This window comes from Mustela lutreola, chromosome 8 (genome assembly GCF_030435805.1).
Source record: "Mustela lutreola isolate mMusLut2 chromosome 8, mMusLut2.pri, whole genome shotgun sequence".
Classification (NCBI taxonomy): domain Eukaryota; kingdom Metazoa; phylum Chordata; class Mammalia; order Carnivora; family Mustelidae; genus Mustela; species Mustela lutreola.
Window position 1 is genome coordinate 58,901,149 of NC_081297.1, and position 72,089 is coordinate 58,973,237.

Genomic DNA, 72,089 nt, shown 5'->3' on the forward strand with positions numbered 1-72,089 from the left:
AGATATTTATGTACTTGGATATAAATCCATGGTGAATTTTTGTTGAATCAAGTTTTCAGAACCTCTCCTTAACTTATTTATGAGTTGCTTCTACTAAAAAAAAAAAAAAAAATGTATCATGAATTCTTGGTGACCTATTCTTCTTAGAGCACCTTTTCACACATTCATGTGCTCACTGTTTCTATGGTTCGGCTGTTCCCATTTGCTTCCTAATCCATCCAGAATTTATTCATATGTAAGATATGAATCTGTCTTTTTTTTTTTTTTCTTTTTAAAATAATTGGTCAACTTCTCTAATATTATTAGGCTAGGGACAACATAGGAAGTTGGATAGTGAGTCACTTAAAGCACCAAAGCCATGGTATCCCCTGCAAATAATGTTTCTAGCTCAGAGAACGTGGATCTGAAAAATTCATACTTCTCATTTTTCAGGAAAAGAAGAAAGGCTTCTTAGTATCCTTAATATAAGTGTCTAATTTTAGCAAGGCCAAAGCACAGTAGTAGTTGGCCTTTTTCTGCAATTTCACTTCACCCCATCCACCCTCACCTTTTTCATTCCAGAATACCTGTGGTTTTATTTCCTTAATAGTTTTAATAATCTTACTTTCTCTTCTCCTTTAGGATGTTCACAGTCACATAAGGTCTTTCCCCTTTGGCACCTCATTTCACTTCTACTTGTTCATCAATGATGCTTTATTGTTTGTTTGTTTTTACTGAGTGTTGCTGACACACAATGTTACATTAGCTTCAGGTGTACAACATTGCAATTCAGCAAGTCTATACATTGTGCTATGCTTACCATAAGAGTAGTTATCACCTGTTACCATACAACAGGATTACAATAGCATTGACTATAATCCCTCCGCTGTACATTTTATTCCTGTGACTTATTTATTCCATAACTAGAAAACTGTACCTCCCACTCTTCTTCCCCCATTGTGCCCATAGCTCCAACATCTTTCATCTGGCATTTGTGATTTTGTCGTCATATGTGTTCTCTCTATTGTTCTCTGTATTGATGGGTCTGTTTCTGCTTTGTTTTCTGGTTTACTTGTTTGTTTTGCTTTTTGAATTCTACATATAAGTGAAAGCATATGGTGTTTGTCTTTCTCTATCTGGCATATTTCACTTGGCATAATATACTCTGTGTTGCTTGATGCTGTAAATGGCAAGATCTCATTCTTTTTTTTAATAGCTGAGTAATATCTCATTGTGTGTATATGTCTATATATATGCATATGTATATGTATATATATTTTTCTTTCTCTATTCATCTATAAACATACACTTAGGTTGCTTGCATATTTTGAGCATTTTGAATACTGTAAAAATGTGGGGGTGCATATATCTTTTGGAATTAGCATTTTGATATAATATTTTTATTATTTATAATAGCAAGCAAAATGATGTTTCATAACCATTGAATTTATATTCATAATTATAAATCACTTACATGGAACCTACGGATACTTTAAAGTAAGACACAACTCAGCCATGATGTAAAGAATGTTTAACAAATAATCTCAGCATTTCCTGTATCTTTGACATTGATATAAAAAGATAGCAGATTAGAAATTTTAAATTTCATTTTTCTCTTGTTAAATCTTCATAATAACATTAGTTCATATTAATCAGAACTTTGATTATTTCTTTGTATGAGACAGTACTATAAGGGTGAAATCTTTGAAGGTTTGTATCTTTCCAGCTCCTTAGGGAGTAAATGAAGGAGGTCAGCATGGGGTCAACAGAGTTATTGAGAATAGCTACTTTTTTGGTCAATGAAGCCCCTTTTCTCCCTGCTGAGTAATTAGCATATATGGAAATGGCAATGACAATCAGGTGAGAAATATAAGTGGAATAAAACTTTTTTCTCTCACTGGCATGTATGATGTATATTAGGACAAAATCACAATGCTAAAGTAAATAGCAAGGTAACCAAAACAAGGGAAAAACAGATTACTTCTAGGAATCATGTATCTGACAAGATAGTTACACAAGCAAAAGATAAGCACAGGCAGTTATCCATGATTTTGGGTGCATACTTCTCCAGCTGGAGCAGAAAAATTACACCTGGAGAAATGGTCAGGAGCCTGCTCAACCATGCATAGAGCACAAACAGGATGTATAGTTTCCTGATAATGATGGTGGTGTAATGAAGGGGTTTACAAATAGCAACAGAGGAATCAAGGGACATGGCAATTAGAATGGGAAATTCATTCACCTCCATGAAGATAAAGAAAAATTATTGGATAGTACAACTCTTATGAGAAAGTATTTTATGCTTGGTGATGATTGTCCCCAGAAATTTACAGATGCATATAGTGGTAAATGAGATTTCTAAGATAGAGTAGTTTCAGCTACTCTAGGGGGCTGTAGATGGAAGTCTACCAAGTAATGATAGCCAGGTTGCCAGTGACACATAATATGTATGTGATAAATAAGAAAGGTAAAACCTCAACCAGAAGATCAGGATCATCAAAAAGGCTTAGCAGGACAATTGTTCATTATCCTCTTTCTCTTTTGTTCATTATCCTCTTTCTCTTTTTTCTTTTGTAAGGATATGTGACAATATTGATGAGTATAAGCATATTGATAATATACAACAATCATAGCGAACTTTAAAACCCCACTGATTGCAATGGATAGATCATCTAGTAGGTAGCAAAGGTTTTGAATGACATATGGGGCCAGATGGACTTCACAAATATATTCAGAGCATTCCATCCTAAAACATCAGAATACACACTCTTCTTGAGTGCACATGGAACATTCTCTAGAACAGATCATATACTGATTCACAAATCAGGGCTCAGCTGGTGGGATTTATTCTTGGGCTGCAAGGGTGGTTCAACATCCACCTATCAATCAATGTGATACACTACATTAATAAAAGAAAAGACAAGAGCCATATGATCTTCTCAATAGATGCAGAAAAAGCAGTTGACAAAGTACAGTGTTCTTTCTTGATTAAAACTCTTCACAGTGTAGGGATAGAGGGAATATACCTCAATATCATAAAAGCCATATACGAAAAGCCCAGGCAAAAATCAATGGGGAAAAATTAAGAGATTTTCCCCTAGGGTCCGGAACATGGCAGGGATGTCCACTCTTACCACTGTTGTAAAACATACTCCTAGAAGTACTAGCCTCAGCAATCAGGCAATAAAATGAAATAAAAGACATTTATATTGAAAAGGAGTAAGTCAAACTTTCTCTCTTCACAGATGACATATACTTTACATGGAAAACCCAAAACTCTATCCTTGAATTACTAGAACTTAAATAGGAATTCAGCAAAGTGGCAGGATAGAAAATTAATGCACATAAATCAGTTGTCTTCCTATATACTAACAATGAGATAAGAAAGAGAAATTAAGGAGTTGGTCCTATTTACAATTGCACCAAAAATAGTAAGATATCTAGGAATAAACCAAACCAAAGAGGCAAAGTGTCAATACTCACAGAATTATAGAACACTCATGAAAGAAATTGAGGAAGACACAAAGAAATGGAAAACCGCTCTGTTAATGGAATGAAAGAGTAACTACTGTTAAAATGTCTATGCAATCTATATGTTCAATACAATCCATGTCAGAATGATAAAGTTCTAGAACCTAGGTGAGGTTCGGTGGGCTGAGGTCTGGAGCTGATGACCAAGAAAGAATTCTTGAGACATCTTTGGTGCAAAATAGTGGTTTATTAAAGCACAGGGACAGGACCCGTGGGCAGGAAGAGCTGCTACCCCGGGTTGTGAGGGTAGGCATGTTATATACCTTGCAGTTGGGGGAAGGTGAGGGGAAGGGATGGGAGGTTTCAACAGAGTTTTCACATGTTAAGGAGGGCCTACAAGGTGCCAGGGGGGAGGTCTTGCCCTTATGGCCTGATCAATGTCGTCTTTAGGTCAGGCATTAACATCAAGATAGTTGGGAGATTCTTGGTGGGGTATTATGATCCTGCTATCATTTACATTCCCTTCTACCTCAGCCTCCTCCAGTTTATGGTGGGGAGGGAGACATTAGGGCTTCAGGAATTGAGAGTTATTTGCCTCTGGAAATTTGTGCTATTGATAAGGTAACCTCCCTGTTTAGGTCTCTAGGACATCTGTAGAGCAAGGGAGATTCCTGCTCTGCAGGATTGCGATCTCTGCAAGTTAACTATTTATCTTTTTATGGCAGTCAGGGGTGCCTGAGGAATGCTACACATATTACGGAGGGGAGCAGGTGAAGAGGGGGTGCAAGGTGCCAGCTTTTGCTTTGTCCTCAGCCAGCCTCCTGCTCCCTCATCAACAATACCATCAACTTTTTTCACAGAGCTGGAACAAATAATCCTAAAATTTGTATGGCACCAGAAACGTTCTTGACTAACCAAAGGAATGTTGAAAAAGAGAACCAAAGCTGGTGATATCACAATTCCAGACTTCAAGTTTTATTACAATTCTGTACTCATCAACATGGTATGGTACTGCCACAAAAACAGACACATAGATCAAGGAACAGAATAAAGAACCCAGAACCCAGAATAGAGACTCTCAACTCTATGATCAACTAATCTTTGACAAAGCAGGAAAAAATATGCAGTGGCAAAAACAATCTTTTCAACAAATGATGTTGAGGAAATTGGACAGACATATGCAGAAGAATGAAAATCGACCATTTCCTTACATCACACATGAAAATAGACTGAAAATGGAGAAAGACCTCAATGTGAGTCAGGAATCCATCAAAATCCCAGGGAAAACACAGGCAGCAACCTCTGTGACCTTGGCCACAGCAATTTCCTGTCTTCAAAGGCAAGGGAAACAAAGGCAAAAATGAACTATTGGGGCTTCATCAAGGTAAAAAGCTTTTGCACAACAAAGGAAATATTCAACAAAACCAAAAGACAAGCAACATAATTGAAGAAGATATTTATATATGACATATCAGATAAAGGGCTAGTATTCAAAATCTATAAAGAACTTATCAAACTCAACACCCAAAGAACAAATAATCCAATTAAGAAATGGGCAGAAAATATGAACAGACACTTCTCCAAAGAAGACATACAAATGTACAAAAGGCTCATGAAAAAATGCTCAACATCCCTTGGCATCAGGGAAATACAAATGAAAACCATAATGTGATACCACTTACCCTGGTCAGAATGGCTATAATTAACCACTCAGGAAATAACAGTTGTTGGAGAGGTGGCAGAGAAAGGGGAACACTCTTACCCTCTTAGTGGGAATACAAGGTGGTGTGGTCATTCTGGAAAGCAGTATGGAGGTTCCTCAAAAAGTTAAAAATTGCACTACTGATGACCCAGCAATTGCACTATTAGGCACTTAGCCAAAGAGACAAAGGTAGTGATCTGAAGGGACACTTAGAACCCAATGTCCACAATAGTGAAACTATGGAAAGAGCCTGGCTCAATAAGTCCTGTGCTGTATTTCTTAGTTGAATATATTGCATAATGATCATTAAGAATGGTGCAGCACTAATTAGGATTATAGTATATTTTATATTACTAAATAATAGTTTATTTAGAATAGTTCATTCTATCCATAATCTTCTTTTACTTTCTCACACACACACACCCACACACACACACATACGTACACACACATCATCCAAAATACCTTAGGCACCTAATACTTTAAGCTGAATGAGTGGACGAGTATTTTCACTGCTGAAATTCTAAGTTTTGCTCTGTTATGAAGTTTTTATTTTCTACAAAACTTAAATTATTTTACTGTTTAAGCATTAAAAATTTAGATACATGCCCAGTTTCAAACTAGTCCAAAACTAAGAAAAAAGCTATACATATATATTCCGTTGTAATCAGAAAGTAGAGCTGACATTCCATGGAAATAGAGAAAGTGTACTTATCCTACACATCTAAAACAGCTATTTCTTCACTAATCTCTACAGTATTTGTATATCTGTGGATGTATACATGCATGTATCTACCCTGTATATCTGTATATATCTACTGAGTCATTATGGGATTTGGAAGTATAGAGGTCTATTTATGTTCTTAAAGATCTATGCTTTTTTAAATTTTAGCAATAGGTAGATTATATGGACATACTCTATTAGGTAAGCAATATTTTTTGTTTTTTAAATGAAAACATTCACAGTTTTCAAAAAATCATGTGGCATTTGAAAAATTTTTCCTAGAGGAACTGCAAGATGGTGAAGGGATTTCTGACAAAGATCAATGAAAATGAAAGATTTTATTGTCTGTATAGAATAAGGAATATCATATCAATAATTATACAACATCCCTCCCATTCTGGGTGATAGTTGTTTTCCCAAATAAATCTCAAAGTACACCTTTCTGAATTAAAATAATTAGTGTTCAAGAAGTTTCAACGAACAATGGTTTCAGAAGGACGAAAACCAGACCGGCATATAAAGTTATACCAATTGAATGGGAAATATATTAAATGTACTTGTAAACTGTTAGAAAGAAGTAATGAATAGGATGACAGGAAGGTTATTGTAAACTGAAGTTGCTCAGACTTCATTTTTTGCATATTTTAGTATATGTGCTGCCACAACGAGCACATCATTTTTGTATATTTTAAAGTGCCTGCAATGGGTGTGTCTAATTCATGTACCATAGTATTTCATTTGCTTGAGAAAAATACAATCTTCCTTGCCCTGTCCATGAAGGCTCGCTTGACTTGCTCATTCCTTAGACTGTAGATAAAAGGGTTTAACATGGGGGCTACTGAGGTTTCTAGCACAGCAACTCCCTTGCTCAGAGACACTCTGTCTTTTGCTGAGGGTTTAATATATATAAAAATGCAGCTGCCATAGGAGATGGAGATAACAATCATGTGGGATGAGCAGGTGGAAAAGGCCTTTGTCCTCTGACTATTAGAAGGAATTCTTAAAATTGTTCTGATGATATATATGCAGGATAGAAATATTAATGCCAGAGTGAACATTAAAGTAAACACAGCACAGGTAAACCCCATTATCTCTAGGAATTTTGTGACTGAACATGAAAGTTGCAGCAGGGGAAAATAATCACAGGTAAATTGATCAATAATATTAGATGTACAGTAATTAAGGTTTAAGAGTAACATGAATGCAGGGAATACAATTAAGAATGAAATCAGCCATGAAGAGAAGACAAGGAGTATGCAGATTCTGGGATTCATGATGGTCATGTAATGCAGAGGTTTGCAGATGGCAATATGACAGTCATAGGACATGGCAGCCAGGAGGTAAAATTCAGTGACTCCCAAAAGAATGAAAAAAGAAAAAAAAAAAAAAAAAAAGAACTGAGCAATGCAATCATTAAAGGAAATGGTTTTATCACCTATAATCAGGGTGCCCAGGAACTTGTGTATGCTGATGGTGAATGAAACCTCTAACAAGGAGAAATTTCTGAGGAAGAAATACATGGGAATCTGGAGGTGGAAATCCAGCAGGGTAAGGGTGTTAATGGTCAGGTTCCCAGTGATGCTGAGCATGTAGGTGATGAACAGAAAGTTGAAGATCACTCCCTGAAGCTGTGGATCATTTGACAATCCCAGGAGGATGAACTCTGTTAGTTCTGTGTGGTTTCTCATTCTCCAGTTGCTTATTTCTTCTTCTCCTGCCAGACCTCTAGGAAAAACACACACACACACACACACACACACACACACACGGAACAAATTTTTATTAACATATAATGTATTATTTTCTGCAGGGGTACAGGTCTGTAAGTCATCAGGTTTACAGTATTAGCAAAGGTCTAAGTGTGGAGCCAGAATTTGGTTGAAATACTACATGTTTCCATCAACAGATGAGAATTTATTAGAACTGATAATAACAAGGATCCATTAATTTCCTCTCTTTTATCAGTGAAATCTCCAGTTAAGGCAAGTTTGAAAATATTCAATATCACAGAGCTAAAAGAGCTAGCGCAAGGAGTTTTCTCAGGCTTTTCTGACTCCAAATAACACGTGGTAGCTTTCAAAGATGTGCCCATGAGGTTTATTTCTCAGCAAAGACCACCTTTGTGCTCTTGCTCTGATTGTTTACTAGTTTCCCACTCTCTGTAAGTTAAAGCTTAATTACAGTGAGAATCCTCAGAAATGGGAAAGAGCCTGTATTTTTTAATAACTTGTGAGTGTTTTGTCCTTAGACATTGTTCAACTTTTGCTAACACTCAGTTTTTCCAACTTCTCCTATTTCACCTGTCAGATATACATGTCATTGCCACCAGCAACCTTAGAAGTTAGAGATAGAGGGGAAAAAGAGGCAGGAAATAATTTAAGCTGGAGAGTTTAGAACTGAGTTTAATCCCATCTGAATCCCTTGCCATAGTTTTTGATGTTTCAGCCCATATTTAATTATTATGACCTGTATTCATATACAAATGACTTCTTTTTCTATTGAAAATAATAATTATTACTATTATTATTGAAGTATGTCCCCCAGCTAAAGAGTTAGCTAAACTTTCCCCAATAAAACTCAGGTAAATAGTTTAATTTCTTTACTTGTATGTGATTTTAAGATAGTACATTTTAATTTCTTTTTTTTATATTAAATGATATTACCATAGTTTTTTCCATAAGGAAGAGTGAGGATATCTAGTCATGAGTCCAAGCTAATTACTAGGCCTGAAACCATGTCTGCATTTCTTCTATAAATATAATTTATTCTTCTGTATGCAGGCCTTTCTTTCTTTCTTCTTCTTCTTCTTCTTTTTTTTTTTTTTTAAATTAACATATAATGTATTATTTTCTGCAGGGGTACAGGTCTGTAAATCATCAGGTTTACAAACTTCTCATCTGGTTTCATTTTTTCCTTCCCTGTCCCCCACAACCTCCCTCCCTGCCTCTTAAATTCCTCATATCAAAGAGATCAAATGATAATTGTCTTTCTCTGATTGACTTATTTCGCTCAGCATAATACCCTTTAGTTCCATCCATGTCTTTGCAAATGGCAAGATTACATTTCTTTTGATGGCTCCATAGTATTCCATTGTATATATACACCATTTCTTTATCCATTCATCTGTTGATGGACATCTAGCCTCTTCCCATAGTTTGGCTATTGTGGACATTGCTGCTATAAATATTTGGGTTGCATGTGCCCCTTCAGATCACTACCTTTGTATCTTTAGGGTAAATACCCAGTAGTGCAATTGCTGGGTCATAGGGTAGCTCTATTTTTCAACTTTTTGAGGAACCTTCATACTGTTTTCTAGAGTGACTGCACTTGCATTCCCACCAACAGTGTAGGGTTCCCCTTTCTCTGCATCCTCGCCAATATATATCATTTCCTGACTTGTTAATTTTAGCCATTCTGACTGGTGTGAGATGGTATCTCATTGTGGTTTTGATTTGTATTTCCCTGATGCCAAAGTGATGCTGAGCACTTTTTCATGTGTCTGTTGGCCATCTGAATGTCTTTGCAGTAATGTCCGTTCATGTCTTCTATGTAGGCCTTTCTTATAAAGTTATTGAGAGTATTAAATGAATTAATATGTGAAGCATTTGGAAAAATGCTTTACATGGAAAAAAAAAAAGCTACATAAGGATTAGGGCACCTGGGTGGCTCAGTCAGCTAAGCATCTGCCTTCAGCTCAGACCATGACCCAGAGTCCTGGCATCGAGCCCCACATCAGGCTCCTTGCTCAATGGGAATCCTGCCTTTCTCTCCCCCTTTGCCTCTCCCCCTGCTGTGCTCTCTCTCTCTCTCTCTCTCTCTGTGTGTTAGATATATAAAGAAAGAAATATTTTTTTAAAAAGCTATATAAGAATTGCTCAATGGAGAAATCCCTTGGTGAAAAGCTTCAGGATTAAGATGGTGTCCTGGATTAACAGCTTTGTTTTAAAGTAAGTGTAATGAATAAAGTAACAACAAGAAAATCACATAGTAGCAATGACAACAACAAAAATGTGAGGTGGAACCATCTGATTGTACAGTATCTGGAAGGCTCTAGGCAAGTGAATTTTAGCTTTGCTTTTCTACTTTGTGAACATGATGACCTCTCCTCAGCATGGTTTATCTGTCTCCTGCACTCCATCACACCCTCAGCAATTCACTGCTTTCATTCAGCTAAGATATAGTCACCACATTTGAGGCACATTAGATATTTGTAACACTTCATCATTGCTACTAAAGGCTACTGATATCCACTTTGATTCTCTGCTGTTCCTCAGTAAGAGTAACCTTTCTGACAATGACTGGGAAACTTGCGTTAAATAGAATATGTGTATGTAGGAAGCCTTGTTGGTAGCAGATTCCAGTGACACTCCAAATCATCTTCTTCCTTATTCCCACAACAACAGGTTAATTATTCTTTGTGTGAGTCTCATAAAAGTCTTTCAGTGATTCTTCCTATTCCATGACACATCTGTGCTGAAATATCCTGTGGAATACCTCCACTATGTTGTACATGTCTGAAAGTTAGGACAGAGTCTGACCTTTAAAGCCTTTGTAACACAGTCCAGTGTCTAGAAGAGTCATATCATAGGAGGCTTAAAATAAACTTTTGTCTTCATTCATTCATTCATTTTGGTTTGTTCTTGCATCATAGACACCCATCAGGTGAAGTTCTCTATTGTATGCCCAACTCTTGGCTGTGTAGTGTGTAGGTTGAATATTTGTTTTACAATATGTGTTCATATACGCAATGAAATATTAGTCATCAGAAAGGATGAACACCCAATTTTTACATCACCATGGATGAGACTGGAGGAGATTATGGCTAAGTGAAATAAGTCGTCAGAGAAATTAAATTAAATCATCATATGGTTTCACTTATTTGTGGATCATAAAGAATAGCATGGAGGACATTAAGAGGAGGAAGGGAAAAATGAAGGGGGAGAAAATGGAATGGAGAATGAACCATGAAAGACTACGGACTCCAGGAAACAAACTAAGGTTTTAGAAGGGACAGGGGTAGGAGGATGGATGGTCCTGGTGATGGGTATTAAGGAGGGCACAGATTGCAAGGAGCACTGGGTGTTATATGAAAGTGATGAATCATGGAACACAACATCAAAACCTAATGATGTACTGTATGGTGACTAACAAAACACAATAATTAAAAAAAAAAAAAAGATGTGTTTTCTTAGTTTACCTAGAAGATGTATATATTCACTGGGCCTAAAATCCCCATATCAAGTAAATTATGACAAAGGACATATAGAAGAAGCCATTTTTTTGATATATAATTTTAAAAAATTTATAAGACATTATTTTACAATTACTTTCATTAAGTTTCTTTAGCATTCATTCCTTTAATTAACTGTATTTTGCTTACCAGCATCTCTCTTCCTTCATCAGGGTTTTTCATTGATAGCACTAGCTTTTCATAACACCTGGAAGTCTTCAAATGTATTTTTAATAAATAAGCAGTATTTGCTTTAAATCTCAAGATTGAAATTTCTGCACTATTTTATTGAAATCGGAGATCCAAGGTAAAAATATATATATATAAATTAATCTTCCATAGGTAATAATATAAATCTGCACTGTATTTTACCCTTATTTAATTTTTTTGCATATTCATTTTTCCTTTTAGATTTCCTATCAATTTTAAGACTGTTCTGAAAAATAATACCATGACTGACTTACATATTTTGGTTACTGATTAAACCTTTGAGCGAATATATGAAAAGCTAAGAAAGAAGGTATTAATGGATAAGGAAAGGTTCATGTGAACAACACTGAAAATCAGTATTAATAGGGCAATTTTGTAGGAGCACAAAACATACTTAAACTGTCAGAGAAAATGGTCCAATATCACAGAATTGGGGGATGTATACTACACTACTTGTGTAAAAATGTTAATGTAAAAATGTCAATGAACAGTATTCATTTACCAACATCTACTAAGCCGGATGGATGTTATTCATTCATTCATTCTTTCATTCAGCAGGCTTTGGGGAGAAAAAAACCTCAGTGTTGAACAAGATGCATATGATTCCTCAAGCCTGAAGCCATCCCAAGGATGTACTCATGCAGAATATGAAGGATATCTCAAAGAATTTAGTCCATCTTTTACTTCTGAACATAGATCCATATTTCCCTTGGAAGAACATGGTTTAGGTTCAGCTTAAATTATCTTCCACCCATTTGGTCAAAATCAAGAACTGCTCCTAAGGACCCCTGAGGCATACTCTTTGAGCTATTCAAAATGAAAATTAGCAATAACACTTCGTATTTGTTAAATAAGATGGCCACGAAGTACCTTCAAGGTTTCATTTTGAAAACACCACTGTTCCATTCTCTATTTAGTCATCAATAATCAAATAAAAAAGGAAAAATACATAAACTCATAATAAGATCATGGTATAAAAATCCTATTAATTTCGTATTATAACACTCTAAGGTAAATTGCTATTGCAGAAAGTATATGGACTATGCAGTTAGAAAAATGTGGGTTAAAAATATAAATAGGCCACTTAATAGATTTGTGATTTTTAAAAATTTTTTATTTTTTATAAACATATATTTTTATCCTCAGGGGTACAGGTCTGTGAATCACCAGGTTTACACACTTCACAGCACTCACCAAAGCACATACCCTCACCAATGTCCATAATCCCACCCCCTTCTCCCAACCCCCCTCCCCCCAGCAACCCTCAGTTTGTTTTGTGAGATTAAGAGTCACTTATGGTTTGTCTCCCTCCCAATCCCATCTTGTTTCATTGATTCTTCTCCTACCCACTTAAGCCCCCATGTTGCATCACCACTTCCTCATATCAGGGAGATCATATGATAGTTGTCTTTCTCTGCTTGACTTATTTCGCTAAGCATGATACGCTCTAGTTCCATCCATGTTGTCACAAATGGCAAGATTTCATTTCTTTTGATGGCTGCATAGTATTCCATTGTGTATATATATCACATCTTCTTGATCCATTCACCTGTTGATGGACATCTAGGTTCTTACCATAGTTTGGCTATTGTGGACTTGCTGCTATAAACATTCGGGTGCATGTGCCCCTTTGGATCACTACGTTTGTATCTTTAGGGTAAATACCCAATAGTGCAATTGCTGGGTCATAGGACAGTTCTATTTTCAACATTTTGAGGAACCTCCATGCTGTTTTCCAGAGTGGCTGCACCAGCTTGCATTCCCACCAACAGTGTAGAAGGGTTCTCCTTTCTCTGCATCCTCGCCAGCATCTGTCATTTACTGACTTGTTGATTTTAGCCATTCTGACTGGTGTGAGGTGATATCTCATTGTGGTTTTGATTTGTATTTCCCTGATGCCGAGTGACGTGCAGCACTTTTTCATGTGTCTGTAGGCCAACTGGATGTCTTCTTTGCAGAAATGCCTGTTCATGTCCTCTGCCCATTTCTTGATTGGATTATTTGTTCTTTGGGTGTTGAGTTTGCTAAGTTCTTTATATATTCTGGACACTAGTCCTTTATCTGATATGTCGTTTGCAAATATCTTCTCCCATTCTGTCAGCTGTCTTTTGATTTTGTTAACTGTTTCCTTTGCTGTGCAAAAGCTTTTGATCTTGATGAAATCCCAATAGTTCATTTTTTCCCTTGCTTCCCTTGCCTTTTGCGTTGTTCCTAGGAAGATGTTGCTTGGCTGAGGTCGAAAAGGTTGCTGCCTGTGTTCTCCTCAAGGATTTTGATGGATTCCTTTCGCACATTGAGATCCTTCATCCATTTTGAGTATATTTTTGTGTGTGGTGTAAGAAAATGGTCCAATTTCATTTTTCTGCATGTGGCTGTCCAATTTTCCCAACACCATTTATTGAAGAGGCTGTCTTTTTTCCATTGGACATTCTTTGCTGCTTTGTCGAAGATTAGTTGACTGTAGAGTTGAGGGTCTATTTCTGGGCTCTCTATTCTGTTCCATTGATCTATGTGTCTGTTTTTGTGCCAGTACCATGCTGTCTTGATGATGAAAGCTTTGTAATAGAGCTTGAAGTCCGGAATTGTGATGCCACCAACGTTGGCTTTCTTTTTTCAATATCCCTTTGGCTATTCGAGGTCTTTTCTGGTTCCATATAAATTTTAGAATTATTTTTTCCATTTCTTTGAAAAAGATGGATGGTACTTTGATAGGAATTGCATTAAATGTGTAGATTGCTTTAGGTAGCATAGACATTTTCACAATATTTATTCTTCCAATCCAGGAGCATGGAACATTTTTCCATTTCTTTGTGTCTTCCTCCATTTCTTTCATGAGTACTTTATAGTTTTCTGAGTATAGATTCTGTGCCTCTTTGGTAAGGTTTATTCCTAGGTCTCTTATGGTTTGGGGTGCAATTGTAAATGGAATTGACTCCTTAATTTCTCTTTCATCTGTCTTGCTGTTGGTGTAGAGAAATGCAACTGATTTCTGTACATTGATTTTATATCCTGACATTTTACTGAATTCCTGTACCAGTTCTAGCAGTTTTGGAGTGGTGTCTTTAGGGTTTTCCACATATACTATCATATCATCTGTGAAGAGTGATAATTTGACTTCTTCTTTGCCGATTTGGATGCCTTTAATTTCCTTTTGTTGTCTGATTGCTGAGGCTAGGACCTCTAGTACTATGTTGAATAGCAGTGGTGATAATGGACATCCCTGCTGTGTTCCTGACCTTAGCGGAAAAGCTTTCAGTTTTTCTCCATTGAGAATGATATTTGCAGTGGGTTTTTCATAGATGGCTTTGATGATATTGAGGTATGTGCCCTCTATCCCTACACTTTGAAGAGTTTTGATCAGGAAGGGATGCTGTACTTTGACAAATGCTTTTTCAGCATCTATTGAGAGTATCATATGGTTCTTGTTCTTTCTTTTATTGATTTGTTGTATCACATTGACTGATTTGCGGATGTTGAACCAACCTTGCAGCCCTGGAATAAATCCCACTTGGTCGTGGTGAATAATCCTTTTAATGTACTGTTGAATCCTATTGGCTAGTATTTTGTTTTGTATTTTCGCATCTGTTTTCATCAAGGATATTGGTCTATAGCTCTCTTTTTTGATGGGATCCTTTTCTGGTTTTGGGATCAAGGTGATGCTGGCCTCATAAAATGAGTTTGGAAGTTTTCCTTCCATTTCTATTTTTTGGAACAGTTTCAGGAGAAGATGAATTAGTTCTTCTTTAAATGTTTGGTAGAATTCCCCCGGGAAGCCGTCTGGCCCTGGGCTTTTGTTTGTTTGGAGATTTTTAATGACTGTTTCAATCTCCTTACTGGTTATGGGTCTGTTCAGGCTTTCTATTTCTTCCTGGTTCAGTTGTGGTAGATTATATGTTTCTAGGAATGCATCCATTTCTTCCAGATTGTCAAATTTGTTGGCGTACAGTCGCTCATAGTATGTTCTTATAATAGTTTGTATTTCTTTGGTGTTAGTTGTGATCTCTCCTCTTTCATTCATGATTTTATTTATTTGGGTCCTTTCTCTTTTCTTTTTGATAATTCGCACCAGGGGTTTATCAAGTTTATTAATTCTTTCAAAGAACCAGCTCCTAGTTTCGTTGATTTGTTCTATTGTTTTTTTGCTTTCTACTTCATTGATTTCTGCTCTGATCTTTATGATTTCTCTTCTCCTGCTGGGCTTAGGGTTTCTTTCTTGTTCTTTCTCCAGCTCCTTTAGGAGTAGGGTTAGGTTGTGTACCTGAGACCTTTCTTGTTTCTTGAGAAAGGCTTGTACCGCTATATATTTTCCTCTCAGGACTGCCTTTGTTGTGTCCCACATTTTGAACCGTTGTATTTTCAGTATCATTTGTTTCCATGATTTTTTTCAATTCTTTAATTTCCCGATTGACCCATTCATTCTTTAGAAGGATGCAGTTTAGTCTCCATGTATTTGGGTTCCTTCCAAACTTCCTTTTGTGGTTGAGTTCTAGCTTCAGAGCATTGTGGTCTGAAAATATGCAGGGAATGATCCCAATCTTTTGATACCAGTTGAGTCCTGATTTAGGACCGAGGATGTGATCTATTCTGGAGAATGTTCCATGTGCACTAGAGAAGAATGTGTATTCTGTTGCTTTGGGATGAAATGTTCTGAATATATCTGTGATGTCCATCTATTCCAGTGTGTCGTTTAAGGCCTTTATTTCCTTGCTGATCTTTTGCTTCGATGATCTGTCCATTTCAGTGAGGGGAGTGTTAAAGTCCCCTACTATTATTGTATTATTGTTGATGTGTTTCTTTGATTTTGTTATTAATTGGTTTATATAGTTGGCTGCTCCCACGTTGGGGGCATAGATATTTAATTTGTTAAATCTTCTTGTTGGACAGACCCTTTGAGTAATATAGTGTCCTTCCTCATCTCTTATTATAGTCTTTGGCTTAAAATCTAATTGATCTGATATAAGGATTGCCACTCCTGCTTTCTTCTGATGTCCATTAGCATGGTAAATTCTTTTCCACCCCCTCACTTGAAATCTAGAGGTGTCTTCAAGCTTAAAATGAGTTTATTGGAGGCAACATATAGATGGGTTTTGTTTTTTTATCCATTCTGATACCCTGTGTCTTTTGACAGGGGCATTTATCCCATTAACATTCAGGGTAACAATTGAGAGATATGAATTTAGTGCCATTGTATTGCCTGTAAGGTTACTGTTACTGTATATGGTCTCTGTTCCTTTCTGATCTACCACTTGTAGGCTCTCTCTTTGCTTAGAGGACCCCTTTCAATATTTCCTGTAGAACTGGTTTGGTGTTTGCAAATTCTTTCAGTTTTTGTTTGTCCTGGAAGCTTTTACTCTCTCCTTCTATTTTCCATGATAGCCTAGCTGGATTTAGTATTCTTGGTTGCATGTTTTTCTCGTTTAGTGCTCTGAAAATATCATGCCAGCTCTTTCTGGCCTGCCAGGTCTCTGTGGATAAGTCAGCTGCCAATCTAATATTTTTACCATTGTATGTTACAGACTTCTTTTCCCGGGCTGCTTTCAGGATTTTCTCTTTGTCACTGACACTTGTAAATTTTACTATTAGGTGACGGGGTGTGGATCTATTCTTGTTGATTTTGAGGGGCGTTCTCTGAACCTCCTGAATTTTGATGCTCGTTCTCTTTGCCATATTGGGGAAATTCTCCCCAATAATTCTCTCCAGTATACCTTCTGCTCCCCTCTCTCTTTCTTCTTCTTCTGGAATCCCAATTATTCTAATGTTGTTTCGTCTTATGATGTCACTTATCTCTCGATTTCTCCCCTCATGGTCCAGTAGCTCTTTGTCCCTCTTTTGCTCAGCTTCTTTATTCTCTGTCATTTGGTCTTCTATATCACTAATTCTTTCTTCTGCCCCATTTATCCTAGCAGTGAGAGCCTCCATTTTTTATTGCACCTCATTAATAGCTTTTTTGATTTCAACTTGGTTAGATTTTAGTTCTTTTATTTCTCCAGAAAGGGCTTTTATATCTCCCGAGAGGGTTTCTCTAATATCTTCCATGCCTTTTTCAAGCCCGGCTAGAACCTTGAGAATTGTCATTCTGAACTCTAGATCTGACATATTACTAATGTCTGCATTGATTAGGTCCCTAGCCTTCGGTACTGCCCCTTGTTCTTTTTTTTGTGTTGAATTTTTCCGTCTTGTCATTTTGTCCAGATAAGAGTATATGACAAGTAAGATTAAAAGAGCAAGTAAAATACTAAAAGGGTGGCAACAACCCCAGGAATATATGCTTTAACCAAATTAGAAGAGATCCCAAATCATGAGGGGGGGAGAAAGGGAGTAAAAAGAGGTTCAAAAAGGAAGAAAGAAAAAAAAAGAAAAAGGAAAAAAAAGAAAAGAAAAGAATTAAAATAAAGAAAACAAATAAGAAAAATATAAAAAAGAATATATATATATATTAGATAAACTAGTTAAAAAACGTTAAAAAAGAAAAAGGTAAAAGTTAAAAAAAAGTTTTACCAGAAGCCGAGAAAAAAAAGAAAAAATGAAATAGAAAAATATTAAATTAACTGCAAGACTAAAAAAAATCACATTGAAAAAGCCATGAGTTCCATGCTTTGCTTTCTCCTCCTCTGGAATTCTGCTGCTGTCCTTGGTATTGAAACCGCACTCCTTGGTAGGTGAACTTGGTCTCGGCTGGATTTCTTGTTGATCTTCTGGGGGAGGGGCCTGTTGTAGTGATTCTCAAGTGTCTTTTCCCCAGGCGGAATTACACCGCCCTTACCAGGGGCCGGGGTGAGTAATTCGCTCGGGTTTGCTTTCAGGAGCTTTTGTTCCCTGAGCGCTTTCCGGAGAGTTCCGGAGGACGGGAATACAAATGGCAGCCTCCTGGTCTCTGGCCCGGAGGAGCCGAGAGTCCAGGGCCCCACTCCTCAGTGCGCCCTCAGAGAACAGCTCCCAGTTACTTCCGTCTGCCTGACCTCCGGCCGCGCTCTGAGCTCACCGAGCCTGCGACCGGTTCAAGGTAACACCGAGCTGTGAGCTTACTGTCTGTCTCTGTAGCCGGCTTTCCCGTTCCAATACCCGCAAGCTCTGCGTTACTGATACACCCCCGATCCTTCTGTGACTCTGCGGGTCCTGAGGCCAAGCTGACCCCGCGTGGGCTTCGCCCCGGGTAGCCTCTGGAGCGATGTACCTCAGCGGAACAGACTTTTAAAAGTCTTGATTATGTGCGCCATTGCTCCACCGCTTGCAGTGAGCCGGCCCCTCCCCCCGGGGTCTATCTTCCCATTGCTTTGGATTCACTTCTCTCCCTGTCCTACCTTTTAGAAAGTGGTTGTTTTTCTGTTTCCAGAATTGCTGTTCTTCTTGTCTTCGATCTGCCGATGGATTTTCAGGTGTTTGCAATCTTTAGATAGGCTATCTAGCTGATCTCCGGCTAGCTGAAGTAGTCTCAGCCTGCTACTTCTCCGCCATCTTGACTCCTCCCCCCAAAAGTAGAATATTCTATCAGATTTGTGATTTTTAATGGTACTTCATTTCCTTAGGCATCCATTTTCTCTCTTTACCTTGTACATGAAATTTCAAGCATATTTTCAGAAGAGGAGAAGGGAGTTGAGAGAAATTGGAAGGCAGGTGAACCATGAGAGACTATGGACTCTGAAAAACAATCTGACGGTTTTTGAAGGGAACCAGGTGGTGGTATTGGAGATGGCACGGATTGCATGGAGCACTGGTGTGGTGCAAAATTAATACTGTTATGCTGAAAATAAATTAATTAATTAATTAAAAAAAGAAATAATATAAATGAAAGTGCTGTATAAACCATGTGGTACTAAATATGCTTTATGAAGAGCTGGTTTATTTATCTTCTTATAGTTAGAATTGATTTCCAACTTTGGACAGAATATTCTTAGTAACTGTGTTTAAAGAAAGGCATTATGTATTACAATAACATATTAAGGATTTATATATTCTATCTCATTCAGTCTTCATCATGACACACTTATGCAACTTAATTTTTATTCACAAATGAAGAACTGAGGTCAGTTTGCTTTTGTACCTTAGATATATTCATATAACTAACAACTGTTCAATGTAATCAGGGACTACCTAAAATTAAAGTCTATTCTCTTAAAGAAGGTACTACTTATCCTGTTTAGAAAACAGGCACAGAGATGGTAATCTCCTGCCTTTTATTTAATAGAAAATGAAAAAAATTGATTAATAAAACAAAACATGGACTTCTATACCCACTTGCAAAATAGAACTCCAGTATACCCTATTTAATCTAGTTAAAGGTTGAGATGATAAGTAATGATGCAATGATACAGTTTAGGAGCTCCATTGCTTTCTATGTGTCAGACTTAGCTCTGATTTTCATACAGGCTTATGAACATGCAGAATGGCTGGAACATAAAAAATATTAGCAGCTGTCATTGTTGTAATCCAGGGAAACCCAGCATTCCCAGACACACTTCTTCTCAGTGAACCATTTTGCTTTCTGCTGCTAATGTTTTTGTCTTAAATTTTCCATTTTATCTATAGGAAGTATATTAGAGTACAGAGAAAGAGAAAGTAGCAAATAGAGGAGGAAGAAAAAACATCAAAAGGTGTTTTAAAACTGTCTGGCATGGTTTCTACATAGATTTTATGTCGTATAAACTACTTATTGTTTTATCTGTTCTCTCTGCTGCTGGCTCACTGGGAATAATTCAGTGAATCAAAATTGCCAGAATAGGACTATACACAAAACACTAAGGAATATAAAACATCATACACAATAATGTTGAATTTGAAAATGAAGCTTGTGGGACAGTGTCCAATGAGGCAGAAAAAAAAAAAAAAAGCAAGCAAGCAACCACACTAGGTAAAGTTTGTTTCCCTTGATATTATTTTTCAGAGATTAATAGATAAAATCTAGCTCCTAATGCATATCTCTACTGAATGTGTATCTACTCCATGCCATTTTTTAAAACAGATCATCTATTGCATAGTACTAAGTCCATTCTTTACTCCATATTTTTCATCTGCCTTCCAATAAGAATGTTTAGTATTACTACTAAACCTTTATATATTTTCTCCTTGCTCTGTTGCTCACCAGCAATAGATGTTGAAGAGTTTCTTGTTTTGATTGATTAAAATTCTAATGTAGGGGTGCCTGGGTAGATCAGTCAGTTAAGTGTCTGCCTTCAGCTCAGGTTGTGATCCCAGAGTTCCAGGATCAAATCCTGCATCTGGCTCTCCAATCTAACGTAAAGAGCAGAGTGACAAAAGCAAAGTAAAACCAATAATCTCTAAAAGCCATGTCTCTGAGCATGAGAGTTGTAAGATGGGGAAATAGTCACAAGAGAAATGATCAATTATATTGGAAGCACAGAAATCTAGTTGGAGGATGAACATGGGTGGTGGGAAAATGGTAAGAAATCTTCCTAGCCAGGACCCAAAGACAAGCAGGGTGCAGATTTTTTTGCTCATGATGGTGTATAATTAAGAGGCTTGCAAATGGTAATGTATCAATCAAAACACATGGCAGTGAGAAGGAAATATTTAGAAACACCCATGAAGATGAAGAAAAATAGTTGAGCTAAACGATTTTTATAGGAAATGGCCTTGGCATTTGTAACGGTTGCCCCCCAAAATCTGGGGATAGAGACACTGATAAATTTGATTTCTAAGAAGGAGAAATTCTGCAGTAAGTGAAACCTAGGAGTCTCGAGATGTCATTCTATCCAGGTGAGGATGATGATAGTTTTTTTTTTTTTTTTTTTTTTTTTTTTACAGTGACACTTAATACATAAGACATAAATAAAAAGATAAAGATCACAACCTGAAGCTGTGGATCATGTGAGATGCCCAGGAGTATGAACTCTGTTATAATTGTATGGTTTCTCATGCTGCTTTTATTTTCTTTAAGCAAAGTCTACTCTACTATTGAGAAACAAGACCAAAAAAAAAAAAAAAAGAGTATTTTAATAGTAAAGGAATTGAAAATTTAAAAATTTTAATGTTCATATTAGTAGTCCAAATAAATGAAGCAATGGAACTTTTTCCTATGTGCATTTTTGCAAAATACACTCAGTCTGTCACATATAATTTACGCAACCTCTCTTGATAAGGAAAATCGTATTCACAGTTCTATGTTAAAGTTCCCCTTTTGAGTGCCTTTATGTAAGACCTGTACCTGTACCCAAATTGTCAATATTTGCAGTAGCTCTCTTAATTATGTTTCTACAGCAACACAGTAATTATATTTGGATTTATATATTGAGACACCATGTTCCAGTTTCCAAGATTGTATGCTCTTAGGAGTGAAATATCTAATTTTGAGTTTTAATTTTGAGGCCTTTAAAATACTTTCTTGTTTTGTAAGGCTTTGATGGAAATTAAAGGCCCAACACAATTAGAGACCTTAAGAATAGCTTAATTATTTTATTCTTAAGGTGCATTCTTTTTAATATGCTCTGCAGAAATAAATGTGTTTCCAATCACGAAAATATAAGATTAGAATTATCTTGTTTGTAAATAAAAGTAAACGTCCTAATTTATGGGAAACACTAGTGAAGCCAGAGACACTAATTAACGCTCACATAGATAGACCTATATCAATAATATAGTTCATATTACATATTGATCTATTTTTATCATTTTAATGTTCTTTTTTTTGTAAATTAACACAATTTTGTTTTGCAACTATGTTCACTTGGTCTTTTCAATCTTAAATTTGTTTGAGAACAAGAAGGAATTCATAAAGGAGTTTTTAAATTCCAACATATCTCATTGCCTCTTTCTAGAATAAATAGGTAGAATAAAGAAAATTCTAAGATTTACTTTATAGAAAACACAAATTGGAAAATTAGTCTATATGGCTTTCACCTGTGTTGTTCTCTTTTTAATCTTAGTAACCAGAATTTCCTTTGTCCTATAAGTTCCTAATATTTGCTGATCTTTATTTTATAACATGAACTGGTCAAGTGAGTAGGTGATAAGTGTCAGTGCTGTATTGTGCCTTATTTTCCGGTTTTAAATTTTTTTTTTTCTGATGATCTGCATTGTCTTCCTTTAGAAATAGACACATATTTTGAAAAAAGCGAAATATCAAAATGCTCACTCTTTTGGGTTTTCCACATAGAGTATCATGTCATCTGCAAAGACTCTACCCCAAAATTGCTACAACTCATACAGTAATTCAGCAATGTGGCAGGATATAAAATTAATGTACAGAAATCAGTTCCATTTCTACATAGCAGTAATGAGACAGGAGAGAGAGAGAGAAAGTAAGGAATTGATCCCATTTACAATTGCACCCCAAACCATAAGATACCTAGGAATAAACCTAACCAAAGAGGCAAAGAATCTGTACTCAGAAAACTATAGAATACTCCTGAAAGAAATTGAGAAAGACACAAAGAATTGCAAAAACATTCCCTGCTATTGGAAGAACAAATTATGTTAAAATGCCTGTGCGACCTAGAACAATCTACACAGTCAATGAAATCCCTATCAAAATACCATCAACTTTTTTCACAGAATTGGAGAAAATAATCCAAAAATTTGTATGAATTCAGAAAAGACCCCAGATAGCCAAAGGAATATTGCAAAAGAAAACCACAGCTCTGGCAAAACAATTCTTGATGCCATGCTCTATTACAAAGCTGTAATCATCAAAACAGTATGGTACTAGCAGAAAACAGATCAAGGAACATGCTAGAGAACCCAGAAATGAACCCCCATCTCTATGGTCAACTAATCTTTGACAAAACAGGAAAGAACATACAACCAAAAAAGGACAGTCTCTTCAACAAATGGTGCTGGGAAAATTGGACAGCCACATAGAGAAGAATGAAAATAGACCATTTCCTTGCACCATACACAAAAATAGACTCAAAATGGATGAAAGACCTCAGTGTGAGACAGAAGTCCATCAAAATCCTAGAGGAGAACACAGGTAGCAACCTCTTCAACCTTGACAGCAACAACTTCTTGCTAGTCATATCTCCAAAGGCAAGGGAAACAAAGGCAAAAATGAACTATTGGGACTTCATCAAGATCAGAAGCTTTTGCACAACAAAAAAACAGTCAACAAAATCAAAAGGCAACTGACAGAATGAAAGCAGGTATTTGCAAGTAACAAATCAGGTAAAGGGTTCGTTTCCAAAATCTATAAAGGATCTAACAAAATCAACACCCAAGGAGCAACAGTCAAGAAATGGGCAGAAGACATGAACAGACATTTCTGCAAAGAAGGCGTACAAATGGCCAACAGACACATGAAAAAGTGCTCCACATCACTTGGCATCAGGGAAATGCAAATCATAACCACAATGAGATACCACCTCACACCATTCAGAATGGCTAAATTAACAAGCCAGGAAACAAGAGATGTTGGTGAGGATACCAAGAAAGGGGAACACTCCTACACTGCAGACTGGTGTAGCCGCTCTGGAAAACAGTATGGAAATCCCTCAAAAAGTTGAAAAAGGAGCTACCCTATGACTCAACAATTTCACTTTTGGGTATTTACCCCAAAGATACAAAGGTAGTGATCTGAAGGGGTACCTGCACCTCAATATTTATAGCAGCAGTGTCCACAATAGCCAAACTGTGGAAATAGCCCAGATGTCTTCAACAGATGAATGGATAAAGAAGATGTCAAATGTTATATGGTGGAATATTACAAAGACATCAAAAAATGAAATATTTCCAGTTGCAGCAACATGAATGGAACTAGATGGTATTATGCTAAATGAAATAAGTCAGTCAGAGAGAGACAATCATCATATGATCTCACTGATATGTGGAATTTAAGAAACAAGACAGAGGTTCATAGGGGAAGAGAAGAAAAAGTGAAACAAGAAGAAACCAGAGAGGGAGACAAACCATAAGAGACTCTTAATATTAAGGAAACAAATTGGGGGTTGCTGGAGGGGAGGGGGGTGGCAGGATGGGATTACTTGGTGATGGACATTGGGTATTATATAAGCATAGGGTATTATATAAGACTGAATCACAGACCTATATCCCTGAAACAAATAATACATTATGTGTTAATTAATTGAATTTAAATAAAAAAATCAAAATAAAAACCAAAACAACAAAAAATAAACAAAAATTAGAAATAATAAATTAAAGTGATAATTAGGGGATCATTGCAATGTATCCCAAAAAATAACCTTTGGAATGGGAGAAAGATAAAAGTATATTTATTAGCAAATACAGAACTTACTTAATTTATGATATGCCAATGATTCCAGACAGAAATATAATCCCATATTTTCTTAATTTACTCAAAATGTGAGAATCAATGCATTCATAAGCTACTTCTAAAGACTTTTTGTCAGGAATTCACCCTTCCTCTCTTACATAAATGCTCCGCACATAGAAAATGCAGGCTTGATTGTGTGGATTGATTGTTGTTGAGTTTTCTACAACCTCTCCTTTAATTAAAGACTTTTTCTTTTTCTCTTTTCTCTTTCTATATAATCATAACTATTGTTGACCTAAATTCTAAAAAGCTACTATTGTAACCCTAAGAGTCTTCATGTAAATTTCCAGGGATTTTTTATGTAAAATTATGTAAAATTCCAGGGAACTGCTTCATGACTGAACTGTAAACCACTTCAAAGTTCTCTGGGTAAGATGAGGATTGAAAACTATTAAAAGGTGAAACAAATTTACCTTCTCTATTCACTATATAAGTGAATGAAAGGACAGAATAAAGAAATGAATAAAGAATAAAGAATAAAGAAAGGCCAGGATAGGCCCAAGAGGTATAGTGATGTCATGATGTACACATTCCAGAAAGCAAAGCAATATAGTGAGATAAAAGCAAAAGTGTACCTACCAACGTATCCAATCAACTTAGTTGCCCCCTTGTTTATATTGAGTTTTTCTAGTATGCTTGTGGCACTCAGTCCTCACTCAGTAGATAATTTATTCTCAATTCCTTTTGGGTTCATTAAATACAAAGCTGAGCTCCAAAATTTCATTGAGGGTAACACTCAGGTTTTATTCATTTATACATCCCTATCAGCACAAAGAAGAATGAATGATTCAAGAAAAAACTGTAATATTTTTAAAAATCAGAAGGGTATTTGAAATTCAGTTTTTAAGTTTTTAGTGTTAAGAGTTATATAGACTTAATGCCATGAGAAATAAGTGTCAGAGAATCAATTACCATATCAGTGGTATATAATGACAGATGGAATGACTAAGTCATCCTCCATTTGCCCTTAAATCTTCAAATTAACAGGTATCAAATATTTATAGTACATTCTATCAAAAATTTCATATACAGTCAATACACAGTCATACACAGTCATATACAGTCCCACATAATGGGAGCCCAAATTTTTTAATCCATTAATACAATTTTGCTAAAGAAAATATTCAGAAACCCCCCCACTTTTTTTTTTCTGTTAACAATATGTAATGGGTATTATTCCTAGAATGAGCTGGGACTCATTCTTTTAAAACAAATTCATAGACTACTAGAGGAAACTTCAAAAATTTCATAATTCTATTATTTGTTGGGATTCAGGGGCTTAGCTTCCTGCCAATTTCACATCATAAGCTAAAATGCTAAGTCCATTTTTATGCATTCATCTGCATTTACACAACTACAAGAATAAAATATTTATGAGTACCACATTTTGATAGATACTTCAAAATTTCCTTCCCACGGACAAGAATAAGCCCTTTTCATTGTATCCTAGCCATCACAGATGTTAGAAATCATTTCCACATTTATAAACAGAGAGACAAAAATGAAGCCACAATTCACATAATGAATTATAAAGACCAGATCACATTTCCTAGCTTTTGAGGTTAAGGAGACCCAATGATTTTTAATATTGAAAAATTTATTCAACTTGCAAAATCTATTCAATCTTTCTATCAATTTCTGTAGTCATAACATGAGAGGGCTAATACTCTTAACTCATAGGATATTATAAAGATTAAGTGAAATCATAAATGAAAGCCATTCACTCTCACATATGTTATTTTCCTTGCTGAAAGTTGTTTTCTTGACATACCAACTCACTTCTAATCACTTATCAATGCTAATTTATTTGTTTGTTTATATTAAGTATAACTGACACACAACTATTAGTTATATTAGTACATTAGTTACATTGTTATATGAGTTTCAGGAGGAAAGCATAAGGAATAGACAATAATATACATTATGCTATATTGCATAATATACATTATGCTATGTTGACCACAGTATAGTTATGATCTATTACCAATCCTATCACAATAGGATTGGCTGTATTCTTTGTACTGTATGTTTTATTCCTGTGACTCATTTATTCCATAACTGGAAGCCTGTACCTCTAAATTTTCTTCAGCTATTTTGTACCCTCCCCCCTCTGGCAACCACATATTTGTTGTTTGTATTTATGGTCTGTTTCTGCTTTTTGTCTGTTTGTTTGTTCATTTGTTTTTGTTAATATTAGTTAAATTGTACCCTTTAATGCAGTCTTCTTGATTCTCTGGTTTTCTCAAACGTATTTAATTCCCTGTGTTACATCTTCATAGTAGTAAATGTATTTTAATTGTTAATGAGTGTCATTCTTGCTAGAATAAGTTTCATGTTACACATGTGGTTATTTAAGTGTGAATCCAACAAATGAGATTTAAAGGGAACATATCTCAAATTAATAAAGGCCATATATGAAAAATCTACAGCTAATATCATCCTAAGTGGGGAGAAACTGAGAGCTTTTCCTCTACAGTTAGGAGCAAGAAGGAATGTCCACTCTCACTACTTTCATTTAACATAGTACTGGAAATCCTATCCACAGGAATCAGACAACATGAGAAATAAAAGGAATTGAAATCTGCAAGGGAGAAGTAAAACTTTCTCTAGTCACAGATGACAAGACACTCTATGTACAAAACCTGAAAGAGCCTATGAAAAACTTCCTAGAACTGATACACAAATTCCTAGAATTCATACACAAAGTCTCAGGATAAAGAACACAAAATCAATGTCCAAAACCCTTGCACTTCTAGAAACCAATAATGAATCAGCAGAAAGAAATCAAGGGATAGGTCCCAGTTACACTACTTATTAATAATATAATTTGTTACCAACTTTTTCACTTTTCTTCTCCTTCTTTCCTTCAAGAGAAGTTCTTGAATATATCCTATATATAGGATATATTTTATCCTGTAATGTAATGTAATTTTCAACCAGAGTGCCAAATGTATTAGAAATAACATGAGAGGGTTACATGCATTTAAGCATTCATAATGTCAGGATCTTGACAGTGTCCTACATAGTGGGGGTAAATTGAACGAGAGGGTGCAAGACAAATCTCTTCTCTTCATCTTTTTTTTCTTTTTAAAGATTTATTTATTTAATTTAGAAAGATGGAGGGGAAGGGAGAGCACAGATGGGGGGAAGCACAGACAGGGAGAATCTTCAAGCAGTCTCCCCACTGAGAGCAGATCCTAGGGGGATTGATCCCAGGACCCATTGGATCATGACCTGAACTAAAACCAAGAGTTGGATGCTTAATTGATTGAGACACCAGGGGTCTGCATCTCATTTCTGCTACATTGCCCCCAATATTGATATCACATTTTGGTAGAGCCAGTGAAAAAAACACTCATTTGCAATTTCTGAGACTCCTTTTTTTGCTTATTTTCAAAGTATCTGCATTGAACTGTCTGTTGCCAACTGAACATCACATTATATTCTCAGTTGTTCTCAGTGCTGTGGAGAAAACTGGAATGCTATTTCTGAGAGTTCCCTCCCTCTATTTTTCTAATTTATGATTTGTCAGTGTTAGGACTTGGTGAAAAATTTGGAGGTTGGAAGGGAAGCAGAGGATATTGCTTTCCACTTTGTACCCAGATTGTTGCATATAACCTAGATTCATAGTGGATTTTCAAAAGAACTTGAAAACTACCAACTTTATTGCTAATGCTATTAGTAGATGCTTTCTCAGAAATAACTGAGTCACTATGATTTCCCATTAAGCTTTTTTGAAGCATTCTCTCAGGGCTTCAACATAGTTTGGTATTAGTCTCCTCAACATTCTCTCTGGTCCTCGAAGGAAAACTTTGAGGAAAGTTTTGAGGAAAGTATCTCTTTCATTATTTTTAAAGGCTAAAATTCCTCCAATATCGTCTTTCTTTCCAAAGGACTTACAGAAATCCTACCTTCACTTGAATCTGACTGACAAGTGATCCATGCTGTAAGAATTTGCAAATTTATGATTTCTTATAATTACAACATTTTGTGATTCCATATATAACTGGCAGTATAGCCTTAAACCAAATATACTGATTCATGAGATGTTAGCGAAGACAGGAGGCAAGACAGTGTATTATTCCACAGCAACTCTTTGTGGGTGTAAACCCAAAAAGATCAAGTAGCTACTAACACAAAGGAGAAAAGTAGGTTGAGTCTTGCAACATGCTGCATCAAAAAGAAGAGCAGAAGATGTTAGTTAGCAGTTGGGATAAACAAAATAGTGAATGGTGTTCCTCTTCATGTATCCTTCTAACTTTTCTCTAAAGCAATTCCTGTAATTCTGTAATTCCAACTGCCATGGAGACTGGGAATTGAGGAGTAGAGTCACCAAGGCATAGGGGACGAACCTCCCTGCCCCAGTTAATTTTTCTTTGGCAGACATTTATTTCAGAAGGACAGTTTGGGAGGACACAGGCTTTTAGGGATTGGCATTTCAGAATATGGTGTGTACTTGATATTACACTCATCAAATCAAATTATTCTGTCTTGTGGAGAGATTCCTCAGAGAATAAGAACACCAATGTGTGGGAACTGGGGAGGGAAAGCCTGCTAAGACAGAAGGATGACAGAGATTCTGAATATTCTAAGCCAGATATGCTAAATGTAGATTTGGTCAAATTGCATGAGCAAAAAGGAAAGAACTTACGGATGCAAACAATAAAATAGGTGAATCTCCAAAATATGGCTGAGCAAGAGAAACAGACTTCAACATTCCCAATTAGTGATTTCTTTTATAAGAACTTCCAGAAAAGGAAAAGTGATTTCTGTGACCAAAAGACATCTGTATTTATCTGAATCCACTAGCAGGCATGGAAACCAGAAGGAATGGCTGGGAAGAGGCCAAATAAATTATTAAGTATAATGCAGATATTCTATATATGCTTTGTCAATAGTTGAACAGATTTGTTGGATTTAAATAATTATATTTGCTTTTATGTAAGACATAATACATTTTTTTACATTGACACAACTAGAATGTATCAGAAATCTTTAATTTATAAATGGTTTAAAATATGGAAAGACTGGAGGGGAGACAAGATGGCGGGGAAGTAGGAGGAGGCACCCTTTTAACCTGTACCCTAAAGTGAGCTGAATACCTTCCAAAGAACTCCGATCACCCACGAAATCAGCCTGAGATCAGAATTATACATGTCTGGATCTCTACTGGAGCAGAAGATGCCAGTGGGCAGGTAAAACAGAGTGGGAAAGTCAGACTTCATCTTTTTAGAAGATAAACAAAAGGGGGAGGGAGCCACCAGAGGCGACCCCTTGGAAAGTAATATCCCAATACGAGAGTGCCCTGAGCCTGGGGACAAGCATTAACTCGGGAGTCTGGTAGAAAGCACTCAAAAGAGCAAAAGATCACCAGGGGGAAATTGTGGGAATCGGAGTGTTAGGGTCTTTAGGGTCAGGGCTTAAGTCCCGACCCAGGACAGCTACCCCTGGCGCAGAGCCAGAGAGAGTGTGGCAGAGAAACCAGGTCTCAGTCACTGAACCACCAGTGCACCTGAGAGTGGTTGGCGCCCAGCACCCATGAGGGGCTGGGAGCCTTGCCAGCCAACAGAAGCACAGCCTTTTTGCAGTCCCCACGCTAGTGCCCTCCCATGCCATCAGAGTCTGAGGCAGACCCCGCGCCCTTTACTGAGAGAGGTGCACACAAATGACAGCCAGGTGCTCTTGGACAGGAAAGACCAGGCACTCCCAGCCCAGGCCAGCGGGAAAATCTCAGTGTGCGATTGCTGCTTGGACCTTCTCTGGCAGTCTGGAGCTGCCCAGACAGCTGCTGCTGCCATGCTTTTGAGTACAAGCAAAAAATCCTGAGTCCCCAGGGACCAGGACTGGGAACCTGCTTTGCCAGCGGCAAAGGGAGGATTTATTTGGGCTCTGCAGCCAGACTGAGGCTTCTCTCTGAGAGGGAGTCAGGGTGCAGTTTGCTTCCCTCTAAACCTACAAAAACCATCAAAAGCAGTCAAGGCAAGAGAGAAAAACAAAAGTGAACAAATATAAAAACCTCCAGAGAACAAAAGCCTGAGAAAAAACAGTTTCCTCAGAACCCACCCCCTTGAGGGGGTCTGGAGGAATTAACTGAGAGAACATCATTGACTGAAAACCCACATGGCAGGCCCCTCCCCCAGAAAACCAACCAGGAAAGGAAAAAAAAAAAAAAAAAAAAAAGGGAACAACCACCACTACTTCATAGGACAATTTTTATTATTAATTCGATCCTACTATTCTGGCTCATTTTTATATAGTTAATTTTTTATTATTATATAAATAATTTTTAACCTATTTACCGTCACAGTGAGATGTCCAATACATCAAATTCCATAAAAACCTTCTAACCTAAACTTTTTGATACATACACCTGTATTTTCCTTGAATTTTTATCTTTTAAATTTCTTTTTTTTAATTTTAGTTTAGTTTAATCTAGTTTATTCCTTTATTTAATTTTTATTTTCTAATATTCATATAGAGTTAAACTTCAAGGTAATCCCCTTTCCCCAATCTTTGCCACTCCTATAGGTAAAACAATTCCGAATCCCCCATTATTTTAGGAAAGTTGACTCCTTTAACAAAGATATCAAGATACATCCAGGAAGAATCAAAACAACCTTCCTCACCCACACTGAGAATTTACAACCACTCTCCCATCTTTTTCTTCCACCAGTATTTCTGTGTTTTTGTGTTTGTACTGGTAGTATATAAATCTTACACTCAGGGTTCTTTTTGACGAGGTTCTTCCTTTATTTGCATATATATATATTTTTTTCTCTTGTCATATACTTTTATCAGTCTTTTTGTTTATCTGTGTCTGTTTGTATACTTCATAAATCTTACCTTGGGGCCCATTTGGGCTGAACCTTCTCTTTTATCTCACCTTTCTTTCCTGTCTCTCTCCTTCTCTTTTTTCTTTTCCTTTTCTTTTTCCTCTCATTTGGGTGGGGAACCCTGGTTGATTAGAAGCATTCCGGGGTGAACCTTGACTGCACCACAGTCGATACATCCAGCTACACACGTTCAGACATCTCTCACCAAAATGACTAGGAGGAGGAATGCCCAACAGAATAAATATACAGAGGATGGACCTTCTGCAACAGAGCTAACTGTTATCAACATAGACAATATTTTGGAAAGAGAATTCAGGTTAACAATTATCCAAGCAATAGCTAGGTTGGAGAAAGCCATGGGTGACCAAACAGAATTAATTAGGGCCAAACTGAAAACGACCAGAGATCATGTTTTCAATATTAGGGAAGAGCTGAAAGCTACCAGGGATGAGCTTCACAATTCTCTCAATGAGTTCCAATCTAATCTAAATTCTCTCAACGCTAGAGTAACTGAGTCAGAAGATAGAATTAGTGATCTGGAGGACAAACAGATAGAGAGAAAGGATCAGGAGGAAGCCTGGAACAAATAGCTTAGAAGCCACGAAAACAGAATCAGGAAAATAAATGATGCCATGAAACGTTCCAACGTCAGAATTATTGGAATACCTGAAGGGGAGGAGAAAGAAAGAAGTCTAGAAATATAGTGGAACAAGTTCTTCATGAAAATTTTCCAAATCTTGTGAATGGAACCAGCGTTCATGTACTAGAGGCCAAAAGGTTTCCCCCGAAGATTACAGATTCTCAAAAGCCCTCGAGACACCTAATAGTAAGAATGAAGAATTATAGTTGTAGGCAAAACCTCTTGAAAGCAGCTAGGACAAAGATCCTTACGTACAGAGGAAAGCCCATCAGAATAACGTCAGACCTGTCCACAGAGACCTGGCAAGCCAGAAAGGGCTGGCAAGATATATTCAGGGCACTGAATGAGAAGAACATGCGGCCAAAATACTTTATCCAGCAAGACTGACATTCAAAATGGATGGAGAGATAAAGAGTTTCCAGGACCGGTAAGGCTTAAAAGATTATGCAACCACCAAGCCGATACTGCAGAAAATATTCAGGGGCCTTCTTTAAAGGTGGAAAAAGCACAAGAATAGCATTGAACAGAAATATAGAGACAATCTACAGAAAGACTTCAAAGGTAACACAATGTCAATAAAAACGTATCTATCCATAATCACCCTCAATGTGAATGGCCTAAATGCGCCCATAAAACGGCATAGGCTTGCAGACTGGATAAAACGACATGACCCATCCATATGTTGTCTACAAGAGACCCATTTTGAACCTAAAGATACACCCAGACTGAAAGTGAAGGGATGGAGAAGCATCTTTCATGCCAATGGGCCTCAAAAGAAGGCTGGGGTAGCGATTCTCCTATCAGACAAATTAGATTTTAAACTAAAGACTGTCATCAGAGATACAGAAGGACACTACATCATTCTTAAAGGGACTATCCACCAAGATGATCTAACAATTGTAAATATCTATGCCCCCAATATGGGAGCAGCCAATTACATAAGAAAACTGTTAATCAGGATAAAGAGTCATATTGATATGAATACACTAATCGTTGGAGATCTTAACATGCCTATCTCAGAAATAGATCATCAAAGCAGAAAATCAATAAAGAAACAAGAGCATTGAATGACACATTGGACCAGATGGACATCATAGATATATACAGAACATTCCACCCTAAAACAATAGAATACTCATTCTTCACAAGTGCACATGGAATCTTCTCCAGAATAGACCACACACTGGGTCACAAATCAGGACTCAACCGATACAAAAAGACTGAGATTATTCCCTGCACATTCTCAGATCACAGTGCTTTGAAACTGGAGCTCAATCACAAGGAAAAGTTCAGAAGGAAATCAAACACCTGGAAGCTAAAGACCACCTTGCTTAAGAATGCTTGGATCAACCAGGAGATAAAGGAAGAACTGAAACAATTCATGGACAGCAATGATAATGAAGACCTTTCAAACAAAAACCTATGGGACACAGCAAAGGCAGTCATAAGGGGGAAATACATATCCATCCAAGCCTCCCTCAAAAAAATTGAAAAATCCAGAACACAGCAGCTGTCTCTACACCTTAAAGAACTGGAGAATCATCTACAAATCAAAACAACTCCACACATAAGAAGGGAAATAATCAAGAGTAGAGCTGAGATCAATGAGGTAGAAACCAGAGGTACAGTAGAACATATCAATGAAACTAGAAGCTACTTTTTTGAGAGAATCAATAAGATCGATAAACCATTGGTGACATTAATCCAAAATAAAAGAGAGAAAGCTCAAATACATAAAATTATGAATGAAAAGGGAGAGATCACAACGAACACCAAAGAAGTAGAAACAATCATCAGAAGTTATTATCAACAGTTATATGCCAATAAGCTAAGCAACCTAGATGAAATGGATGCATTCCTGGAAAACTATAAACTCCCACAATTGAACCAGGAAGAAATTGACAACCTGAATAGACCAATATCTAGTAACAAGATTGAAGTGGTGATCAAAAACATCCCAAGAAAAAAGAGCCCAGGACCTGATGGATTCCCTGGGAAATTCTACCAAACTTTCAAAGAAGAAATAACACATATTCTCCTGAAGCTTTTTCAAAAAATTGAAACAGAAGGAAAACTCCCTAACTCTTTCTATGAAGCCAGCAATACCCTGATCCCCAAACCAGGCATAGACCCTACCAAAAAGGAGAATTTCAGACCAATATCACTGATGACTGGATGCTAAGATTCTCAACAAGATCCTAGCAAACAGGATCCAACAGAACATTAAAGAGATTATCCACCATGACCAGGTGGAATTCATCCCTGGGCTACAAGGATGGTTCAACATTTGCAAATCAATCAATGTGCTTAGAACAAATCATTAAGAGAAGGAAGAAGAACCACATGGTCCTCTCAATTGATACAGAAAAAGCATTTGACAAAATCCAGCATCCGTTCCTGATGAAAACGCTTCAAAGTATAGGGATAGAGGGAACATTCATGAAACTCATCAAATCTATCTATGAAATACCCACAGCAAATATCATCCTCAATGGGAAAAAGCTTACGTCCTTCCTGTTGAGATCAGGAACACGACAAGGAAGCCCACTCTCACCACCCTTGTTCAACATAGTATTAGAAGTCCTAGCAACAGCAATCAGACAACAAAGAGAAATAAAAGTTCTCCAAATTGGTAATAAAGAAGTCAAACTCTCTCTTTGCAGATGACATGATTCTTTATATGGAAAACCCAAAAGACTCCCCTCCCAAACTACTAGAACTTATACAACAATTCAGCAATGTGGCAGGATACAAATTCAATGTACAGAAATCAGTGGCTTTCTTATACACTAACAATGAAAATACAGAAAGGGAAATTAGAGAATCGATTCCATTTACTATAGCACCAAGAACCATAAGATACCTGGGAATCAACCTAACCAAAGACATAAAGGATCTGTACTCGAGGAATTACAGAACACTCATGAAAGAAATTGAAGAAGACACAAAAAGATGGAAGGCCATCCCATGCTCTTGGATCGGAAGAATAAACATTGTTAAAATGTCTATACTGCCTAGAGTAATCTATACTTTTAATGCTATTCCAATCAAAATTACACCGGTATTCTTCAAAGAGCTGGAGCAAATAATCCTAAAATTGGTATGGAATCAGAAGAGGACCCCGAATTTCTAATGAAATGTTGAAAAACAAAACTAAAATTGGGGGCATCACGTTACCTGATTTCAAGCTTTACTACAAAGCTGTGATCACCAAGACAGCATGGTACTGGCATAAAAACAGACACATAGACCAGTGGAACAGAATAGAGAGCCCAGATATGGACCCTCAACTCTATGGGCAAATAATCTTCAACAAAACAGGAAAAAAATATACAGTGGAAAAAAGACAGTCTCTTCAATAAATGGTGCTGGGAAAACTGGACAGCTATATGTAGAAGAATGAAACTCGACCATTCTCTTACACTGTACACAAAGATACACGTCAAATGGATAAAATAACTCAATGTGAGACAGGAATCCATCAGAATCCTAGAGGAGAACATAGGCAGTAATCTCTTCGATATCAGCCACAGCAACTTCTTTCAAGATATGTCTCCAAAGGCAAAGGAAACAAAAGCGAAGATGAACTTTTGGGACTTCATCAAAATCAAAAGCTTCTGCACAGCAAAGGAAACAGTCAACAAAACAAAGAGGCAACCCACGGAATAGGAGAAGATATTTGCAAATGACAGTACAGACAAAGGTTGATATCCAGGATCTATAATGAACTCCTCAAACTCAACACACACAAAACAGGCAATCATATCAAAAAATGGGCAGAAGATATGGACATACACTTCTCCAATGAAGACATACAAATGGCTATCAGACACATGAAAAAATGTTCGTCATCACTAGCCATCAGGGAGATTTAAATTAAAACTACATTGAGATATCACCTTACACCAGTTAGAATGGCCAAAATTAGCAAGACAGGAAACAACATGTGTTGAGGGGGATGTGGAGAAAGGGGAAGCCTCTTCCACTATTGGTGGGAATGCAAGGTGGTGCAGCCTCTTTGGAGAACAGTGTTGAGATTCCTCAAGAAATTAAAAAATAGAACATCCCTATGACCCTACAATTGCACTCCTGGGTATTTACCCCAAAGATACATATGTAGTGAAAAGAAGGGCCATCTGTACCCCAATGTTTATAGCAACAATGGCCATGGTCGCCAAACTGTGGAAAGAACCAAGATGCCCTTCAATGGACGAATGGATAAGGAAGATGTGGTCCATATACAATATGGAGTATTATGCCTCCATCAGAAAGGACGAATACCCAACTTTTGTAGCAACATGGACGGGACCGGAAGAGATTATGCTGAGCGAAATAAGTGAATCAGAGAAAGTCAATTATCATATGGTTTCACTTATTTGTGGAGCATAACAAATAGCATGGAGGACATGGAGAGTTAGGGAGGAGAAGTGAGTTGGGGGAAATTGGAAGGGGAGGTGAACCATCAGAGTCTATAGACTCTGAAAGACAATCTGAGGGTTCTGAAGAGGCGGGGGGTGGAAGGTTGGGGGAACCAGGTGGTGAGTATCATGGAGAGCATGGATTGCATGGAGCACTGGGTGTGGTGCAAAAATAATGAATACTGTTATGCTGAAAATCAAAAATAAATAAAATAATATGGAAAGATTCCCCTAACACAGAAATAAATAAATGATACCTTGAAATTCTTCCAAGAATCACTTTCATTGTTATAATATAAATGAATCTAAGCAAAGTCTGGGTTCAATTATTTCTACACAGAACAATAACTGACAAAATTTATAAATATTATATGTTGCAATCAACTTCTTCTGAAGTCCTGTTCATATTGATTCTTTTCCACCATTTCCTATGATTCAAAAAATGTTCTGTATGGTATGTAGAGTGATAAATCCTTTCCAGGAAAATTTTCTCTTTACTTTGCCCAGAACCATCAGAGAAATTCATATCTATGGCATCTCTAGCCTTATGAAATGTATTTTTAAAAGTATAAGACTTGAAAGTCAGAATTATGCCTTAATTCATGGCCTGCAGAATAGTGGTGTTAAGAGTCATGAAAACAACATTAACCATATTGTACATTTCCATAAGAGCTCTGGAATGGTCAGGTGCATTATCAATGAACAACAATATTTTGAAAGGAATCTTTTACTGAGCAGTAAGTCTCAACAGTGAGCTTAAAATCTTTAATAAACCATCTTATAAACAGAATTGATGCCATCCAGGCTCTGTTATTTCATTTGTAGTATTCCAGAAGAGTAGATTTAGCATAATTCTTAGACCTAGGTCTTTCAAAATGGTCAGAGAACATTGGCTTCAATTTAGAGTCACTAGCTGCCTTAGCCTTAGCAAAAGAGTTAGCCTAGACTTTGAAGCTTTGAAGCCAGGCATTGGCTATTCACTAGCAGTGTATGAAGGTTTCAAATTTTATACATCATCACTTGTTATTCTGTACAGTAGCACTTGTTATTTTTTATGATATTTATAACCAAGATATATGTACACACACACACACAAGCAGACACCCAAACAAATACATATTATAACTGTCTTACTGGCTGTAAAGTGGTATTTCTTACTGGCTGTAAAGTGGTAGTAATGTTCTTGGACATCTTTTCATGTGCTTTTTTTTCCTGTTTGTATATCTTTCTTAAGTCCCTTGTCTATGTTTTGTTGAGTGTTTGTTCTTTTTTATTGTTCAGTTATAGGAGTTATTTTAAGTGATTTTTTTTTTTTTTATAATTTTTTTATTTTTTATAAACATATATTTTTATCCCCAGGGGTACAGGTCTGTGAATCACCAGGTTTACACACTTCACAGCACTCACCAAATCACATGCCCTCCCCAATGTCCATAATCCCAACCCCTTCTCCCAAACCCCCTCCCCTCGGCAACCCTCAGTTTGTTTTGTGAGATTAAGAGTCACTTATGGTTTGTCTCCCTCCCAATCCCATCTTGTTTCATTTATTCTTCTTCTACCCACTTAAGCCTCCATGTTGCATCACCACTTCCTCATATCAGAGAGATCATATGATAGTTGTCTTTCTCTGCTTGACTTATTTCGCTAAGCATGATACGCTCTAGTTCCATCCATGTTGTTGCAAATGGCAAGATTTCATTTCTTTTGATGGCTGCATAGTATTCCATTGTGTATATATACCACATCTTCTTGATCCATTCATCTGTTGATGGACATCTAGGTTCTTTCCATAGTTTGGCTATTGTGGACATTGCTGCTATAAATATTCGGGTGCATGTGCCCCTTTGGATCACTACATTTGTATCTTTAGGGTAAATACCCAATAGTGCAATTACTGGGTCATAGGGCAGTTCTATTTTCAACATTTTGAGGAACCTCCATGCTGTTTTCCAGAGTGGCTGCACCAGCTTGCATTCCCACCAACAGTGTAGGAGGGTTCCCCTTTCTCCGCATCCTCGCCAGCATCTGTCATTTCCTGACTTGTTGATTTTAGCCATTCTGACTGGTGTGAGGTGATATCTCATTGTGGTTTTGATTTGTATTTCCCTGATGCCGAGTGATATGGAGCACTTTTTCATGTGTCTGTTCGCCATCTGGATGTCTTCTTTGCAGAAATGTCTGTTCATGTCCTCTGCCCATTTCTTGATTGGATTATTTGTTCTTTGGGTGTTGAGTTTGCTAAGTTCTTTATAGATTCTGGACACTAGTCCTTTATCTGATATGTCGTTTGCAAATATCTTCTCCCATTCTGTCAGTTGTCTTTTGATTTTGTTAACTGTTTCCTTTGCTGTGCAAAAGCTTTTGATCTTGATGAAATCCCAGTAGTTCATTTTTTCCCTTGCTTCCCTTGCCTTTTGCGTTGTTCCTAGGAAGATGTTGCTGCGGCAGAGGTCGAAGAGGTTGCTGCCCGTGTTCTCCTCAAGGATTTTGATGGATTCCTTTCGTACATTGAGGTCCTTCATCCATTTTGAGTCTATTTTTGTGTGTGGTGTAAGGAAATGGTCCAATTTCATTTTTCTGCATGTGGCTGTCCAATTTTCCCAGCACCATTTATTGAAAAGGCTGTCTTTTTTCCATTGGACATTCTTTCCTGCTTTGTCGAAGATTAGTTGACCATAGATTTGAGGGTCTATTTCTGGGCTCTCTATTCTGTTCCATTGATCTATGTGTCTGTTTTTGTGCCAGTACCATGCTGTCTTGATGATGACAGCTTTGTAATAGAGCCTGAAGTCCGGAATTGTGATGCCACCAACTTTGGCTTTCTTTTTTAATATCCCTTTGGCTATTCGAGGTCTTTTCTGGTTCCATATAAATTTTAGCATTATTTGTTCCATTTCTTTGAAAAAGATGGATGGTACTTTGATAGGAATTGCATTAAATGTGTAGATTGCTTTAGGTAGCATAGACATTTTCACAATATTTATTCTTCCAATCCAGAAGCATGGAACATTTTTCCATTTCTTTGTGTCTTCCTCAATTTCTTTCATGAGTACTTTATAGTTTTCTGAGTATAGATTCTGTGTCTCTTTGGTTAGGTTTATTCCTAGGTATCTTATGGTTTTGGATGCAATTGTAAATGGGATTGACTCCTTAATATCTCTTTCTTCTGTCTTGCTGTTGGTGTAGAGAAATGCAACTGATTTCTGTGCATTGATTTTATATCCTGACACTTTACTGAATTCCTGTACAAGTTCTAGGAGTTTTGGAGTGGAGTCTTTTGGGTTTTCCACATATAGTATCATATCATCTGCGAAGAGTGATAATTTGACTTCTTCTTTGCCGATTTGGATGCCTTTAATTTCCTTTTGTTGTCTGATTGCTGAGGCTAGGACCTCTAGTACGATGTTGAATAGCAGTGGTGATAATGGACATCCCTGCCGTGTTCCTGACCTTAGTGGAAAAGCTTTCAGTTTTTCTCCATTGAGAATGATATTTGCGGTGGGTTTTTCATAGATGGCTTTGATGATATTGAGGTATGCGCCCTCTATCCCTACACTTTGAAGAGTTTTGATCAGGAAGGGATGTTGTACTTTGTCAAATGCTTTTTCAGCATCTATTGAGAGTATCATATGGTTCTTGTTCTTTCTTTTATTGATGTGTTGTATCACATTGACTGATTTGCGGATGTTGAACCAACCTTGCAGCCCTGGAATAAATCCCACTTGGTCGTGGTGAATAATCCTTTTAATGTACTGTTGAATCCTATTGGCTAGTATTTTGTTGAGTATTTTCGCATCTGTGTTCATCAAGGATATCGGTCTATAGCTCTCTTTTTTGGTGGGATCCTTGTCTGGTTTTGGGATCAAGGTGATGCTGGCCTCATAAAATGAGTTTGGAAGTTTTCCTTCCATTTCTATTTTAAGTGATTTTAACCAGGATAGTGCAACATTGTGCCAAGAAATTAACAAAATTTTAAAGAAATTAAAGAAGTCCTAAATAAATAATAACAAACTATGTATGTTTTGGAGAGTAGACCCGACATTGAATTAGATGGTAATAGTTCCCAAACTAATCCACAGATTCAAAATAATTGTTATTAAATTTTCAGCTGCTTTTTTTACGTAAGTGAACAATTTGATCCTAAAATTCATATGGAATTGCAAGTGACCCTGAATAGCCAAAACAATAGTGAAAAAGGAAGAAAGTTGAAAGAGCTATATTTTCCAATTTTATAACTTATTATAAAAGTACAGTGATAGAGAGAGTGTGGTACTGGCATTGCAACTGACCAATAGCACAAAGGAAGAAAAGTGAGAGTCCTATAATAGCCTATACATTTATGATCAATTGATTTTTAACAAGTGTCCCAAGATATTGAATGGGGAAATGATAGCCTTTTCAGCAAATCATGCTGTGATAACTATTTTCATTCAAATGTAACTTTAATCTCTACCTGAAACTGTATGGAAACATTAATTCATAGAAACCAAAGACCGAATTGTCATACAAAAGTAGCAATTTCTTAGAATAAATGGTAGGTGTACCTCCTTGCAACTTTGGGTTAAGCAATGGTGTTTTAAATATACCAAAAGCACATGCAACAAAATAAAAACTAAAAAAAAAAAATTGACTTCATCAAAATTAAAAGTTCTGTAACCAAAGGAAACTGTAAGGAAAATGAAAAGACAACACAAAAAATGAGGAAAATATTCTCAAACAATATCTAATAAAGGTCTAATAGTTTTTAAAGAGCTTACTAGAAAGCTTTGGGGGCTTGAATATCATATATGAACTTATTCCCTTGTGGTTACCTTAGAAAAGAAGATGCTTACCTTGTTGGCTTAAAATACTAAAATAAATCAGAACACAAACATGAACTTAGATTGTTTTCTTCACAGAGTCACATGGATAGGAGTTACAGAATTAAATACCTTGATGATTTTTGCACTCGTAATTCTCAGGTAGCATAATATACCCAATATGGAACTCTATGTATTTCATGGATTTCTTTGTAGGTACTTTTTTTTTTTTTAATCTGACCAGATACCAGTAATACTGACTTCTTTAAAAATATTGAATATATAAGGGAGTATGTGCAGGAATGGGTAGAATGAAGGTTTAAGGAAGCTACATTTTAGTTTTGAAAATCTTTTTCCATTTATCCCATATAGCCAAATGTTCAACCATTCTTTTCAGTTTGTTTTCTTAATATCTATGGAACCATTTCCCAGAGCTTCAAATTCATTGACACTATTGCATTTCAATTCTCAAGTAACTCATTTAGTTTGAAGTATTAGCCATTTAACTTGTCTTCCTGACTCTAACACCCAAAAACCCATCCTCAATAAATTTAACATAATAATCTTAATAAAATAAAAATCTGCTCACATAAGCTTTTATATCAAAAAAGAAAACTCTCATAGGAATCACCGACAACAGAAAATCCTGTAGTCCATGTTTCTATACTTTACTCCAGCTAAGTTAAAAAGACATTTTAGGGGGGCACCTCGGTGGCTCACATGGTCAAGCATCTGCCTTCAGCTTAGGTCATAATCTCCTGGTCCTGGCATCTGGCCCAATGTCCTGCTCAGAAGTGAGTTTGTTTTTCCCTCTCCCTCTGCTTTATGCTCATTTTCTTTCTCTCTCTTTCTCTCTTTCTGTCAAATGAATTAATAAAATCTTTTAAAAAAAGACATTTTTAAAGATGAGAATATTGTCTTTGCTATTAAATAAGCCAACCAGGTGTGTGATTGTTACTCACTCCAAATTTTCAGGTCTACTGACATACCAGATAAAGTTCTGTTACATTTTAGAACATATGAGCTATTTATGACTTGAAGCCTACCTTTTTTTCTTGCTTTGTTGAAAACATTTGTATGACATTTGAAGAACTTCCTAGAGTTCCAATAGTAGTGCATATTATTATATTGATGTCTGTATACTTATTTAAAATTTTTATAATGAATATATATTTAAAATCATGTTTTTGAGGTGGTCAGAACCATGTTTTGTAGAGTGAAAGAAATTTCACATTTGTGTTGATAACTCAAGTGAATACTCATACTTTAGCACAGGACTGTTAATCATAGAGTAGGAGGAAAAAGATGAATTGTGGTGACAGGGGTGGTTAAATATTATGAGGTATAAATATTAGATGGACTATTTGAAGAATAGATTAAGTAAGCTTATAAAATGAGTCAAAATTTTTATTTACCTTTTAGCTAAGATTTTTAAATTTCCTCTTCATTTTTTGAAAAAAGAGAAAATCTTTTGGAGCATATCCTTGAAGGCTTCTTTCACTTGCTGGTTTCTGAGAACATAAATGAAAGGGTTTAATAAAGGGGCAACTGAGGTGTAAATAACAGTTACACCTTTGGATAAAGTTACCCTTTCCTTTGCTGTTGGTTTTATGTAATTAAAGATACAGCTACCATAAGTAAGGGAGACTACAATCATATGAGAAGAACATGTAAAAAAAGCCTTTGTTCTTTTCTGAGCAGAGGGGAGTTTTAGAATGGTCTTGATAATGTATGTGTAGGAAAGAATTACTAAAGGCAACGTGATCAAAAGTATTCCAATAGCTACAGCAAATTAAATCAATTCCAGTAAATGAGTGTCAGTACAGGAAAGCTGCAGCATGGGGGAAGTGTCACACATGAAATGATCAATTACTTTGGAAGCACAGAAATCCAGTGTCAATCCCAAGGCCACTGGTGGAAATGTAACCAGAAAGCCAATTGTCCATGAGCTGAATAGAAGTTGGTAACACACTTTGTTGTTCATAATGATGGGGTAATGGAGGGGTTTGCAGATTGCTACATACCGGTCAAAACACATGGCAGCCAGCAGGTAAAATTCTGTAATTTCTAACAAGATGAAAAAGAATAACTGAGATACACAACTACTGTAGGAAATTATTTTGTTTTTAGTCATGATGCTTATCAGGTATCTGGGAATACAGACTGTTGTCAATGAAGCTTCCAAGAAGGAGAAATTTCGGAGGAAAAAATACATGGGAGTCTTGAGGCGGGGATCTAATAAGGTAAGAAGGATGATGGTTAAGTTCCCAATCATGCTCAACACATAGTTTAGGAGGAAAAATATAAAAATCACAATTTGCCATTGTGGGTCATCAGTCAATCCTAGGAGAATGAACTTGATCTCTCTTGACTGATTCCTCATTTCTGATTTGAATATTATGAAGATAGATATAGGAAAACAACCCAGAAGTGGAAATAAGAGGAGTTTTTAAGAAGGTACAGACAGACAAAAAACAAAAAGTGAAAAACCAAAAACAGTAGTTGGAAATGTAAATAAATTTTAAAAAATGATCTGATTTTACAAGAGAGTTGATATTTAAAACTATAGCATAGCTCAACCTAGGAACCTCTAACAGATGATTCCATTTAAACCTTAGCTATGGTAACAAACTACTTAATTTTTTCTTCTTTCTATTGGAACTTAAAAGATAACTTAAATTTTAGCTGATCATTTCCAAATGAGCTGATTTCTGTTTCAGTGTTCTAAATAGAACATAAGCTTGACTTTAAATTTATTTTCTATGTATATCTTAAAAATTATTGAAAAACTTCTGGTAACATTTAGAAAATTAATACCAATGTTTATATGTAATATTCTTCAAAAATTCTTAGCTCATTAAAACCCTTAAAATTTGTAATATGTAGAAATAATCACAGTTACATATTTTCTCTATGGTTGAAATATTCTGATATATATTATTATTTTGTTTTAGTGCAGTACTTCTGCATTGTTCCTTTATTTCATTTCACTTAATTATTGTTTTTCTTTGGTTTCAAATGCATCAGTCTTCTCATATCAGTTGCATTTAATCATGAAGCTTTGAATATTGCATCTACATAAAAACAGAAAAGTAAATGACAGTTCAGAAGTCAGTAGACTACCTGACTTTACTTGTGAGAATGCTTTCATTTATGATCTAGATATTTATTGCAAATTTTAAGGGACTTACCATATCTCAAAAACATTCATATAATTTTCCCCTTATAGGAATATGGTAGAAACAGTGGTCAAAAATAAACGATGACTATTCTCTCTCAAGAAGGTTTCTAAAAACATATGCATTCTCAAAATTATATGCATCTGTTAATTACGTTCACTTCCACTGCTACTTATTAAAATGACAGAATCCAAATATTACATATAATTAGAATCCTCTTTCAGGCTAGGTAAGATTCATTTTCTGTCTTCTTTTCTTCTATATTAAAATAAAGCTGAATGTATCCATAAAAATTCTAAATGGAAATGTAATGCTGTAAATGAAAAGATGTTTTGGCAAATCCCTCATGTGAAAGGAATCCAAATTTTGTAACAAAGAATTCTTGTTTCATATTAAGCACTAACAAAAGGCACAGTTTTATCATTTTTCTCAAAAGACACACAAGGGATTAATTAAAAAAAAAAAAAGAAGAAGAAAAGAAAAAAATAAATGACCTCTGGAGACTCATGTCAGGAATATGAGTTATGTAAGAAAACAACAACAACAACAACAACCAAAACAAACAAACAAACAAACAAGTAAGAAAGAAAAACTGAATTGCTTTAAGCACAAAACTGATTTTCTTTAACTACAAACAGATATGCTCCCAAAAGAGAACTAGAAATATTTTAAACTCTATACATAACGCCAAAAGAATTTCAGATATTCCAGTTCCCCGGGACAGTATGATCATATCTACACATTAAGGTGGTTTATCTCAAAAGGAATCTCTCTCTTGCTTTCTTACTCAATGTTAATATTTCAATAACTTCTGACCGATGCCCCAAACTGGAGGTCAAAAACAATAGTTAAATATTTTGCTATTTTTTAAATTTTGAAACAATATAAAATATAACCAAAAAAAACCCAAATAGACAATGAATAACTTTTATTCCTGCACCATTTGATGCTCCGTCAATATACTAATATGTGACTTATTTCACTCAGCATAATCTCTTCCAGTCCCGTCCATGTTGCTACAAAAGTTGGGCATTCATCCTTTCTGATGGAGGCATAATACTCCATAGTGTGTATGTACCACATCTTCCTTATCCATTCGTCCATTGAAGGGCATCTTGGTTCTTTCCACAGTTTGGCAACTGTCGCCATTGCTGATATAAACATTGGGACACAGATGGACCTTTTTTTCACTACATCTGTATCTTTGGGGTAAATACCCAGTAGTGTAATTTCAGGGTCATAGGAAAGCTCTATTTTTAATTTCTTGAGGAATCTCCACACTGTTCTCCAAAGAGGCTGCACCAACTTGCATTCCCACCAACAGTGGAAGAGGCTTCCCCTTTCTCCAGATCCCCTCCAACACATGTTGTTTCCTGTCTTGCTAATTTTGGCCATTCTAACTGGTATAAGGTGGTATCTCAATGTAGTTTTAATTTGAATCTCCCTGATGGCTAGTGATGACGAACATTTTTTCATGTGTCTGATAGCCATTTGTATGTCTTCATTGGAGAAGTGTCTGTTCATATCTTCTGCCCGTTTTTTGATATGATTGCCTGTTTTGTGTGTGTTGAGTTTGAGCAGTTCTTTATAGATCCTGGATATCAACCTTTTGTCTGTACTGTCATTTGAAAATATCTTCTCCCATTCCGTGGGTTGCCTCTTTGCTTTGTTGACTGTTTCCTTTGCTGTGCAGAAGCTTTTGATTTTGATGAAGTCCCAAACGTTCATTTTTGCTTTTGTTTCCTTTGCCTTTGGAGACATATCTTGAAAGAAGTTGCTGTGGCTGATATTGAAGAGGTTACTGCCTATGCTCTCCTCTAGGATTCTGATGGATTCCTGTCTCACATTGAGGTCTTTTATCCATTTTGAGCTTATCTTTGTGTATGGTGTAAGAGAATGGTTGAGTTTAATTTTTCTCCATATAGCTGTCCAGTTTTCCCAGCACCATTTTTGGAAGAAACTTTTTTCCACTGTATATTTTTTCCTATTTTGCTGGAGATTATTTGACCATAGAGTTGAGGGTCCATACTTGGGTTCTCTACTCTGTTCCACTGGTCTATGTGTCTGTTTTTATGCCAGTACCATGCTGTCTTGGTGATCACAGCTTTGTAGTAAAGCTTGAAATCAGGTAACGTGATGCCCCAATTTTATTTTTGTTTTTCAACATTTCCTTAGTGATTCGGGTTCTCTTCTGATTCCATACAAATTTCTGGATTATTTGCTCCAGCTCTTTGAAGAATACCGGTGTAATTTTTTTGGAATAGCATTAAAAGTATAGATTGCTTTAGGCAGTATAGACATTTTAACAATGTTTATTCTTCCGATCCAAGAGCATGGAAAGGTCTTCCATCTTTTTGTGTCTTCTTCAATTTCTTTCATGAGTGTTCTGTAATTCCTCGAGTACAGATCCTTTACGTCTTTGGTTAGGTTTAATTCCAGGTATCTTATTGTTCTTAGTGCTATAGTAAATGGAATCGATTCTCTAATTTCCCTTTCTGTATTTTCATTGTTAGTGTATAAGAAAGCCACTGATTTCTGTACATTGAATTTGTATCCTGCCACATTGCTCAATTGCTGTATGAGTTCTAGTAGTTTGGGGGTGGAGTCTTCTGGGTTTTCCATGTAAAGGATCATGTCATCTGTGAAGAGAGAGAGTTTGACTTCTTTCTTGCCAATTTGGATACCTTTTATTTCTCTTTGTTGTCTGATTGCTGTTGCTAGGACTTCTAATTCTATGTTGAGCAAGTGTGGTGAGAGTGGCCATCCTTGTCATGTTCCTGATCTCAACGGGAAGGACGCAAGCTTTTTCCCATTGAGGATGATATTTGCTGTGGGTCTTTCCTAGATAGATTTGATGAAGTTCAGGAATGTTCCCTCTATCCCTATACTTTGAAGTGTTTTAATCAGGAATGGATGCTGGATTTTGTCAAATGCTTTTTCTGCATCAATTGAGAGGACCATGTGATTCTTCTCTCTTCTCATATTAATTTGTTCTATCACATTGATTGATTTGCGAATGTTGAACCATCCTTTTAGCCCAGGAATGAATCTCACCTGGTCATGGTGGATAATCTTTTTGTGGAGCATAACAAATAGCATGGAGGACATGAGGAGTTAGAGAGGAGAAGGGAATTGGCGTATATTGGAAGGGGATGTGACTGAGAGACTATGGACTCTGAAAAACAATATGAGGGGTTTGAAGTGGTGGGGGGTGGGAGGTTGGGGGAACCAGATGGTTGGTATTAGAGAGGGCGCAGATTGCATGGAGCACTGGGTGTGATGCAAAAATAATGAATACTGTTATGCTAAATAAAATAAATAAGTAAATCAATAAATATAGTATTATGTGTTTATATTAAAAAAGTATATTCTACCATTAGTGTCAGGACATTAACAATGATACATTATCAACATGAAGTTCTCCAATCCTATTTAAGTTTCACCCGTGACTAAAAACTTTTTTTATAGAAAAAATGCGATTTGAAAGTACATGTTTATTTTATTACCATAATGTTTTAGTCTCCTTTAATTTGGAAAACTCCTTAGTCTTTCCTCTTCAAGAATGTTGGTTAATAATTTTTTCCTTTTTCCTTCTTCTACGTTTTCTTCTTTAAATTGACTCCAAGTACATTTTTTAAAAAATTTAAATCCAGTGTAGTCTACATATACTGTTATATTAGTTTTAGATGTGCAATACAATGATACCTCAATTCTATACATTACTCAGTGCTCTTCAAGGTAAGCGTGGTCTTTTTCCCCTTCACCTATTTCAGCCATCCCCTCACCCACCTCTTCTCTGATAGCCATCACTTACTTGGTTCTTTTAAGTTAAGATCAGTTTTTTGGTATCCCTCTCTCTTTTTTTCCTTTGTTCACTGGTTTTGTTCCTTATATTCCACATAGGAATGAAGTCAAATGAAATTTGTCCTTCTCTGACTTATTTTGCTTAGCATAGTACACTCTATATCTATCGATGTTGATTCAAATGGCTAGATTTCATTCTTTTTTTATAGCTAAGTTACACACACACACACACACACACACACACACACACATTTTATCTTCTATTGTATTTTTCTATTATATTTTCTTCCTAATCCATTCATCTTCTGAATCTTCTTTATCCATCCAAATCTTCTTCAGCACATCTTCTTTATCCATTCACCTATCCATGCACATTTGAGCTGCTTCTATATTTTGGCCATTGTAAATAGTGCTGCAAAAGCATAGAGGTGCACATATCTTTTCAAATTACTGTTTTCATATTCTTAGGGTAAATGCCCACTAGTGGAATTAATGGATCATATGGTAGCTCTATTTTTAAGTTTTTAAGAAACCTCCCTACAGTCTTCATCAGTGGCTGCCCCATTTTGCATTTCAACCAACAAGGCATGAGTAGGACTCCTTTTTCACCACATCCTCACGAACACATTGTTTCTTTAGTTTTTGATCTTAGACATTCTGACAAGTGTGAGATCATATATCATTTTAGTTTGATTTACATTTCCTTAATGATGAGTGATGATTAACATCTTTTCATGTGCCTGATGACCATCTGGATGTCTTTGAAGAAATGTCTGTTCATGTCTTTTGCCCATTTGTTAACTGAATTGCTTGTTTTTCAGTGTTGAGTTGTGTAAATTCTGTATACTTTAGATACTAACCCTTTATTAATATGTCATTTGCAAATATCTTATCTCCTTTGGTAGATTGTCTTTTAGTTTTATTTATTATTTCCTTCACTGGGCAGAAGCTTCTAATTTTGGTGAAGTCTCAATAGTTTATTTTTGCTTTTGCTTCTGTGCCTCAGGAAACACATCAGGAAAAATATCATTATAACCAATGTCAGAAAAATTACTGCCTGTGCTCTCTTCTAGGATTTTTATGGTTTCAGGGTCACATTTAGGGCTCAAATCCATATTTTTGTTTGGTGAAAGAAAATCCTGTGTGTGTATGTGTGTGTAAGAAAGTGATTTCCTTTCCTTCTTTTGCATATGGATTTCCAGTTTTTCCAAACTGCAAAGACTTTTCCCATTATGTATTTGTAAAAGAATAATTGAATCATAGGTTTATTCTGGGTTTTTTTATTCTGTTCCATTGATCCATATGTCTACTTTACTGCCAGTACAGTACTGTTTTGATTACCATAGCTTGGTAATATAACTTGAAGGCTGGAATTGTGATAACTCCAGTTTTGTTCTTTTTCAAGTTTGCTTTGGCTATTAGGATTTTGTGTGTGTGTGGTTCCATACAAATTTTAGGTTTTGTTTTATTTTGCATTTTTTTGGTTTGTGAAAATGCTGTTACTATTTTCATAGGGACTGCATAAAATGCTTAGATTGCTTTGGGTAGTATAAGACATTTTAATAGTATTTGTTCTTCCAATCCATGAGCATGAACTATCTTTCTATTGATTGTGTCATTTTCAATTACTTTTATCAGTGTTCTACAGTTTTCAGAGTAGGTTTTTCACCTTCTTGGTAGAGTTTCTTCCTAGGTATTTCATTATTTTCAGTGTAGTTGTAAATGGGATTGTTTCTTGTTTTCTCCTTCTGCTGTCTCATTATTGGTATATAAAAACACAACATACTTCTGTACATTGATTTTGTATCCTTTGATCTTAGTGAATTCATTTATTGGTTCTAGTCATATTTTGGTGGAGTTCTAAGGGTTTTCTCTATGCAGTATCATGTCATCTCCAAGGAGTGAGTTTCACTTCTTTTGTACCAATGTACATCAATTTTATTCCTTTTTCCTGTCTGATTGCTGTAGCTAAGACATCTAGTACTATATAGAATAAATTGTGGATATTCTTGACATCATCCTGACCTTAGGAGAACGGTCTCAGTTTTTCCCCATAAAGTGTGATGTTAGCTGTGGGTTTTTCAATATGGTGTATGTTTTGTTGAGGTATGTTCCTTCTACATCTATTTTGTTGAGAGTTTTATCATGAATGGATATTATACTTTGTCAAATGCTCTTTTTGCATCTATTGAAATGATCTTTTGATTTTTATTCTTTCCCTTGTTGATGTGATGTATGATGCTTGATTGACTTGCAAATATTGGATCATCCTTGCATCTCAGGTATAAATCCCACTTGATCATTTAAAATAATTTTAAAAATATATTTCTGGATTTGATTTGCTAATATTGTGTTGAGGATTTTTGCATCTGTGTTCATCAGAGATATTGGCCTGTAGTTTTCTTTTTTGTAGTGTCTTTATCTGACATTGGTATCAGCACAATGCTGGCCTCATAGACTGAATGTGGAAGCTTTCCTTCTTCTTCTGTTTCTTCAAAAAGTTTGAGAAGAATAGGTCCTAACTCTTTTTTACTTATTTTCTGGATTCACCTGTAAAAGCCTCTGGTCCTGGACTTTTCATTTGTTGGGATTTATTTTATTGATTCAGTTCTATTACTTATAATTTGTCTGTTCAAGTTTTCTAATTCTTCCTGTTTCAGTTTTTATAGTTTATATGTTTCTAGGAATTTATCCATTTCTTTTAGGTTTCCCAATCTTTGGGCATATAATTTTTCATATATTCCCTTGTAATTCATTGTATTTCTGTGGTGTCAGTTGTAATTTCTCCTCTTTCATTAGTGATTTCATTTGAGTCCTCCTTTTTTATGATTAGTCTGGCTAAAGGGTTTTGTTTTTTTTTTTTAACTTTTTTGATCTTTTAAAAAACACAGCTCCTAATCTGCCTGCCTGCTTTCCTTGCTTCCTTAACTTCCTTCCTTTGCTCCCTCCTTCCCTCTCCCTCCCTCCTTCCTTTATTCCTTTTTTTTCCTTTCCTTCCCTTTCTTTCCCTTCCCTTCATTTCCTTTTCTTTCCTTCTTTCCCTCCCTCCCTCTCTTCTTTCCTTTCTTCATAATTTATTTATTTCTGTTTTATGTTTGCTCTAATCTTTATTATTTCCTTCCACAGAGTTTGAGTTTTACTTATTCTTCCCTTTTTGGTTTCCTTACATGGAATGTTAGGTTGTTTGAGATTGTTCTCACTTCTGAGGTAGGCCTGTATTGATCTAACTTCCCTCTTAGATCTACTTTTGCTGCATCTCAAAATTTGAAACAGTGTTTTCATTTTCATTTGCTTTCTTGTATTTTTTGATTTCCTGTTTTATATCTTGGTTGTACTATTTATTGTTTAATAGCATGTTATTTAACCTCAATGTATTTATGTTCTTTCTAGGTTTTTTCTTGTGGTTGATTTCTAATTTCATAACATTGTGATCAGAACTGATGCATGTCATGATGTCAATCTTTCTGAATATATTAATATCTGTTTTATGGCCTAACATGTGATCTACTCTGGAGAATATTCAATGTGCTCTTGAACACAGTGTGTATTTTGTTTTGGAATCTTCTGAATACACCTGTTAAAAATCACCTAGTGATTTGGGTAGTCCCTGGTACAACTTATCATCAAAGCTAGTGTTTCTTTGCTGATTTTCTGTCACTGAACTTTCTGTTGATGTAAATGGGTTGTGAAAGTCCCCAACTGTTATTGTCTTACTACTGATTAGTTTGTTTATATTTCTTATTAAGTGCTTTATGTATCAGGTGCTCCCATATTGAGTGCATAAATATTTGCAGTTGTTATTGTTTCTTGTGGGATTGTTACCTTTAGAATTACATTGTGTCCTTTGTCTCCTGTTCCAGTCTTTTCTAAAAGTCCATTTTGTCTGATATAAATATTGCTATCCCAGATTTCTTTTCACATCCATTTGCATGATAATATTTCTCCATCCCCTCACTTTCAATCTGTATGTGTCTTTAGGTCTGAAAGGAATCTTCTCCTAAGGACAGCATATAGATGAGACTTGCTTTTTTTAATCCATTCCATTACTCTATATTTTTGATTTGAGAGTTTAGTCCATTTATACTTAAAATATTGATAGGTATGCACTTACTTCATTTTTACTTGCTGATGGTTGTATTTGTAGTTCTTCTCTGTTCTGTTCTTCTCTTACTCTCTTTTCTCATGGTCTGCTTGATTTCTTTAGTGATATACTTGGATTCCTTCCTCTTTATTTTTTGCATATCTATTACTGGCTTTTGATTTGTGGTTACCATTAGGTCTGCATATAACATCTTCTGCATATAACTCTCTGTATTAAGCTGATGGCCGCTTAAGTTTGAACATTCTTTTCTCTTGCTGCTTTTAACTTTCTTTATCACTACTTTTTGCAATTTTATTTAGTATGTGTCTTGGTGTAGACCTCCTTAGGTTGATTTTGTTAGGGCATCTCTGTGCCACCTGGGTACGGACTTCTGTTTCCTGCCACAGATTCAGTAGTTTCAGGATTTCAGCTATTATTTCATCAAATAAATTTTCTGTCCCCCTTTCTCTCTTCTCCTTTTGAGTTTCCTATACTGTGAATGTGACTGCAATTGATGAAGTAACTGAGTTCCCTAAGTCTTTTGTCATTTTGCATATTTTCTTCTCCCATCTGCTCAGCTTGATTACTTTCTGTTATTCTGTCCTTCAGGTTGCCAGTTTGTTGTTGCACATCATCTTGTCTATTTATTCCATCTCATGTGTTTAAACTTCATTTATTGTGTTCTTCATCTCCAATTGTTTCCTTTTAATTTTTTTGTCAAGGATTTCACTGAGGTTCTCCACTCTTTTCTCAGGTACCGTGAGGATATTTATGATCATAAATTGAAAATCTATATCATTTCACTGAGGTCTCTTACTGGGATTTTGTCTTGGTATTTCCTCTGGGATATATTCTTCTGCCTTATTAATTTTTCTAACTCTCTCTCTCTCTCTCTCTTTTTTTTTTTTTTTTTTTTTTGGTGTTAGGAAAATCAACTATGTCTCCTGCTTCTGTAAGTAATAGCTTAATGAAGAAAAGATCTTATATACCCTGCGGGGGAGTGTCCCTTATTCACCAGAACCTGGCCCTTAAGGAGTGTCCCTTATGTGTGCTCTCTGTGCCTTGCTATTGTATATTGGCCACTTTTTCCTTCATTCTGATCATCTTAGTGGCTTTCTTTGACTTTTGTGGGCAGTGTTGTGTCCCTGTGGTATTAGTGGATCAATCTGGGGGTGCCTTGGACTGAGTTTAGTCAGACCAGGTGTTTTCCAGAGATGCAGTAGCACTAGACTGCATGGTGCTTCTCCCATGTTGTCCCCTGAGAAGCTTTCATTGGTGGGTGGTGGTGCAATCTGTCCAACTGTCTTCCCCCAGCCCACTGCTAGGGCTGCAGTCTGACTGGAGTGTAGTTATCTTACCCTCACCCCAGGAGTACTTTGGAGTGGTGCTGACTCCTGTCAGGGCTGCTTGCACCCTGCCAGGCTTGTACCTGATGTGAATGGGCTCTTGTCAAGAACATTTCGGAGGAAGAGGGCACAGAATGCCTGGTAAGTTTGCATGCTATTGAGAGGGAAAATGTTGCCATCACTGGGGCTGGGTTGGTGAGGGAGGGTTTTGGCAAGCTCTGTGCAAGTCTTCCATGGGACTGGGCCCAGCAGCCCAGTAGGACTGCCCTGCAAAGTGCAAAGATCTATTGATGCAGTGTTGGCAGGGTTTGTAGTGGTACTCTGGGGAAGGGCACTTGCAGCACCAGGACTGAGGCAACTGTGATTGAAAAGAGCATATCTACTGAAGATGGAAGGATGGTCGGTGTGGGCACAGTGTAAGCAAGCTACATAGTGAATGTTGACACTGCACTGGTTCCCACAGGTAGAGTATGTTTATGCTGCAGGGTACGGGAGATAAATGGTGCCTGATGAGGGAGCAGGAGGCTGGCTGAAGACCAAGCAAAAGCTGGCGCCTTGCACCCCCTCTCCACCCGCTCCCCTCCGTAATATGTGTAGCATTCCTCAGGTACCCCTGACTGCCATAAAATGATAAATAGTTAACTTGCAGAGATCACAATCCTGTAGGACAGGAATATCTCTTGCTCTACAGATGTCCTAGAGATCTACAAACAGGGAGGTTACCTTATCAATACAACAAATTTCCAGAAGCAAATAACTCTCAGTTCCTGAAGCCCTAATGTCTCCTTCCTCACCATAAACTGGAGGAGGCTGAGGTAGAAGGGAATGTAAATGATAGCAGGATCCTAACACCCCACCAAGAATCTCCCAACTATCTTGATGTTAATGCCTGACCTAAAGAGGACATTGATCAGGCCATAAGGGCAAGGCCTCCACCTGGCACCTTGTAGGCCCTCTTTAACATATGAAAACTCTGTTGAAACCTCCCATCCCTTCCCCTCACCTTCCCCCAACCACAAGGTATAGAACCTGCCATCCCTCTCAACCTGAGGCAGCAGCTCTTCCTGCCCACGGCTCCTGTCCCCGTGCTTTAATAAACCACCATTTTGCACCAAAGATGTTCAAGAATTCTTTCTTGGTCATCGGCTCCCAACCTCAGCCCACCGAACCTCACCTAGGTTCTAGAACTTCATCAGTGCCTGTCACTTCCTTTGCTCCTGGAGAGTCTCCTAGGGATCTCTATTCCTCCAGGATATGCTCTCAGGTACTTTTCTTATAAGCAGTATCAATGGGTCTTTTTTTTAATCCCTTCTGATACCCTATATCTTTTGATTGGAGCATTAATCCATTTTCAATTAGTAATTACTGAAAGATATGAGTGAATGCCATTGTATGACTTATAAAGTCTCTTTCTTAGATTGTCTCTGTTCCTTTCTAGCCTTTTTAAATTGTTGGTCTCTCTTTCTGCTCAAACATTCCCTTTTAATCTTTCTTGAAGGGCTGGTTTAGTGGTCATGATGTCCTTTAGTTTTTGTTTTTCTTGGCAGCTCTTTATTTCTCCTATTCTGATGGACAGTCTTGCTTGATAAAATACTCTTGGCTGCTTATTTTTTTTTTTTTTTTTAATTTAGCATGTTGAGTATATCATGCTTTACCTTTCTGGTCTGCCAGGTTTCTGTGGACAGGTCTGCTTCCACCTTTATGTACCTATCCTTAGAGATTAAGTACATTCTCTCCCACAATGCTTTCAAAATTCTCTGTTTATCTTTGTATTTTGCATGTTTCACTCTGCTATGTCATTGTTTGATCTGTTCTTGTTTATTTTGAGGGGAGTTCTCGGTGCCTGGACTTGAATGCCTATTTCCTTTTCCAGATTAGGGAAGTTCTCAGGTATAATTTGTTCAAATAAACTTTCTTCCCCCTTTTCCACTGTACTTTTTCTGGTACTCCTATGCTATGTGATGAAGTTCTAGAGCCTAGGTGAGGTTTGGGGGGCTGAGGTCCGGAGCCAATGACCAAGAAAGAATTCTTAAGACATCTTTGGTGTAAAATGGTGGTTTATTAAAGCAGGGGGATAGGACCGGTGGGCAGGAAAAGCTGCTGCCCTGGGTTGTGAGGTATGGCAGGTTATGTACCTTGTGGTTGGGGGAAGGAGAGGGGAAGGAAGGTTTCAATGGAGTTTTCATATGCTAAAGAGGGCCTACAAGGTGCCAGGATGTCAGGGGCCTTCCAGAGGCCTTGCCCTTGGGGCTTGATCAATATTGTCTTTAGACCAGCCATTAACATTAAGATAGTTGGGAGACTTTTTGGTGGGATATCATAATCCTGCTATCAATCGTCTTTTTGAGTGAGATTTAGGACATTTGTAAACCAAGGGAGACTCCTGTCTTGCAGGATTGTGCTCTCTGCAAGTTAACTATTTGCTTATTGTTCATGGCAGTCAGGGCTGCCTGAGGAATGCTACACTTATGACTGAGGGGGAGCAGATGGAGAGGGGGGTGCAAGGAACCAGCTTTTGCTTTGTCTTCAGCCAGCCTGCTCCCTCATCATATGGATATATTATTTTGGTTCGTGGAATTGCTGAGCTTCCTAAGCCTACTGTTGTGGTCTAATAGCTTTCTTTCCCCTTCTTTTTGGTTTTATTATTTTCCATACTTTTATCTTCTACATCACCTAGGCTTTCCTCTGCTTCTTCAGTTTTCATAGTGATTATATCCAGTCTGTTTGAATCTCTGTTTTAGCATTTTTAAATTTCAGCCTGACTAGTTTTTAGGAATTTTTCCTCTGCATCAAGGGTTTTTCTGGTGTCTTCAGTGTTTTTTTTCAAGTCCAGCTAGTAGTCTTAGAACTGTTGATCTAAATTCTTGTTCAGATATATTGCTTATATCTGCTTTGAGCAAGTCCCTGGCTGTGATATCTTCCTGATCTTTCTTTTGGGGAGAATTCCTCCATCTTGTCATCTTGGCTAAGTTTCTATATTTTGCATATTATGAAAAGTTGTTATATTTCCTGTACCTCAGGGTATTGCTAAATTAAGAAGAGGCCATAGAGTGTTCAGAGCCTGGCACTTCAGGAAGTGTTTCTGGTGTATGCTGTGTACTCAGCTGTTGCATTTTGGCTGTTCTTTCCCAAGGTCACTCCTCTGCAGAGTTCCTCCATGCTGGCAGTGGGGATTGCTTGGAACTTTATCCAGATTAACTTTGATTTGTTCATTGAACAAAGCCTAGAAAAAAAGGAAAAAAAAAAAAAAGAGAGAGAGAGAGAAGGAAGGGGGGAGGTTCTGAGAACAAAAGCCTGCTCCAAAAATAGAGGGACATGAATAACAACAAAAAGGACAATTAAAAGAAAAAGAACCCTACAGCTCAATTCCAGAGAAAAAGGGGAAAAAAAGAAGAAAAAAAAAGTGTGATTTTAAAAAGATAAAAAAATATTAAAAAGAGAAAAGGAAATGAAAAAAAATGAGCAAACAATCAAAAATTTTAAACCTGATTGTAAAGGTGGGGGAAGAATAAGGAAAAAAAAAAAAAAAAGAAAAGAAAGAAAGGAAGGAAGAAAGAAAGAAAAGTAATTCTGCCTGTCCTATTTCCACAAGAACTGAAGGGGATCTTGTGGGACACTGTAGATCAGCAAAGTGTTAATGCAGCTTCCTGCCTGTACTGCTCTTTTGGGTGAGAGGCCTACCATGCTGTCAATCCTGCTCCAGTAGAGAAAGGACTTAATCAAGCACAGGGCAACAGGGTTTGATGTACGTGGCTTCCACCTCCAGTGGGGACTGCTGTGTTGCTCTCTGATGTATGACAGTGTAGTAGTGATGAAGTCCCAGAACCTAGGTCAGGTTCGGTGGGGTGAGGTTCGGAGCCGACGGCTAAAGAAAGAATTATCAAGACGTCGCTGGTGCAAAAGGTGGTTTATTAGAGCACGGGGACAGGACCCATGGGCAGGCAGAGATGCAGCTGCCCAAGGTTGAGAGGGATGACAGATTATATACCTTGTGGTTGGGGGGGTGGTGAAGGGATGGGAGGTTTCAACAGAGTTTTCACCTGTTTAAGAGGGCCTACAAGGTGCCGGGGGGAGGCCTTGCCCTTATGGCCTGATCAATGTCGTCTTTAGGTCAGGCATTAACATCAAGATAGTTGGGAGATTCTTGGTGGGGTATTATGATCCTGCTATCATTTACATTCCCTTCTACCTCAGCATCCTCCAGTTTATGGTGGGGAGGGAGACATTAGGGCTTCAGGAACTGAGAGTTATTTGCCTCTGGAAATTTGTGCCATTGATAAGATAACCTCCCTGTTTAGATCTCTAGGACATCTGTAGAGCAAGGGAGATTCCTGTTCTGCAGGATTGTGATCTCTGCAAGTTAACTATTTATCGTTTTATGGCGGTCAGGGGTGCCTGAGGAATGGTACACATATGGAGGGGAGCAGGTGGAGAGGGGGTGCAAGGCGCCAGCTTTTGCTCTGTCCTCAGCCAGCCTCCTACTCCCTCATCATTAGCAGGGTTAAAATGGTAACATTCCATTGTCTAGTCCTGGACAGGGGCTCTTAAATCCCCTCTGTTCAGGAAGCCCTCATACTAAAGCAAGGGCCATCTTGTCCAAAGATACAGCTCTCCTGCATTTGTCTCATGTGGATGGGCTTCAAAATTCCACTCCCTCCTCTGTATTAGAGGGTCACTGCACTTTTTTCCCAGAAAACCAGTCCCCTCGTTGGTGAGTTCACAGATTCTATGCTGTAACTCCTGGAAAATCAATAAGCAGCTTTCCCCCCTCAGCACATCTTAGTCCCGTACACTTGGAAGTCCACTTGCTGGCACCTGAAGGATCTTTGTCCTTGAAGAGGATATATACCCTCTTCCAAATGCACTCTGGGAAGGGGAGTGATCTCTCCCAGTGAAACCCTTGAGATCCCTACACCACTTTGTGCACTCTCCTTGGCCAAAGCAATCTTTTTTTCCAAGAGCAGAAGATACAGCTCTGCTCTGGTAAAAGCCTAGCACTTCCAGAAACTCAGAATTTGAGCTATGCTCAATGTTTGCAAACAAAACAAAACAAAATAAAAACAAAAAACAAAACAAACAAAAAAACACTGTGTTTCTCAGTTCCCCCAGCTCTCAATCTGTGGTCTGAGGGTTTATTCTTGTGAAACCACAATGCTGCACTTTCTAAACACCCACCCCCCCTCTTTTCTCTCCCTATGGAAAGTGTTCCCTCCCCTCTGTAGCAGGACAGGTTTTCTCTCCCCCAATTTATTCCCACTCACCTCATGCCTGCCTTGCTATTTCCCTCCAAATATGGAAATCTTTCTTTCAATCTTCAAATCATTTTCATCAGTGTTCCAAGTGATCTGACTTCAATATAGCTGTGTTCCATGGATGATAAAAGCCCAGATCTCCCTACTTCTCTGCCATCCGAACTCCTGAACAGCCCCCACCCCAACCTTGGCATTTTTTAAACTGCTACTAATCTGTGGGGCTAATTGTTGTGCTGTCTCTTTGAGGATAGGAACTTAGCTTTCTATTGCCCTCCAGGCTCTCCCACCACCTAGCCACTGATTTTTACAATTCCAGGTTGTAAGAACTCATGAAATTCAGTCCCTCTGGTTTTCATAGCCAAATATTGTAGGGATTTCATCTTCTCCTTCCACGCGCCCTAGTGTGATAGTCTATTTCTCTCCTTTCTCCCCACCTATGGGTCCCAGGGTCTGTTTAGCTCCCCACCTGTCTTTGCCCTTCCTACTCTCTTCCATATGGTCTCTTCTCTACCTTTAGTTGTGGAGTTTGTTCTGCCAGACTTGGGGTCATTCTGGATTATTTATATGATGCCAGTGTTATCTAGTTGTATTTATGGAATGAGATGAGTTTAGAATCCTCCCACTCTGGCATATTTCTTGCCTTTTGAACCACATTGTCATAATAATATTTTTTTTCCTTATTCTAGGTAATTTCTCCTAATATCCAATCAAATATATGTCAGAGCATCTCATATGTACATTGTTTTGTGAACTCTTTCTTATTTATATTATCTTGCCTTTCTACACTGTATTCAAAACAATTCATTTAGAAGTATTTTCCTGTTGACACATTAATCCCTTGAATACATCAATCAGTGGTTTAAACTATAAATAAAATTGAATTTCAATTATTTTAAATCTCATTTCATAAGTCCTATTTTTCCAAAATGTTTTCTTAAAAAAAAAAAAAAGTTTCAGGGATGCCTGGGTAGCTCAGTCAGTTAAGTGTCTGTCTACCTTTGGCTCAGGTCATGATTCCAGGGGCATGGAATCCAATTCTGCATCTGGCTCCTTGTTCAGTGGAGAGCCTCCTTCTCCCTCTGCCTGCCTTCCCCGTGCTTGCAGTCTCTCTTTATCTCCCTGGCAAATAAATAAATAAATAAATATTTTTTTAAAAAAAGAAGTTTCGTGTCTTTGGAAAGCTAAGAGTTTGAAAGATACAGGTTTACTGAGTTGTGTTTTAAACCGATGAAAGAGGGTTGAGGAGAGCATGGAAAGTAAAAAAGTAAGGATGGTAATAATAGCTAAATGTAGGCAAAAATTGATGATTTTTCAAATTCAGATTAAGAAACAAGCAAGGAAACATTTAGTAGGAATAGCATATTTTTAGGAATGTTATCTTAATGGAAACACTAGTCCAACTTTTAGTCAATAATATCATGAACAATTTATAAGGCCTAATAAATAAGAGTGCATTTGCTACTAAAATTTTTAAATCATGGCCAGCTAATTAAAAATAAATAAATAGAGATTTGTTAGACAACCTGAAAATCTGATTATGCCATACTTTGAAAAAGAGAGCACTAAAAATGAGAAATGGAGTTTCTAATTAGGAAATTCCTTTTGAGATATTTAGAAAAATAATTCTGCAAAGAACTTATTATTATAGGAGAATTATCTGTACCTTTTAGAGACTCTAATCATAGGTTAATGCCATAATCACTTAACCTAAAATAATGTTGAACTTAATAATATGGATGTCATATTCATAGTACAACAATGATAAACATTTTTAGTGGAGAAAGGATTTTATACTATTTTTTAATTGACCAAAAGTTGAGATGTTTCTTGAAACAAAGCATGGAAGATTCCATGGATTCTTTTGAAAACAAATAAAAACCTTTTAGTCATGGGAATTTTATTTATATTCCGGAAGACTAAATTGATAAATGAACACAAGTAAGACTAAGACCGTAATCAGATAATGAACTCCATACTATTACAATTTATTTTAGAAAAACTAATTTAAACCTACTAAATTCATGGGCAAACCAACTGGTAAGTCTGGCACAACCTTAGTAATTTTAAGCCAAGAAGATATTAAAAAACAGAAGATTACAGGAACTTTAGGTAAGGATAATTATAAGCAGGGGTAAAATAGTACTGTTAGTACTCTTACTTTGTATTCATAGTGCTCAAAATGTAAACCAACATCTCAGGAGTGTCCAGAGATTAGGCTTAAAACATAGGCTTAGAAGATATTAAGATTATTCATTGGAGTAATGAACACTAATGCTTCCTGAGTTTACATTTTCACTAATCTTTTTAGCTATACATCTCTCAAACTGATTTTAGCTTCATTGCCCTAGCTCTTCTACTGCACTTAATGCATAATAATAATAATATCTTCTATGGTAAATAACTACTAGTAGTTATATAATTAAAGTGCGGCTTCCCAATGGCGCATAGGAGAAGGGGCACAAACAAGTCAGTTGCAAGAGAATGGGAGCTGGGGATGACAGTAGAAAAGACTGTCACCCCAAACAACTCCTCAGTCTCATATTTATTAGAAAGTGGGTAACAACCAACAAAGAAGCCAGAGTAGATTATCATTACATTGACCATGAATCTTGTAAATATGTAAGAAGAAAGGCCAAATATGTCTGGTTACATAGTACATGACCCTACAGTGAGCAAGTTCAGATTAAAAGATTGTCTGACTAACTGCTGATGCTCTCTGGGGCAGGGGACATAACAGAAAAATGAAGTAGGTGGCATTCTGCGCTAGGGGCCAGGCATTCCCAGCTGCTAGGCTTCCATGAAGCAGGCTTAATCGGACCTGAGTGAGCCATGCATCCCAGCTGCTGGGCTTCAAGGATGGATATTGTCCTCTCTCCCAGAGGCCTGTTGTCAGTACGTTTTTGTTAAAGATATATCTAAGCATGCATGCTAACTAGTATAATTTATCATAGATTATATTTTAAGCAGTACTTTGTTCTGAGGGCTGGTGACCCTAAAGCATCTTAGGATGGATGGCTTAATGATAAAGTAATGGCTTAACTTGGAAGTATGTTTAAAGCAAAATCATTTGGGTTGACTCATAGCAGGATTGGAAAACAACAATAACAACAACAAACACTTTGAGAGCCTTAGGTTTTAATCTTATTAAATTGTCTCAATATATGTATCTTGTATTCTTTTCTGTGTATTTTTTAATTTCTAAAATTAGATAATGCTCCTGGATCATTAGATTTATTTTCTCAAAATATAAAAGGTACACATAAAAAGGATCATGGAAAAATGTAATCAATGGTTTATCTGTTATTCCTGAAATTATTCATGATTCAAATATCTTTTAAGATCTAGTCCATTAATGAACTATACAGAGTATTTAGATAATAATTTTCAAACATATTCAAGACCCATAGTTAAGATAAAAAGAAATAAGAAGTGGCCTAATATACATATATTTTTATTAAAAATGAAATATAATATAGATGTATGAAGATGTTTTTATTATATTTAATATTATAATACTCTGTTCATGACATAGAAAGTTTTTGAAAATCCTAGATTGAAATCCTATATTATGATCTGTGGTTCAAAAAATCCATAAGTAAATATTTATTTTAATTCTACTATTTTGGTTTTACTGGGGTAGCTACATATGTGTATATTTTTGTCTCTTCAAAAACTGATGTTGGGAAAACTGGTCAGCTATTTGCAGAAGAATGAAATTACACCACACACAAAATTAAACTCAAAATAGATTAAAGATCTATATGTGAGACCTGAAAGTATAACAATCCTAGAAGAGAGCACAGGCAGTAATCTCTCTGAAACTGGCCAAAGAAACATTTTTCTAGATATGTCACCAGAGGCAAAGGAAATATGTTTCTGCAACAATCGTTATCATGTCTATAATTTAGATATTCAGACACTATTCTCCAGTTTCCAGGATTGTGTGCTCTTAGGGCTGAAATGCATAATTCTGATTTTTAAGTTTGATGCCATTTACAGACTTCATTTTCTTCCTAGATTTTGGTGGAAGCTGATGACCCAGTCACTATTCCTGAGCTTAATAAGAGCTATGATTATTGCTATTCTTAATATATATTCTTTTAAATGTGGTCAGAAGAAATAAATGTGTTTCCTATCTTAGAAATATAAGACTAGGATTGCCTTGGTTGTAAATAAATGCAAAGTTCTTGTTTTATGGGAAAGAAAACAGAAGCCAGAGATACTAATATTCACATAGATAAATCTACATCAATATATAATTTGTACAGCATGCTGGTCCATTTAGATCATTTTTATATTTCTTATTTAAAATAGCAATTGCTTCTTTTCTTTTCTTTTCTTTTTCTACTATGTTCACCTTGCTTCTTTACTCTCAAATTTCCCTGAGGACAAGAAGGAATTCATAAAGGAGATTTTTAAAAAGATTTTATTTATTTACTTGAGGGAAAGAGACAGATAGAGAGAGAGAGAGCACGAGCAGGGGAAGTAGGGAGGGGGAGAAGCTGTCTCCATGATGAGCTGAAAGCCCCACCCAGGGCTAGATCTCAGGACCCCAGGATCATGTCCAGAGCTGAAAACAGATGTTTAACCATCTGAGCCATCTAGGTGCCCTATACTAAGGGAGGGTTTTGATGACAAAATATCTCAATATCTTCTTTCTAAAAGACTAAAATGTTATGCCTCAATAATGGGTCCGTGATTAAAGGACTGAGACTGATATAAAGCGAAGGTCAAGCAAAGCTTTATTTCGTGCCAAGCATCAAGAATCTAACTGAACGTTCAGGCCGCACCTGTTATGAGAGAGGGCGACCCTTCCCTGTTTCACAGACTAGCTTTTAAGGGCAAAGGCCATGCAGTCAGGCCTGGCCATGCACAAGTGACTGATGAGATTGTAACACACACAGGAAACTCCACAGTGATGCTTGGTAACCAATTGAATTACAATTTACCCTAGTAGATATTTGAACCAGCCTATTACACCTTGATTAGGATTGGCGCCAAAAAGGGTTCCCAAAGGGTAGGGGCCCCTACTCCTTGGTAGCTAGGGAGACAGTATGCAATCCCCTACTGATCAGATGTCTCCACTTGGCCTGACCCAATCTTGTGTCTGGGCTTTGTTACTTGAGGCTGGTTTCCAGAACTTGTTTTTAAGTAAATCCCCTGGGGGGAAGGTGAGCAGGGACAGTTTAACAGTTAAACAAGGTTTTTGTTTAACTTTAATGAAAGCCTCTGGCTAAAATATAAAAATATAAAATAGGTCCTTACATAAAACATAGAATCAATAAAAATTCTCTCTAAAATTAACTGTGTAAAAACTGTTGGGCTGGCAGAAAGGGCTACTTAAGATGGCGAAAGTTCCCGCCACAAAACCTGAGCTCAGACAGGAGAACAAAGACCCAAGCAGGAATCTGAAAACCCTCCCACCCCGGGCTTCCGTGGACCAATGGAACCCTGACGAGTAGGCGAAATATCCAAATAAGGGAAACTTGCCAAAGGACCCCTGAGCTCCCCCTCGAGACCCCTTAAAAGCCCCCTCCTCCCTGCCTTGGGCGCGACTTCCACTACTCTCCTTTCCAGAGTCCGGGAACCTCCCCCGAGGGTGCCCACCTCCTCTGGGCACAACTTTCCCAGCTCCCCCTCTATTGAGCCCTGAAACTTCGCCGGAGAGTGTTTTTAATAAATCTTGCCTTGCACCCACTTTGCCTGGTGTTGTGTTTATCTCGCCGGAAAAACTTTACAAAAACCACAAATTGTTAAAATGTAATCTATATGACATTTATCCATCATGTTCTTTCTTCATTTTTAGCAACAGCATTTTGTCTATGCCATAAGTTCTTAATAATATTTGCTGTATTATTTTCTTCCTGTGGGATGAACTTGGCAAGTAGGTAGGGACTAAGTGTCAATCTTGCATTGTAACTCTTTTTTTCTTCTATATTTTTCTGACAATCAACATTCTTTTCATTTAGGAATAGAAACATATTTGTTATTAGACACCATCAAAACTGGCAGATCAAAAGGCAGAGATTATTAGTGCATTTTAACAATGACTGAAATGTTAAATTATAAAATTAGTGATCCTAAATATACTGATGTGATAACTTGGAGACCTCTATAATTTATTTCAACAAAATAGCCTTTGAATGGGGGAGAGAGAAACACATTCATTGACAATATGAAACATACTTTCTTTTTGCTATTTTAATGATTCAAGTCATAATATAACCCCGGATTTTCTTAATTTACTTAAAATGTGAGAGGCAGTGCACTAATAATCTACTTCAGGAGGCTTTTGTCATGAGTTTACCCTTGCCTCTATCATGTAAAAGCCTCTCACACTGAGAAAATGCAGGTTTGATTGCACAGGAGCTTTCTATAGCCTCTGCTTTAAGCAAAGGAATTTCTTTTCATCACTCTTATCTTTCCATATTACCATAAACATTGTTCTGAACTAAACTCCAAGAAGTACTTTTGTAAACCTGTGAATTCTAAGAGATTTCCCAGGGGTAAAACCCTATGACTGGAAGGTAGGTAAAACACTTCACAGCTCCCTGAATAAGACAAAGATTGAATAATATTCAAAGACAAAATAATTTTACCTTCTCTGGTCATGGTATAAATCCCTGAGAGACCAGAGTAAAGAAAGGAAAAAGTGCAAAGAGAGATAAACTCAAGAAGCATAGTGATGCCATAACAGGTATCTTTCCAGACAGCTAACAATATAGTGAAGTAAAAGCAGAAGTGTATTTACCAGCAACCCAATCAACACGGTTTCCCTTTGTCTGTACTTATTTTTCCTGATATGACCATGGAGTTCAGTCTACACTCAGGAGACAGGTTATTCTCAGTTCCTTTGGGACTGGTTAAATACAGGGCTGAGCTGCACAGTAGTGGGCCCTCCACCAAAGGTAGTGCCCAGGCTTTTTAAATTTATACATCTCCATCATTATAAAATAGAGTGAACAAATAATTCATTTTTGTTGTGTATTTTTAGTATTATCTTTAAAGTGAAAACAGATCTTTGAAATGAAAATGTCCCAAACAGTTACCAAATTTATTGCCCCAAAAAACAAAAAACAAAAAACAAAAAAACATTTTCAAGCTTCAGTGTTAGGCTGTTGTTCTTTCTTTCTTTCTTTCTTTCTTTCTTTCTTTCTTTCTTTCTTTCTTTCTTTCTTTCTTTTTGACAATTTTTCTTTTCTTTTTTTTTTCTTTCTTTTTAAAAAAAATTTATTTATTTTTAACATTTCTTTTCAGTGTTCCAGAACTCATTGTTTATGCACCACACCCAGTGCTCCATGCAATATGTGCCTTCCACAATACCCACCACCAGGGTCACCCAACCTCCCACCCCCTCCCCTACAAAACCCTAGGTTAGTTCCTCAGAGGCCATGGTCTCTCATGGTTCTTCTTCCCCTCCAATTTACCCCAACTCCCTTCTCTCTATCTCTCCATGTCCTCCATGTTATTCCTTATGCTCCACAAATAGGTGAAACCATATCATAATTGACTCTCTCCGCTTGATTTATTTCACTCAGCAAAATCTCTTCCAGTCCTTTCCATGTTGATACAAAAATATTCATCCTTTCTGATGAAGGCATAATACTCCATAGTATATATGGGCCACATCTTCTTTATCCATTCATCTGTTGAAGGGCATCTTGGTTCTTTCCACAGGAGACTATGGCCATTGCTATTATGAACACTGGGGTACAGATGGCCCTTCTTTTCACTACATCAGTATCTTTCAGGTAAACACCCAGTAGCGCAATTGCAGGGTCATAGGAAAGCTCTATTTTTAATTTCTTAAGGAATCTCCATGCTGTTTTCCAAAGTGGCTGCACCAACTTGCATTCCCACCAACAGTGTAAGAGGGTTCCCCTTTCTCCACATCCTCTCCAACATATGTTGTTTACTGTCTTGTTAATTTTGGCCATTCTAACTGGTGTCGAATGGATAACAGATGCATGAAAAAATTCTCATCATCACTAGCCATCAGGGAGTTTCAAATCAAAACCACATTGAGATACCATCTTAGACCTCTTGTCCACTTTCTTTCAAAAACCATTCAGGATTAAATCCTCTGCCAGATCTAAAAGTCTCATTAGAAATCCTTTATCTTGTCAACTCTCAGTCCCAACCTACTTAGTATATCCACACTCCATGTGACCAAATCTGGATCTCATTATTCACTTGCAAAATACCTGCTCTGTACTCAACAAACTTACCTATGCTTTCTTTTTTAAGTTACTATTTTTTTTTAAATGAATAGAGTTGACACACAATGTTATGTTAGCTTGAGGCGTACCACTTAATGATATGACATGTTTATACATTATGCTATGTTCCCCACAAGTGTAACTACATCTGTCTCGTTACACTGGTATTATAATATCATAGATAGTATTCCTTCTGTTGTGTGTTTTACTCCCATGACTTATTCTTTCGATAACTATATCTTCCTCTCCCTTCACCCATTTTACCCAACTCCTCACCCACCTCCCCTCTGGTATCCATCAGTTTGTAATCCATATTTACACATCTGATTCTGCTTTTTTTTAAATCTTTTTTAAAGAAATCACTTATGAGGAGAATCATATAGTATTTGTCCTTATCAGAGTTATTTCACTTAGAATAAGATCCTCTTTGTCCTCCCATGTTATCTCATGTTGGGGGGGGGGGGAGACCAAAAAACCAAAACCCTGATCCTTTCTTATTGCTGCATACAATTCATGTACCTATCTATATCTCACTTCTTCCTTTTCCATCTTTCTACTGATACTGATTTCTATTATAATAATGTTGATTTCTATTATAAATAGTGCTGCAGTAAACATTGTGGTGCATATATCTTTTCAATTTAGTGTGTTTGTTTGTTTGTTTTTTCCCATGGGGAGTGTCTAAATACCCTGTATGGAATCATTAGATCATAAGGCATTCCTATTTTTGACTTTTTGAGGAAATTCTATAATGTTTCCCACAGTGGCTGTACCAATTTACATTCTCACCAAGTACATTTGGATCCTTTTTTTCCAAATGCTTGTCAATGTGTGTTACTTTTCGACATTTTGATTTTAGCCATTCTAACTTGTATAAGGTAACATCCCAGCATGGTTTTGATTTTTATTTCCCTGATAATGAGTGATGTGGAGCATCTTTTCATATGTCTGTTGGCCATCTATATGTCTTCTTCGGAGTGATGTCTATCAGATTCTCTGCCCATTCAATGAGATTGTTTGGGTTTTTTGGCGTACAGTTGAGTAAGTTCTTTATATATTTTGGATATTAACCCCTTATCAGGTATATCATTTGCAAATATCTTCCCCCCTTTCAGTACATATTATTTTTGTTATATTGTGCAACAACTTTTTATTTTGATGTAGTCCCAATAGTTTATTTTTGCTTTTGTTTGCCTTGCCTGAGGGCACATATCTAGAAAATGTTATTATAGTTGATGTCAGACAAATTACTGCCTGTGATGTCTTCTAGGATTATTCATGGTTCCAGAATTATGTTTTTAATCCATTTTGAGTTTGCCTTTTTGTTTTGATTTTTTCACATTTTTTTTAGATTGATTGTGTGGTGTTAGTGGTCCAACTTCATTGTTTTACATGTAACTGTCCAGGTTCCTAGCACTGCTGTTTGAAAATATTGTTTTTTTCCCATTGTATTTTCTTGTCTCCATTGTCATAAGTTAATTGACCATGGAATCATAGCTTCTACTTCTGGGGTCTCTATTCTCTTGTATTGATCTATGTTTCTAGTTTTGTCCCAGTACCATACTGTTTTGATTACTATACCTTTGTAGTATATCTTGAAATCTGGGATTGGGATGCCTCCACTTTGATTTTTCTCAGGATTGCTTTGGCTATTTGGGGTCTTCTGTGGGTCCCTACACATATTAGGATTATTTGTTTTTGTGGAAAATGCTTTGATATTTTCATAAGGACTGCTCATTGAGGTCTCAAGCCACTGGACCCAGATTCTACTCTAGTCTCCGCTTTTTGGATAGATGGGGAGAGAGGGTACCTGCAGCTCTTTAGGTCAGAGGAATCTATTCCCAGTCCTTCAGTAGTATCCCTCTTCACTTTACTGGAAACATAAGTGAAGAGGGATTGACACATTTGAAGAGGGAGACGCATTTATTACTGTGTCTCCCTGTTTATTCTGTGCTCTTACCTTTGTCTTTGTCTTTGGTTGTTCAGAAGCTGTTCAGTCAGCCCTAGTTCTTCAGGAGAAATTGTACTACTAATAGGCATAATTTGGTGTGGTCTGTGAAGGAGGTGTGTTCAGGGTCTTCCTATCTCACCATCTTCTCCATTCAAAAGAACATTTTAACATCTTGAAAACCCTCAAGAGCACTTGAAACTTTAGCATTTCATTTTTAATTTAAGGATAATATATGCCTAATGTAATGAGAAAATAATGTCAAAGAATGAAGTATCAATAGTATTTGGGAAATATAGAATGGCCCTTTGATTTTTGACCAATCCTCACTCACATTTTCAGTATAACTGAGATTAAACATTTATAGTATATTCTACCAAAGTTTTCTTTATGTCAGATGTTTTTTATATATATTCACACAGTCACATTCATACACTCAGACTTGTCTTTTTCCTTACATAATATGGTAATACATATTTACTATAGAAAATACTCTGTAAGTTTCCTTTTTTTAGTTAACAAAGTGTAGTAGATATCATTCATGGTCAAATTATCATCAATTTATAATTGCATAGAATAACAGAGGAGATTTCTGTATAATTTAGTGGTTTCATTGTTGGTTATATTTGAGGAAATCAGGTTGGTACCAATGCACATTATTAGCTGCAGTGTTAAAGGCATTTGTATGCATTCACTTACAAGTATATAAGTATTTGTACAGCATTTATGTGAGGACTGATTTTTTTTTAAGTATATTATTTATTTATTTTCAGAAAAAGAATGAGAGAGTGAGAGTACAAACAGGGGGAGCAGCTCACAGATGGAGAAGCAGGTTCCCCACTGAGCAAGGATCCTGAATCCCAAGATGCTGTAATCATGACCTGAGCTGAAGCCAGATGCTTAATCACTGAGCCACACAGGTAACCCTGTGAATATTAAATTTTGATAGATATTTCAGAATTTCTCTTCCACAGACAAGAATAAAGACATTTCATTGATGTTAACCATCATAGATATTGAAGATCATTTACACATTTTAAAAATGGAAAAGCAAAAATGATGTCATAGCTCACCTAATAATAAAGATAGCATTGTAAAGAACAGATCACATTGCTGAGATTTTGAGGTTAATGAGATCCAATACCTTTGTAAACTTGCAAAACTTATCCAACCTGTCTCAGCATCAATTACTCTTCTCATAAAATGAGACCAACCATCTTCCCTCTTAGGATATTGTAAAGATTAAAGGAGATAATGAATGAAAGCACTTACAGACTAGTTAGGATACAGGAAGTTCTTAGTAGATGAATGTTAAATACTCTTTTAAATTTCATATTCTCCAATTATTAGAGAGGTTGGATTTTTTTTTCTAACCTAATGTAGTTTTAATGAGTTAAGCACAGGGTTATTCCATATGCTCCAATACATATGTTTAGAAACACATATATTTTAACAAAAGAAGATTTTTCTTGAAAAGTGGATCAAATAGTGTCATTTCAATGACTTAAGCATAAGGCAGTCCCCATATGCTTCTTACACTTAAGTTTACAAACACTTATAGCTTAATAAAAGATGTTGCTTGAAAGAAAAATTATGAACAGTGGAGTTTCAATGAGTTAAGCACAGAGATATTCCCATTTACTTCTATACTTAAGTTTACAACACTTTTATCTTTCTACAAAAGTTTTTATTTCAATTCCGGTTAGTTAACACAGTGTAGTGTTAGTTTGAGGTGTACACTATAGTGATTTAAAACTTCTGTACAAAACCGAGAGTTCATCACAAGTGCACTCCTTAATCCACCTCACCTATTCACCTCGTCCCCCTACCCATCCACCTCTCCTCTGGTAACCATGTTTATTCTGTATTATAAGAGTCTGTTCCTTGGTTTGTTTCTCTCTCCCTCTTTTTTTCCCTTTGCTCATTTTTTTCCTTAAATTTCACATATGAGTAAAATTATATAGTATTTTTCTTTCTCTGACACACTTATTTCAGTTTGCATAATATTTAGAGAGATTGAACATTTTAATAATTGTATTTCTCATCCATGAATTGCTTATTCATAACTCTGTTCACTTTGGGGGGTTATGTCTTCTCATTTACTAGTTGGAGATATTTATGTACTTGAATATAAACTCATGGTGAATTTCTTTTGTTGAATCAAGTTTTCAGAACCTCTCCATAACTTATTTATGAGGTGCTTCCACTCAAAAAATCGTATCCTGAGTTCATGGTGCCCTATTCTTTTTAGAGCACTTTTTTACACCTACTTCAAAATCATGTAAATATTCATTCATGTTTACTATTTCTATGGTTTTTCTCTTCCCATTTGTCTCTTTAATCCACCCAGAATTTTTTCTTATATAAATTTGAATTTGTTTTTGTTTCTTTTAAACAAATAATCAACTTCTCTAATATCATTAGGCTAGAGACAACATGAGAGTTTGGACAGTGAGTCACTTAGAGCACCAAAGCCATGGGAGATGCCAACTCCCATCTGGCAACCATCAAATAGTTCTCTGTATTGATGGGTCTGTTTCTGCTTTGTTTGCTGGTTTACTTGCTCATTTTGCTTCTTTGATTCTATTATAAGTGAAAGCATATGATATTTGTCTTTCTCTATCTGGTATATTTCACTTGGCATAGTATCCTCCATGTTCATCAAAGTTGTAAATGGCAAGATCTCATCCTTTCTATAGCCAAGTAGTATTCCATTGTGTGTGTGTGTGTGTGTGTGTGTGTGTGTGTGTGTGTATACATATATACATTTATATATATGTATCCTCTTCTTTATTAATCTATCAACATACACTTGGATTGCTTCCATACCTTGGGTGTTACAAATAATGCTGCAAAAAAATGTAGGGGGGGTGCATATATCTTTTGGAATTAGTGTTTTTGAAAAAAATTTTTATTATTACAATGGCAAGCAAAGTGATTTGTGTTCCAAAACCACTGGTTTTATATCCACTGTTATAAGTCATTAACATAGAACTACAGTTTAAAGGAAA

The 72,089-nt window shown here is 36.6% G+C and overlaps 1 protein-coding gene and 2 pseudogenes across 1 annotated transcript; all 3 read right to left on the reverse strand.

The window, feature by feature from the left end:
* Window positions 1–6,610: 6,610 nt before the first annotated feature.
* LOC131838638 (olfactory receptor 6C1-like) lies at window positions 6,611–7,564 on the reverse strand. Its single transcript, XM_059185068.1, has one exon. The coding sequence runs from the start codon at window positions 7,562–7,564 to the stop codon at window positions 6,611–6,613; it is 954 nt and encodes a 317-aa protein (XP_059041051.1).
* A 12,980-nt stretch (window positions 7,565–20,544) lies between these two features.
* On the reverse strand, window positions 20,545–21,190 carry LOC131839736 (olfactory receptor 6C3-like; annotated as a pseudogene).
* A 21,503-nt stretch (window positions 21,191–42,693) lies between these two features.
* On the reverse strand, window positions 42,694–43,635 carry LOC131838639 (olfactory receptor 6C6-like; annotated as a pseudogene).
* Window positions 43,636–72,089: the final 28,454 nt, after the last annotated feature.

Coding starts and splice junctions, on each gene's coding strand:
- LOC131838638 (XM_059185068.1), bottom strand. CDS start 7,564: ATGAGAAACCACACAGAACTAACAGAGTTCATCCTCCTGGGATTGTCA.